General features: G+C 37.3%; 2 protein-coding genes across 5 annotated transcripts in view; one reads left to right on the forward strand and one right to left on the reverse strand.

The window, feature by feature from the left end:
* Window positions 1–292: 292 nt before the first annotated feature.
* SPAST (spastin) lies at window positions 293–51,714 on the reverse strand. 3 transcript variants are annotated; one of them, XM_049652336.1, is made up of 17 exons: window positions 51,039–51,712; window positions 34,846–34,929; window positions 32,711–32,794; window positions 26,263–26,358; window positions 20,716–20,903; window positions 20,005–20,138; window positions 19,439–19,532; window positions 14,403–14,477; window positions 12,587–12,658; window positions 11,184–11,259; window positions 10,854–10,945; window positions 10,627–10,706; window positions 8,169–8,211; window positions 7,147–7,226; window positions 5,686–5,756; window positions 3,977–4,017; window positions 293–605 (listed from the first exon to the last, which is right to left on the reverse strand). In XM_049652336.1, the coding sequence occupies exons 1-17, from the start codon at window positions 51,451–51,453 to the stop codon at window positions 483–485; spliced, it is 1,848 nt and encodes a 615-aa protein (XP_049508293.1). In that variant the 5' UTR covers window positions 51,454–51,712; the 3' UTR covers window positions 293–482. The 3 variants fall into 3 exon arrangements, 2 of the variants coding, with proteins under 2 accessions (XP_049508293.1, XP_049508292.1); XM_049652335.1 differs by having other exon boundaries at window positions 34,846–34,932; XR_007462429.1 differs by lacking the exons at window positions 293–605; window positions 3,977–4,017 and adding an exon at window positions 6,385–6,447 and having other exon boundaries at window positions 34,846–34,932; window positions 51,039–51,714.
* A 13,063-nt stretch (window positions 51,715–64,777) lies between these two features.
* The window catches only part of DPY30 (dpy-30 histone methyltransferase complex regulatory subunit), a 9,124-nt gene continuing 1,812 nt past the window's right edge, over window positions 64,778–72,089 (forward strand). The window contains exons 1-4 of one of the 2 annotated variants that reach the window (XM_049652346.1): window positions 64,778–64,859; window positions 65,104–65,175; window positions 65,261–65,308; window positions 71,196–71,338. In XM_049652346.1, coding sequence (XP_049508303.1) covers window positions 65,140–65,175; window positions 65,261–65,308; window positions 71,196–71,338 — 227 coding nt within the window. In that variant the 5' untranslated portion in view covers window positions 64,778–64,859; window positions 65,104–65,139. Of the gene's footprint in view, window positions 64,860–64,892; window positions 64,999–65,103; window positions 65,176–65,260; window positions 65,309–71,195; window positions 71,339–72,089 lie in introns of those variants that run through there. The other variant, XM_049652345.1, reaches the window with a different exon arrangement.

A 72,089-nucleotide genomic window follows, 5' to 3' on the forward strand; every position in this document is an offset into this window, starting at 1 on the left:
GTAACTTAGAGTGTTTGGTATTCTAATCTGTAGTAAAGACGACAGTAGGAAAGGAAAATAGAAAAATTACTATTTTAAGAAAAGACATCAGAAGACAAACAACCAAAGGCGCTTGTGTCTTCTACCATTCACTGTCTCTGGAATACTTTCATCTGCAACACAATATACAAATTATTATTTACATTATGATTATATTGGTAAAGAAGACCAGAATCAGTTTTTGTTGTGCTCTAACTTACAGTGCCCATTGGGATAACTAGCAACATAGGCAAGAAGGCCTTCAACAAAATACTCCATTTGCATTGTATATTTTATTTAAATTTGTTGTATGGTTCATCTGCTGGGGTGCACAAGTAATTTTAAGACTCTGAAAAGTCCTGTAAACTTAGGCTGAATTTCTGTAGCTGATAACTATTCGACGAAGATGGTGTGTTACTCTCTTCGAAAGCAAAAACGTTCTGCAGGCTTATGAAGGTCTTTCCTTAAACAGTGGTATCGCCAAAGTCCTTGTTCCAACGTATGTATGCTTCTAAGGTTTGAGGGCTCACGCTGCGTTTTATCTTTTTCAAGGATTCAGTGAAGTCAGATAATCGAATATTTCTCATCTAGATTTTAAAAAAACACATGACGATACAAATGATGAATACGTACACAGTAGTTAATCCAAAGATGGACTGAAGTAATGATGCTATTGCTTATTAATGTTATAAATCTATATAAATATATTCTTAGAAAATCACGCCAATCATCTTATTTTACCTATTATAGGGTAGGCAAGTTTGCTATGTAAGAAATCTTACAAAAATGCTATACTAACATATGTGTTTAGCTTCTTAGGCATTAACATTTTAAATCATAGTATCTTCCCATTATAAAAACAGAAAACACTTATTATACAAAATGTGACAAAATATAGACAGGCAGAAAAAAGAATCACAATCCCACCCTTCAGAATTCTCAAGTTTCACTCACTAGCTAAATTCATGCTATGTTTATCGAAAAGGGAAAGAGGGTTTACAAGAAGCACATGAGACTTTAAGGAAATGTTGCTTTTTACATTTCTTGTCTCATTTTCTGACCTTTTTAATGGGCTATGAGAATGTAGAACAAAACAATGCTGAGTTAACAATGTATCTGTATCTACTGAGAGATTTTTAAAACCCAAAAGGAGCTTGGCACGAAACGACCCATTTTTAAAAATTGTCAGTAATATATACATGTGTATTTTGCCCAAAAAGAAGTTAAAGGATAATCTGAGACAAAATGTCAACTGGATATTTATATATATTCTTTTTATTACTCTTATAAAACCCAACCTAAATACTTCACGCACGCTCTGATATCTTGATGTGCACAGATTGATAAAAATCACCCACATTTGTAACTTGTAGCCTAATCTTAGTCAAAAAGTAAAAGGATATATTGTTACCACATAATCACTATATGAGCCCTACATGTTTTCTTATTTAGCTATAAAACACACACTGGCTCTTCCTAAAGGCCAAAGTGTGGAAGGATGATAAATGTGTTACCTATGATATTCCTGAATAAAATTTATTATAGAAATTAAGGTTTTAAAGGTTTTGATGAAATTCTAATTGAACTGTAAAGTATGGTGTACATATACATATGAAATTTATATGTGATATTTTGAAGTTAGTAAGAGACAAATGTATACAACAGGAAAAAGCAAATGGTAGCTAATTTGAGAAAGAGAAAAATAAATAGCAAAGATGTCTTAACAAAATAATGAAATAATAAAGTTAAGCTGGATACAAACTGTGCGCTTTAAAAACAAAGTATATTATACCCTGAATTTATAACCCCAAATTTTTAGCATTAACTTTTAAAAACACAGAATTCCAATACAATTGTTTCTATTCTTATAAACTATAAAATCAAATGGAGTTCATCTTACCTAAATGTGTGTATACAAACCAGTACCTGACAATACAGTTAGTTATTAAAGTTGTACGAAATAAAATTCTAGTATACTTAGGGCACCTGGGTGGCTCAGTCGGTTAAGTGTCCGACTCTTGATTTTGGCTCAGGTCATGATCTCCCAGTTTGTGAAATCAAGCCCCGTGTGGGGCTCTACACTGACAGTGCAAAGCCTGGTTGGGATTCTCTCTCTCCCCCTCTCTCTCTGACCCTCCCCACTCATGTTCACTCACATGTGTGCCCTCTCTCTCTCAAAATAAATGAGTAAACTTTAAAAAAATAAATAAAACTTAAAAAATTACAAAATTCTAGTATACAATTTTAGAAACCAAATTACTTGTTTTCCTCTCATCTCATAAATGTGACTGATAAAATAGATTTCCTTAATTTCTATATCAAAATGCCATTAAGTATTTATGTATTTTTAAATCTATGGACACTTACATATGGATACATAGTATCCACACATTACACACAAGTAAGTCTCCATATGGATACTGTGACTACTAGGATACTATGTAAGTGCCAGTCTGCTTTAAGCATTTTATATATATTAACTCATAAGTCTGGAACTAACAGCTAAAAGTCTACCAAATAATTAATACTAAAACCATCAGATTAAAAATAAACTGGATAAAATATACAGAACCAAAACTTATAACAAGGTCACAAAAGGTACTGTAATGTTATTTCTTGTAATTCATTCAGTAGTTTCATATTTAATTTTAGTGTTCCTAACATTTAGTTTAAAATAAGGTTCATATGGGGCGCCTGGGTGGCTCAGTCGGTTAGGTGTCCAACTTCGGCTCAGGTGTGATCTCACCATTGGTGGGTTCAAGCCCTGCCTTGGATTCTGGGCTGACAGCTCAGAGCCCGGAGCCTGCTTCAGATTCTGCGTCTCCCTCTCTTTCTGACCCTCCCCCACTCACACTATGTCTCTCTCTCTCTCTCAAAAATGAATAAACATTAAAAAGATTTTTAGGGGCGCCTGGGTGGCTCAGTTGGTTAAGCGGCCGACTTCGGCTCAGGTCATGATCTGGCAGTCTGTGAGTTCGAGCCCCGCGTCGGGCTCTGTGCTGACGGCTCAGAGCCTGGAGCCTGTTTCAGATCCTGTGTCTCCCTCTCTCTGACCCTCCCCTGTTCATGCTCTGTCTCTCTCTGTCTCAAAAACAAACGTTAAAAAAAAAATTTTTTTTTAAATAAAAAGATTTTTAAATAAGGTTCATATATATTTTTAAAATAGTGGATAAAGTTATATTTTTAAGTATGGGATTAAAATTCAAGTAGATATTATGCTGTAATACTGGAATAAATGTACTCCATCAGAACGAATTCATGGTATTTTAAAAATACGTGTATTTTCAGGCTCTTGCCATTGGAATAGTCTAATTCAACACCAGTACTAATAAAAAACAATGTAGTATGGGGGTGCCTGGGTGGGTCAGTTGGTTAAGCGTCAGACTTCGGCTCAGGTGGGTTCAAGCCCCACGATGGGATCTGTGCTGACAGCTCAGAGTCTGGAGCCTGCTTCGGATTCTGTGTCTCCCTCCCTCTCTGACCCTCCCCCACTAGCACTCTGTGTCTCTCTCTCTCTCAGAAATAAATAAACATTAAAAAAAAAAAAAAAGAAATGCGTTAGCATCTCATAAGAGGGCCTATCACACTAAGAAACTGCAATGAATCACATTACATTGGTATTGTTTTTATAAGGAGGAAAACAAACACTGAAAAACTAATAGAATATGAAGGGATTAACTTGTTACAAAGAGTAAAATCCTCAAGTTTTCTATGATTTTCTTCTGTTTAGTAGTTACATAACATGATTTGATAGAAAATGACTTAATGACTATGTACAATAATTTTTGTCCATTACCAAAGAACATTGTAAGAGACTGTAATTTGATATGCCTCTAGATTTTGAAATGAAACAAAGAACTTTTTCTAGCTTCTAACCAAATCACAGACAAAAATCCAGACAAAAGAGAAGTCTTACAATATAGAGAACCAGAGCAAAGAAAATTATAGAACAGTATACCTCACTGGCAGACATATTCTTTACTTGTTCTGGTTTCAGTTCTGTAAAATATAAGACAGCCACTTTAAAAAAAAGGTCTGTAAGTTTAAATTGCTGAAAAGCAAAACCAAGTAAAATGATCTAAAAGTACATGTTTGATATAAATTATTTGTATTAAAAGGAAGACACAAAATATTAAGCACAATTTATAAATGCTTAGAATAACATTCCTTCTTAGGAGTAACTGGGAGGCATTCAATTTCTTTGCATATTGCCTAGGAGTCATAAATTTTACCAATTTGAGATTGAACTTAAAAGATTCAACTTGTTCTTTACAAAGGCTTTAGGTTATTTTTTTTAAAGCCAACAGCTTTGTCTGCTTCAGAATTAATAGCTAAAACATTCTGGAAAAAATACAAATGGTTTATATATTAGCTACTGTTTTGAGTCCACTATCTGAACAAGATTTTGTACCTCTGGCAGTAAGAGTTTGACTAGAATGCTTTGCCAGAATCTCAAAATATATTCTCAAGGTTATACTTATTTTGCTCCAAAGCAGCAATTCCGAGTCAGTACACTGTCTCACTGCAGGAGATGTGTTCTTAGAAGCTGCATGTTCCATGTTCTATTTTATTACCACAGCCAGCAATCTGAGTGCATAGTTAAGAGCATCACCCATCCACTGCCCATGCCGCCTGTGGAAAAGCAGCTGAGAATATCTAGTCTAAAGTGGTATCAGAATGGTATTTCAGAATCAACAAATAGGAATCAACACAAAGCAATTCCTCAAAAGATAACAAATAATAATACAAGTAAAAACTTCTCTTACACACTTTAATTTCAAGTGATAATCAGATTACTCAAGTTGAAAAAAGCCCAAAACCAGAAAAGAACATTTTCCCTTTATTTTTCTTTTTCGCTTGCTTAAAAATGTTTTCTTTTCCTTTGGGTTTTCTGCTGGCTACCTACTATCAAGAAGTGAAACATAGGACAGATGGTAATTTATCATGGTGAGCACTCCTTAATGTACAGAGCTGTCTAATCACTATGTTGTACACCTGAAACGAATATAATCTTGTATATTAACTATATTTCAATAAAAAATTTTTTAATTAAAAAAAAACAACTGAAACCTGTTGTTTATAATAGGGGTCATGGTCTATTGATCCATGGACTGTCTTTGTATGGTCTGTGAGCTGAGAATGGTTTCGCATTTTTGTTTTTTTATAAAAACAAAAAACAAAAAGAATATGCAATGGAGAGCCTATGTGGTCCCACAAGCCTAAAATATTTATCAGGCCCTTCACTGAAAAGTTTGTGGACACTCAGTCTAGAGACTACCACATACCGGGGCACCAAGGTGGCTCAGTGGTTAAGTGTCTTGACTTCGGCTTAGGTCACGATCTCCCAGTTCATGAGTTCAAGTCGACATTGAGCTCTGGGCTGACAGCTCAGCGCTCAGAGCCTGCTCTGGATTCTGTATCTCCCTCTCTCTCTCTGCCCCTCCCCCGCCTTGTGCTGTCTCCCTCTCTCTCGCTCTCTCTCTCAAGAATAAACATTAAAAAAAATTAAAAAGAACAAACAAGAAAAAGAAACTACTTCATATCAAGTTTTCCAGCAGCTTCAATGCTTTCCTACTACTACTTAAAAAACGCCTCTCAATAGGGCTTCCTAAACTTCGAAAGTGGTCTAATAAATAGGTCAAAATGTCTCAAGCTCTGTACACATACCTCGGATAGGACCCAGTGCTGCATCTTTTGCCAAAGCTGTTAGATCACTTCCTGAATATCCATCGGTCATTCTGAGAATGGGAAGGAAGAAAGAGCAAATGATTCTCATCTTTGCAGATTTAAAATCCTCCATGTAGAAAGAGTGTAAAATCTAGTTTGCCTCTGTCATCAAGCAGACAGCTACACACTTTGATTTTAAGGGCACAGAAAGGCCCACTTGCTGAAAACAAAGAAAACCATCTATGGCAGGCAAGGCTCCTTAGAACGAATGTCTCAAATTTTCATCATAAGAATCATTTCTTTACATTAAGGCATATTATATGTCCAAGAAGCTCCATTAGATATAAATACATCCCCTGGAAAGGTAACAGCCATAAGCCATTGCTGGCCAACTGATACATAACCATTAATTATTGCTCTGTAAGTAAGTTAATGAAATGAATGTTTCTTTACCTTGACAAAGAACACTGCCAGTCAAGGTAGATTCCTTTTCTTTTTTTTAACTAAGAATATATATTTTTTAATTTTTCTAGTAAGCTCTGCACCTAACATGGGGCCTGAACTCACAACCCTGAGATAAAAAGTTGCATGCTCTACTGACTGAGCCAGCCAGGTGTCCAAGGTACATTTCTTTAAATATAGGACAGACAAGGTAAAGGACGAGTCTGGGGTAGAAGACATTGGCAAAAAGAGGCACACCTGAATGGGATGCCACAGTGGAGAGTCCTGGGCAGCCAAGAGATTATCAAAGGGAACTAAGAACTAGGGAGGGCAAAGGGGAAGAAGAAAATAAAACACGAAAAGAAAGCATTTACTTATCATGTACTATGTTAAATAACTATAGAGATCAAACATTATTAGCTGAATTCTTTACTGGAACAACAAAGAAGAACTTCACTATTTCCAAGTATTGAATTTATTCTTTCTTCATAGGTTATCTGGGACTCAGAGTATTTACTAAAATTACCAGCTATTCACATACTTCTTGAATATTTAAATTACTTTGTGAGATTTTTCAAAGACTAAAATTCAACAAGTGCACCTCCCATATTCAGTTTCTACTTAAGTACACCACTTAGAAGATGTAAAAGTTAAAAAAATTATGTGTAATATAAAGAACAAATTTATATGAGAATATTTGTGCTGGTGTGGGCAGAGATAAGTGTCTTAAAAATTTTTAAACTATTTTAATACCACTTATAAGTTTTAATAAATTTATAAAAAGCATGTACTACTATCAGATATTTAGGTCATGTCTTGTAGAGGATCTAGAAATTTAAATTCAGATACCATATCTAACAATGAGAGATAAGAAAAAACATAAAGGAAGCAGAGGATGAGACGAGCAGTTTTCTGAAAAATAAATTACTCATTTCACACTTGAGTTTACTTTAAACAAAAAAGAAAAAGACTTCTTTATGAAAGAAAAAACTTTAAGATAGACCAAATCAAATTACTCACCTAGCAAGTTGTGCTAGTTCTTTTTGGGTCAATGGGCTTCCTTGTTTACATAATAGATTTTTAAGTAAAAGTAGTCGTGTCTAAAAAGAAATATTAAAGAATTATCAGTCTCAAGAATTAGCTTAATGAAATATCCAAAAACTAGATTCAAATCCTGACCCTCATTTACGAGCTGAATGATCACACACAAATCACTCTAGTTCTTAGAGCCTCGCTCATGTCTGTTAATTGGAGTTGAAACGACCATTTTTTGAGAGCTCTTAAGAGACTTAAAGATAATCCAAATAAAGCACTAAGGAATTAGCTGCTGCTACTATCAAGGATGTTAAGGGTCTGAGCTAGACAACCACAATTTTTTAAAAAAACACTTTTCTCGAGGTATGAATTCATATAACACTAATCTCACCATTTTAAGTGTAACATTCAGTGACTTTTAATAAATATATAGTTTTGCAACCATACCGTACTCCACTTTTAGAACATTTCTAACACCCAAAAAAGTTCAATCATGCCTATTTACACTTAGTTCTCACTCCCACCCACAGCCTCTGCAAACCACGGTTTCCTTTGTTTCTAGAAATTTGTCTTTTTTGAATATTTTATATAAATGGAATCATATGATAGGTTATCTTTTACATCTGGTATCTTTCACTTAGTATGTTTTTGAGGTTTTTCCATATTACAGCATGTGTTAAGTATCTCAATCCTTTCATTGCTAAACAGTATTCCATTAAATGCATATACCATATTTGTTTATCCATTGTCTAACTGATGAACATTTTAGACTCCTTACAGTTCTTGGCTATTATTTATAATGCTGCTATAAAAATTCTTATATGTGTCTTTGTGTAGACATGTTTTCATGGAATTACAGGGTCTTATGGTAAGTTTACATTTATCTTTTTAAGAAATTGCCAAACTGGTTTCCAATCTGGCTGTACCAATAATTGGAAGATCAATATTGTCAAGATGGTAGTCCTTGTTTCCATGTTAAAAAAAAAAATTCAGACATAGATACATACCTCCTCGTTTGGCAAAGACACATATACCCGTTTGATGAAACGCCTAAAAAAAAAAGGATTCAAACAACTTCAGAAACATACATTTGAATTTACAAGTAACTCCACTCAAGCAGCAAATGACAATAAAAAAGTTTTTTTTTTTTAATGTTTATTTATTTTTGAGACAGAGACAGAATGCGACTGGGGGAGGGGCAGCGAGGCACAGAATCTGAAGCAGGCTCCAGGCTCTGAGCTGTCACTACAGAGCCCGACGCTAAACTCATGAGCTGTGAGATCATGACCCGAGCCGAAGTCAGACACTCAACCGACTGAGCCACCCCAACAATAAAAAAGTTGGCGCCCCAACAATAAAAAAGTTTTAAGTGTAATACTCAAGGTATCTGAATGCATTTTAGTAGTCATTAAAGTGAAGAGTTATTTTGTTACTTTTTTTAAGACTTTATTTTTACATAATCTCTACACCCAACATGGGGCTTGAACTCATAACCCCAAGATAAAGAGGCACACGACTAAGCCAGCCAGGTGCCCCTTGAGTTACTCTTTAAAACTCTCTAGATAATGTTTAAAATTCCTTAATTCACTATTGTCAAGTTCTCATATGTTTTTAATACAAACATATGAGAGCTATTAAAACAAAAAATCTGATATGAGGAGCAGAATAAAGAGATCTCTGCTGTCTTCTTGAAAGGGAAAACAATTAAAATCAATAAGGACCACAGAAACAGATATGCAAACTTCACTATCAACAAACTCAGGTAACATTTACACAACTAGAGAAGGGCTGCCTAGGGCAGTGAAAAATATACGAAGGAGGGGACACATAGCATCTGTTGCTGGAGGTTCCAGACACGGCTATCAGAGCACAGAGTTTTCCAAAGGAAACAGCACACTCAGGAGGAATAAAGCCAACCTCCCCATATTTAAAGAAGCATGTGAAGAACGGCTCTGCATATCATGTGAAACCTAGTCAGGCAGGAGCAGGGGAACTGCAAGGCAGGTGAGGCTGAACGAAGAAACTCAAAGACACATCATTTTTGTAAGAAGACATCAATCAGTCTGGCAAGATCACAAACTGTCTTGCATGGACTAATCTTCATCAGGTACGGTTTGATTGTGACTCAGGGAGACTGCCTGATAGTCCAGTCTACTCATACGACAACTCAAGATACTTGCTCGGTAGCTCTTCTCCTAGAGTATCACTCCAAAACTAGGTTTGCCAAGAAAACTCCCCTTTATTCAAATAAAAATAGTAACCAAACAGGCAAAAGCACATGGCTATTCTTTTAAGTGCTAAAAAAAAGAGGGAAAAGGTTACCATAAATATAGAGAACATACACAAGAAGATTTTTCCAAAGAGCAAATTAAATTTGTGACCAAGTAACTTTCTGTGAAATAAAATTATTTAATAAAAAAAAAAAGTTTTTTACGAAACAAGAGCTCAATGAGATGTAAGTGTCTCAAGGCAATGACACACAAAAGCTCAAGGAAATAAGACAATAGAAGATGAAAAATGGGATTGCAGAGATCCGGAAAGCAACGAAAGCGAAGAAGAAAACCACCAAAGACACAGAGGTTACAATGGTAGCACAAAGAAGATCAGACACAAACTGAGTAGGAAATAAGGACAACAAACAAGAAGACAAACAAACAAAAAAAGAAATTAGAGTTAAAAAGGACTAGAAAGGAAATTAAAGATAAGGAAGACAAAAAGAGGCAACATAATGCATAAATTGTGTGAAAGAAAAAAAACAGAATAATGAATCAGGAAAAACTATTAAAGGTAGTATTCAAAATAACTTTCCTAAAACAAAAGAGATTCATAACTCTCAATTTAAACAAACACCAAATCCCAGAAAAAATAACACAGATCGACATCTTTTTCAAATAACTAGATTTCAATAGTTAAAAATTATATCCAATAAAGAGAAAAAAATCAAGTTAATCCATAAATGTGAATAAAAAGCAGGCTGGCTTCAGACTTCTACACTGCAACATTTAATCCTAGAAACAATGGAGCAATGTAATAAATTCGTCAGGCCAAGAAAGGGAGGCCCAAGAATTTTATGCTGAGTCAAACCATCCTTCTAGTGGGAGGGGAATAAATTTGTTCAATCATACAAGAACACAGAACATAATTTCCATGAATCCTGCTTTTATTTGCTTTTCATGAAGCCAACTAAAAGAAAAGTAAGAATCAATTCTGGTGTTTTAAGATAATTTAATCCTAATCAGAAGAAATAAACAATTTGCCTGCAACCAAAGTGAAAACTAGTTTTCGTGGTATCATGTTGGCTCTGCCTTCAAAATCTTTAGTAGGTAACAAGAGGCCAAAGGATGAATACCAGGAAGGAAATAATTTGTCTTCAAATTGAAAGTGAAGGAAATAAGACATATGTGAGGTGAACACAGGAGCAAATACACCTGTAATCGATGTGTGTTTCTACATAAATCCCCCTACCTGAGAACAGCCTCATCAAGCTCTTGTGGCCTGTTAGTTGCACCCATTACAAGCACTCTGTCATCTCCAGCAGATTGTACCTGTAAGACAAAAAAATTTTTCAGTACTTTTAGGTAAAGTAATAACAAAAATATGATAAATATCTGTATTTCTAATTTGAGTCATTTAATTTGAAAATATCTACACTAAGATGCTACCACCTTAAAAATACCATAATCAATACTTACACCATCAAATTCTATTAGAAATTCAGTTTTTAGACGTCTACTAGCATCATGTTCTCCTTCTCTTCTTTCACACAAAAGGCTATCAACTTCATCTAAAGGAAACAAAAGGATAAGACTTTAACATAAAGCCACACAACACCAGTCATCTGAGATTAATCTAGTTTACTACTTGTTATTAATATTGTAGGTCCTGCACAATTCATTAGTCTTTAACTTTGCACTTCTTTAAAACGTGTTCCTTCTGAATACTCTTTTTCATTATACCTCTCAAACTTGGAGAAGGGAATTTCATAAATATTCAACTAACTTAGTTAGAAAACATTTTCTTACCTATAAAAATTATAGAAGGCTGAAGTTCTCGAGCCACAGCAAAAAGAGCTCTCACCAATTTCTCTCCTTCTCCCACCTAAAAACAAGGCATTATACACTGTAATACACATAAAATGCAACATTATTCCAGCTGTTTAAATTTCATGATTAAAAGTCTTACATCTAGGAATTTCCTTTCTTTGCAACAACCAAAGATTTGGTTTAAGGAATTGTGGGAGGAAGGTTATTGAACCATCGCTTATTTAAAAAAAAAAAAAAAAGACTATTATTTAATACAGTCTGATAAGTTTTTTGGGTTTTTTTTTGGGTTTTTTTGGTGCTGAAACCTAGACTGGTCCGGTAAGTACTTTAAAAAATGAAATACATCTCTGCTTTGCTTGACCCTACATTCTTAAGACTTGAGAATGGAATAGCTATTAGGGGTATAACTAGTGAGAAGATGGAATATTAGGAGAGAGAAACAGACACTGTACATATTTCTTAAGTCCTTGGTTGTAGGGTATATTCATACAACCAGGTAAGTTACAAAGTGCTCTACTAAACTAAACTTACTTAAATTAACTCTCACAATATCACTGTCAATAAGTATAAAAGTATTTCTAGATAGCCAAGGAGGTCTATGAACACCCCTTGCGACATTCCAGGGGATGAAATGCTATAATAAAACAATTCTATGCATTAAAATCAACTCATGAAAGGGTCATGAGGTTTGGGATAATCCACTGTAAAAACTCTTCTGTCCTCTAGGTGGCATCTATTTTTTTAATTGAAAATTTCATTAAAAAAAAGAATGGCCTCAGATTTAGAATCACAAAGCAAATATTCTGAAGGACCCCCGTGAGAGATCACCTGCTGACAACATCAACACTTTATAAATGAGGCCTAAAAGTTTTCTTTTCTTAACACCAGCTCAGTACCCAACAGTTAAGTTGGAATCCCTATCTCCTAACTTCCAAGACAGTGTTTTCCATTATACTATGTGTATCATGTTGGGTACATCTACTTGAATAACAATTTCACTTATAAAATTTCACATAGAAAGTAAAATATAACTAAGAAAAGAGATATCATTTTACAGTTACTTTTAATTATGTTATAAAAATGAGAACTCAGCCAATACCTGATCTTGGATTTCTAGTCTTCAAAACTATAGGACAATAAATTTCTGTTGTGTTTATGGTACTTTGTTACACAGCCCCAGCAAATTAAAACAGTATTTGAGAGCACAATCCTAACTTCAAAAGAGCCTAACTTTGTCTTTTGAAGAGTGATTAATGTCCATCAGAGCTAAATAATAGATATAAAACTCAAAAATATTTCTTGTGTAATGTTATTACCATTTATACTTAGTAACATCTAGACACCAACATAAAATATGACAATACTGGAAAAAGAACACTCACATATTTTGAAGTTAAACTTGCAGCACTTATGTTGAAGAAGGTTGCATTGGATTCTGCAGCTACTGCTTTAGCCTTAAAAATCACAAGGGCAAAACATTATATTAGTTCAATATCTTCCTTTATAAAGAACCACACTTGAGGGGCGCCTGGGTGGCTCAGTTAGTTAAGCATCCAACTTCAGCTCAGGTCATGATCTCATGGCTTGTGGGTTTCAGCCCCACGTCAGACTCTACTCTGACAGCTTGAAGCCTCTTTGGATTCTATCTCTCCGTCTCTCTCTGCCCCTCCCCGACTCGTGTTGTCTGTCTCTCTCTCAAATGAACATTAAAAAAATTTTTTTAAATAAAAGAACATTTGATCAACTTAAACACTAAAAAAGATTTTCCAAAAATATAAAATATTACATGATTCCTGATATGTGGCAATCAGTGTGTTTCTTCTCAGCAATGAAGAAAAAGTCTAGGAAGAGCTATGCTTCTTTCCATTCTCCCTATTTTTTCTAAGGGAGATGGATAAGGAGTGGTTAAAAAAAAAGGGTGTTAATTCCCTTCTTAGTTATAGAAAGATAACTGGTTGGGGAAAGAGAAACAGCTCAACTCTTTTCCTCTTTACTTTTCCCCTCTAAAAGAGCTATACAGGAGAAAGAGGTATACAGATCCCAGTAAAACCTCGGGCAAAAGGATACTGGAAAAAAAAAATGTATGTAAATTATACTTCAATAAAAAAAGAAAGAAAAAGTGTGTTATCCTGATTATTTATTTATTTTGAGAGAGAGGGGGTAGTGGCAGAGAGAGAGAGGAGAGAGGGGGAATCCCAAACAGACTCCACACAGCCAGCTGGGAGCCTGACATGGGGCTCAAACTCACAAACCGTTGAGACCACGACCTGAGCCAAAATCAACAGTCAGACGCTTAACAGACTGAGCCACCTGGGCACCCCCTCTGCTGAATATTTAAATAAAGCTGTTAAGATAGGAAGAAAAAAAAAATCAAGGGCTAGGAAGATACAGAATATAGTAAGGTAAGCTTTTCTGAAGTAAAAATGTTATTATTTAACTTGGGAAAATAATGAAAACTACACTTAAATTTAACCACTCCAAAACATACTACTGAAGAGAACATAATGTGTTTTTCCATCTATTTCTTCATTGAAAACATGTTTAAAAAAAATTTTTTTTTTTTAACATTTATTTATTTTTGAGACAGAGAGAGACAGAGCATGAACGGGGGAGGGGCAAAGAGAGAGGGAGACACAGAATCGGAAGCAGGTTCCAGGCTCTGAGCCATCAGCCCAGAGCCTGATGCGGGGCTCTAACTCACGGACCACGAGATCATGACCTGAGCCGAAGTCGGCCACGTAACCGACCGAGCCACCCAGGCGCTCCTGAAAACATGTTTAAAAACTTAGGAGAAGGGGTGCCTGGGTGGCTCAGTCGGTTAAGCGGCTGACTTCGGCTCAGGTCATGATCTTGCGGTCCGTGAGTTCGAGCCCCGCGTCAGGCTCTGTGCTGACCGCTCAGAGCCTGGAGCCTGTTTCTGATTCTGTGTCTCCCTCTCTCTCTGACCCTCCCCCATTCATGCTCTGTCTCTCTCTGTCTCAAAAATAAATAAACGTTAAAAAAAAAAAAACTTAAAAAAAAAAAAAACTTAGGAGAAGTATATTATAACAAAAAGAAAATCATAAAAATAACTCAGAGGTTGTGCTCGCTTCGGCAGCACATATACTAAAAAATAACTCAGAGGCAATATAAACTTTTTTTCATAACATTATCTCTAATTATCTAAACAGAACATTCAAATTCTAAAAGAATTCTTACCAGCATTGTTTTTCCATTTCCAGGTGGACCAAAGAGTAACAATCCTCTGGCAGGAGCTCTAAGCCCTGTGAACAACTAAAATCATATACTTTAGTTCACAACTATGATTCTGGAGACACTTTTTTTCCCAAACATTTTAAGTCTGTCATCTGAAAAGCATCATTTTGGGGACGCTTGGGGGTGCAGTTGGTTGAGCATCTGACTTCGGCTCAGGTCATGATCGCATGGTTCGTGGGTGCGAGCCCTGCATAGGGATCTGTGAACAGCTCAGAGCCTGGAGCCTGCTTCAGATTCTGTCTCTGTCTTTCTCTCTGCCCCTCCCCCACTTGCGCGCGCGCGCGCGCGCGCGCGCGCGCGCTCTCTCTCTCTCTCTCTCCCTCTCAAAAATAATTGTTAAAAATAAAAAAAAAAAAAAGCATTTTTCTGTAGCATCCTCCTAAACAGAACTCCTCAGAGCTCTAAAGAGAACACATATAATCAATAAATTGGTGTAATTATTAAAAACAGAAGAAAACAAAGTTTTTAAGAATCTCATTGAAAATTAAAGCAAATTGGTTAAACAAGACATAATGAACACAGACATGCTTCTCTACTTCCTTTGGAAATGTCACCAAAATAATAGTAGATGAAAAAAGAAGATCTAAATCTTCAAAATAAAGAGAACACGAAAGGAAAAAACAGAAGACACAAAAATTTTTGTAGAGAGAGAACAAAGTGTGGTAAATTATTTTGCAGAGGTGATGGAGCTAAAACCTAAGTGCCTGCTTGTAAAGGGATACCTAGATACCAGCAGTGAGTGGATGTGAACAAAAACCCTGGAAAACGTCAGGACGTGGAAGTATGATGTATCAGAGAAAGCAGGAGGAAGGCGGACAGCCACGGAGGAACTGCTTGAAAGTTTGTATGAGGAACAACTAAACTGAGGTGCCCACCCCCCCTACCAAGATCACCAAGATCCAAGTACTCCTCTTTCACAAACAAAGGAGGCAAAAATTGTGTCCTTTAGAGATATTAAACCTGAGTCTCCAGACTCAAAGACACCAGGCATGGCAGAGAGTCAAGTGTGAAGCACGAGACTGATATCACTTTGCTTAATAGTGAAAGAGTATGTATTTTTAAGTTGAACCATATGAAATGGCTAATACTTAAAAAAAAACTTTTTTATTGTTTATATATTTTAGAGAGAGAGAGCACGAGTCATGGAGGGGCAGAGAGAGAAGGGGACAAAGGATCTGGCAGATATTCAACTTTCAAAAAAGTATTTATTTTGGGGGCACCTGGGTGGCTCAGTCGGTTGAGCCAGTTCAGGTCATGATCTTGTGGTTCATGAGTTTGAGCCCCACTTCGGGCTCTGTGCTGACAGCTCAGAGCCTGGAGCCTGCTTCAGATTCTGTGTCTCCCTCTCTCTCTGCCCCTCCCCTGCTCAGGCTCTGTCTCTCTCAAAAATAAGTATTAAAAAAAATGATTACAATACTCTAATACTATAATCCATGTAGTTGCAAATGGCAAGCTTTCATTCTTTTTGATTGCCAAGTAATACTCCATTGTATGTATGTACACACACACACACATACACACACACACAACATCTTTATCCATCAATGGACATTTGGGTTCTTTCCATATTTTGGCTATTGTTGATAGTGCTGCTGTAAACATGGGGGTGCGTGTGCCTCTTCGAAACAGCACACCTGTATCACCTGGATAAATACCTAGTCGTGCAATTGCTGGGTCGCAAAGTAGTTCTATTTTTAATTTTTTGAGGAACCTCCATACTGTTTTCCAGAGTGGCTGCACCAGTTTGCATTCCCACCAGCAGTGCAAAAGAGATCCTCTTTCTCCGCATCCTCGCCATAATCTGTTGTTGCCTGAGTTGTTAATGTTAACCATTCTGACAGGTTTGAGGTGGTATCTCATTGTGGTGTTGATTTGTATTTCCCTGATGACAAGTGATGTTAAGCATTTTTTCATGTGTTGGTTGGCCATCTGGTTGTCTTCTTTGGAGAAGTGTCTATTCACATCTTTTGCCCATTTCTTCGCTAGATTGGTTTTTGGGTGTTGAGTTTAAGAAGCTCTTTATAGATTTTGGATACTAACCCTTTATCTGATATGTAATTTGCAAATATCTTCTCCCATTCTGTCAGTTGCCTTTTGGTTTTGCTGATTGTTTCTTTTGCTGTGCAGAAGCTCTTTATTTTGATGAGGTCCCAATAGTTCATTTTTGCTTTTGTTTCCCTTGCCTCAGGAGACGTGTTTAGTAAGAAGTTGCTGCAGCTAAGATCTAAGAGGTTTTGCCTGCTTTCTCCTCGAGGATATTGATGGCTTCCTGTCTTCCATTTAGGTCTTTCATCTATTTTGAGTTTATTTTTGTGTATGGTGTAAGAAAGTGATCCAAGTTCATTTTTCTGCATGTCGCTGTCCAGTTTTCCCAACATCATTTGCTGAAGAGACTGTCTTGATTCCATTGGATATTCTTTCCTGCTTTGTCAAAGATTAGTTGGCCATATGTCTGTGAGTCCATTTCTGGGTTTTCTATTCTGTTCCACTGATCTGAGTGTCTGTTTTCATGTCAATACCACACTGCCTTGATGATTACAGCTTTTTTCCTTTAATTTTCTTTTTAACATTTACTTAATTTTGAGAGACAGAGAGAGAGTATGAGCAGGGGAGGGGCAGAGAGAGAGGGAGACACAGAATTCGAAGCAGGCTACAGGCTCTGAGCTGTCAGCACAGAGCCCGACGCGGGACCCGAACTCACAAATCGCGAGATCATGACCTGAGCCGTAGTCAGACGCTCAACCGACTGAGCCACCCAGGCGCCCCGATGATTACAGCTTTGTAATTCTACTTGACGTCCAGGATTGTGATGCCTCCAGCTTTAGTTTTCTTTTTCAAGATTGCTTTGGCTATTTGGGTCTTTTCTGGTTCCACACAAATTTTAGGATTGTTTGTTCTACCTCTGTGAAGAATGTTGGTGTTATTTTGATAGGTATTGCATTGAATATGTAGATTGCTTTGGGGAGTATTGACATTTTAACAATATTTGTTCTTCTTATCCAGGAGCATGGAATATTTTTCCATTTTTTTTGTCTTCTTCAATTTCTTTCATTAGCTTTCTAATGTTTTCAGTGTATAGGTTTTTCATCTCTTTGGTTATATTTATTCCTAGGTATTTTACGGTTATGCCCACATTTTAACTGGGTCATTTGTTTTCTTACTGTGCAGTTTTAAAAGTTCTTTGTATATATTTGGATACCAGTCCTGTATCATGTAATATGTTTTGCAGAGATTTTCTCCTGGTCTGTGGCTTGTCTTCTCATTCTCTTAACATCTTTCACAGAAAAGTTTTTAATGTTAATTAAGTTCAACTTACCAATTTTTCTTTTAAGGATCATGCTTTTGGTGTTATATCTAATATGCTATCCTCAAACCAAAAGATCACCTAGATTTTTTTTCCTATATTATCTTCTAGGAGTTTTACAGTTAGGTTTGCCTTTCACATTTAGGCCTGTAACCAATTTGAATTAATTTTTATGAAAGGTGTAAAAGTACAGTTCTAGAATTATTTTTCACATGGATGCCTATTTGTTCCAGCACCATTTGTGGAAAACACCATAGTTTCTCCATCAAATTGCTTTTGTGCCTTTGTCAACTGATGATATTTGTGTCTCTTGTGTTTCTGGGCTCTCTAGTCTGTTCTACTGATCTATTTGTCTATTCTTTTGCCAAAGACACACTATCTTGATTACTGTGGCATTTTTTTTTGTTTTTAACATTTTCTGGTTTTACTTTGATATAACAGACATGACGCTAAGCTAAACGTGTACAGTATGATTTGATACATACATATATTGAACAATATTTACCAAAATAAGGTTAGTTAACACACCCTTCACTTCACACAATTATCATTTTTTTGTTGTTGTTACAACGAGAACAAACAAACAGATACATAATCATAAATACAGAGAACAAACAGGTGGTTGCCAGAGGGGAAGGAGTTGAGGGGTGAGCAAAACTGGTGAAGGGAATTAAGAGGTACAAGCTTCCCGTTTTAAAATAAGTAAGTCACAGGGATGAAAACACAGCATGGGGACTATAGACAGTTCTACTGTAGTAACATCGTATGGTGGCAGGTGATAACTATATTTATCATAATGAGCACGGCTTAATGTACAGAGTTGTCAATGTTGTACACCTGAAACTGAAATAACATGGTATCTCAACTCTACTTTGACAGAAAATAGTTCTTCAAACTTCATAATTTTATCTTAACTTCCCTTGTCTGCAGTATGATTTGTCTCTTAATTTTAAATTCCTCTTCCCTTGATATAAAAATTATTTTCTGTTACCTACTTTTCCCTCAGAATGTTAAAAATAGATTGGTTATTAGGAACCATTATAGTCATTCTCCTCTAATAACCGGTCAACATCAATTGCTAATGTTTTTTTCAAAAAAAAAAAAAAATTTTTTTTAACGTTTATTTATTTTTGAGACAGAGAGACAGAGCATCAACGGGGGAGGGTCAGAGAGAGAGAGACACAGAATCTGAAACAGGCTCCAGGCTCTGAGCTGTCAGCAGAGAGCCCCGACGCGGGGCTCGAACTCACGGACCGCGAGATCATGACCTGAGCCGAAGTCGGCCGCTTAACCGACTGAGCCACCCAGGCACCCCTGTTTTTTTCTTTTTAAAAACATCAAATGGGGGCGCCTGGGTGGCTCAGTCGGTTGAGCGTCCGACTTCGGCTCAGGTCATGATCTCACGGTCCGTGGGTTCAAGCCCCGCGTCGGGCTCTGTGCTGACACCTCAGAGCCTGGAGCCTGCTTCAGATTCTGTGTCTCCCTCTCTCTGACCCTCCTCTGTTCATGCTCTGTCTCTTCCTGTCTCAAAAATAAATAAAACATTTAAAAAAAAAAAAACATCAAATGAATTATATGAATTAATCAGTCTAGCACAGCTCACACATTTCTTTACTGCTAGTATGGATTCAGTGATGAATGATGCTACAGGAAAATGATAATATAAAGTGCTTACCTCAGGCCTTAGAGAAGGAAGAATAACAATTTCTTGCAAGGCTTGTTTTGCCAACTCTTGTCCAGCTATATCATCAAATTTAACAGCTGTTCCACTAAGAAAGAGAATTACAGTTAGCTCCACAACAAAATATGCTTCAGTTACTACCATATGAAATAAAGTTATTTTTTTGAAATACAGTTATTTTTATGTTAACTGTGAAATTATAATTAAATCGGTAAAACAATGGTTTTCTGCATTTACTGTAACTGAAAACATAAAAATTAAATAAGTATATTAGACAAGATACTTTATTTTTTTAAGTTTATTTGAGAGACAGACACACACACACACACACGGAGAGAGAGAATCTCAAGCAGACTCTGTGCTGTCAGCATGGAGCCCAATGTGGGGCTTGAACTCACAAACTGTGAGATCATAACCCGGGATGAAATCAAGAGTCGGTCGCTTAACAGACCAAGGCTTCCAGGTGCTCCTAGACAAGATATTTGTTATCTATTTTACTTATATTAAATAAATTCAAAACTAAAACCATTAAATGAAACACTTTAGATGGCAAAACTTACTTGTCCACAATTTCGTTCATTATAAGGTTAGCAAGGTTGCTGTCCACATTCCTAAAATTCTTCAAGTCTTTCTTTTTGCGAACAGCAGTTGTAGGGGTAGAAGGTTTATTTGTTCTGTTTGTTTTTGGTGTACTCTTAAAGGACACAAAATTATAATGTAAAAATACAAACAACAGTTTTCACAAGTAAATTAACCTCAAAGTTCACAGAATTAAAAGCTTAACAATAGGAAAAAGGATATAAAAAACCCAAAACTGTGTATTTACTCCAATGCAAAATGGTATTAACTACAGAACTACATTTGGCATGAAGTGGGCTTACAAGAGGATTTAATACAGAAAGATTTAGATACCATAAAATAAAAAGACCCTATGATAATTTTGATTATTGTTAGAATTCTAACAAAACTCTGTGGTTAATGTTATAAAACATGTACATATATTTAAACAACTGAGTAACAAATTTAAAATGAACTCTATAGCATTACATAAAACAGACTGGATAAGCAGTTTACTACACAATACCGAATTAGGTCCAAAGGGAGTTAAAGTAAGATTTACTTTTTAATAGCAAGTTGTCCTTACAGATTTTTTTCTTGTAGATTAAAAAAAAAATTACATTCCGCTTGTATAAACTTATCAATGCTTTAAGATATTATAAAGTATTTGTTATTATCTTAAGCAAGCAATTAAAGTTACTATCTCCAAATACCTTATGAGTTCCAGCTGCAGGACCAGGTCCCTGTCTCACTCCAGAAACCATGGATAAACCACTACAACTAGGTGCTCTGTGGTGGCCTGAAAGACCTGTGGATCCAGTTTTCATAACTGTTTTTGAACGAGGCAGTGAATTACTAGTGTGTGTCAAGGGATCTTTTCTTTTCGGAACAGCTCCACTTTCTATCAAAGAAAAAGTACAATCGTCATGGATAGAAAACTGCGGCTAAACATTATAAAATAAAGATGGGTACAAATTTGCAAAACTAAGCTAAATACTATTTTTTTTTTTACATTAGCAATATTTCAAAATAAGATTTCAATTAGACTATCTACTAGGGTGGTCATGGGGTTATCACTTGTTGGACAAGATTATGGGTATTTAGGTTTTTCCTTTTCCTGATGTATAATAGTCTTATAAGGAATATTTATTTGTAATAAAAAGAACCACATTTATTTGTGGGGACAGGAGGAGGACATAAGATTACCCAAAGTTGCTGAATATTTAAAAAACAAAATGCAATAAAGGCATTAAAATTATGTTGTAGAAGAAGTGGGGGGGGGTGGGGAACACTGCATTACCTTGTTCCAAACTTTCAAGACTATAAAATAGTATGAAAGTCCACAGTCTGTGCCCACCAAAGGAAATAATCAATTAATTTAATATCAATCAATTTTTAATTTAAAGGGTACAAAGACGTGGTTTTTATATGCTGAGTATTCTATGTGCTGTATATATGTAAATAAACACATATAAAACATTTTCAATTAAGCTTAAAAGGTTACCTGACCTATCTATATTGCACTTCTACATACGTTACAGGCTTTCAAATGTTCAAATCTTACTACTTCTAATATTTTTATATACTCCCTAACAAACATCAGTTTATTAGTAACAATGTTTACAGTAAAGACAAATGTTAAATCAGTCAGCAAATTAGAACAGCCTAAAGACAAAAACCTTATTTTTGTGTTTTTCATCAAATCCAAGTGTTTTAAGGAAACTCAAAGGAAGAGAACTTTAGAGTAGAGAAAGGTGATCAAGAGGTTCTTCCAGTAAATAAATGTAAAGTTCTGAACCATATGTTCAAAGAACTAGTGGACAGTGACCCTAAAGGACAAAGCAGGAAAGCAATCTAGAAAAGGGGAAAATAATAAGGAAAGCAAAGGTGTGAAAAAAGAGCAAAATCTGCTCTTATTGTCACAAACTGAACAAAGCAATGTTTACTTTCATAAAATTTAAGTCCTGGACATGAAACTAATACTGAAAAAGTCACCAATAAAACTAGCCAAGATGTCACAGAACTTAGGAAATGAGTATCTGTCCCCCACCCCAAAATAAAAAAGCATGTGAGATAAGATAAAGATTCATTTCAGAGGGAAAAAAGGAGAGGGAGGGGTGCGTGAGTGGCTCATTCAGTTAAGCGTCTGACTCTTGATTTTGGCTCAGGTCATGATCTCTCAGTTTGTGAGTTTGAGCCTTGTGTCAGGCTCTGCGCTAAAAGTGCAGAGCCTGCTTGAGATCCTCTCTCTCCGTGTCTCTCTGCCCCTCCCCTACTCAAGCTCTTTCTCTCTCTCTCTCAAAATAAATACACATTAAAAAAAAAAGAGTGGAGAAGAATTTCTTCAGACAGTAAACATACAGTCCTAAGATTGTAAGTGAATAGAAATTTCCACAAGGAACTAAGAGAACAGACAGCACACTTTTCATAAAAAATAGCAAAAGTTTAGTAGGCAACAGAGTAGGTAGGTTCAAAACACGGTAGCAAAAAAAAAGTGTTAACCTATTATCATTAAAAAAAATTTTTTTTTAAGTTTATTTTTGAGAAAGAGAGAGAGAGAGACAGTACGAGCAGGGGAGGAGCAGAGAAAGAGGGAGACACAGAATCCAAAGCAGGCTCCAGACTCTGAGCTGTCACCCAGACCCCAACACAGGGGTCAAACTCACTAGCCGTGAGATCATGACCTGAGCCGAAGTCGGACACTTAACCAACTGAGCCACCCAGGCATCCCAGGATTACTATCTTTCTTTACAAGCCTTTCAGTATTTCTTTTCTAATCAACCTTTTGAGGTATAATCTATGAGTAATAAATTGCATCCATTTAAAGTGTATAATTTGATTGAGTTTATAAAGATATACTTTAAAGATGACAGGATGCCTGGGTGGCTCAGTAGGTTAAGCATCCAACTCTTGATTTTTGCTCAGGTCATGAGCTCATGGGTAGTGGGACTGACCCCTGCCTCAGGCTCTGTGCTGGCTGTGGAGGCTGTTTGGGATTCTCTCTCTACCTCTATCTCTGCTCCTCCCCCTCACACTTTCCCTCTCAAAATAAATGTTAAAAAAAAAAAAAAAGATGAAATAGCCACTAAAATCAAGATATAAAATGTTTCCATCCTACCCAAAAGTTTCTTTGTACTCATTTGCACTGCATCCCTTATTGCCCCTGGCCCTACACAAACACTCATATGCTTTCTGACAATGTTGGGGTCACCTGATTTAGTAGTTTCTATTGATCTAGGATCAAGGTCATTGAATCTCTCATATGACATCTCCAATATGCTGTTGAGGTTATCTAGTAATTTTTTTTTATTTTAGCAAGTATACTTTTCAACTTTAGAATTTCCATTATCTTTATTGTATAGTATGTTATGTGCTAAGTAAGATCACAGGTTTGCTAACTGATGCCGTATTTTTTTTTTATTTAAAAAAATTTTTTTTAACGTTTATTTATTTTTGAGACAGAGAGAGATAGAGCATGAACGGGGGAGGGTCAGAGAGAGAGGGAGACACAGAATCTGAAACCGGCTCCAGGCTCTGAGCTGTCAGCACAGAGCCCGATGCGGGGCTCGAACCCACAAACTGCAAGATCGTGACCTGAGCTGAAGTCGGACACTTAGCCGACTGAGCCACCCAGGTGCCCCCTGATGCCGTATTTTAACTCTTTGAACACATTTAATAATAGCTGCTCTTTTTTTTTTTTTTTTTTTAATTTTTTAATAATAATAGCTGCTCTTAAGTCTTTGCTACATCAACAACTGGGCCCATTCAAGAGTCAATTTCTATTGACTGATTCTTTTCTTACAAAAAAAATTTTTTTTAATGTTTATTTATTTTGGAGAGAGAGAAAGAGAGAGAGAGTGTGAGCAGAGGAGAGGCAGAGAGAGGGAGGCCCAGAATCTGAAGCAGGCTCCAGGCTCTGAGCTGTCAGCACAGAGCCCAACATGGGGCTTAAACTCACAAACTGTGAGATCATGACCTGAGTTGAAGCCGGACACTTAACCGACTGAGCCACCCAGGCACCCGTGACTGATTCTTTTTTTTTTTTTTAATTTTTTAATGTGTATTTGTTTTGAGGGAGAGACAGAGCACAAGCAGGGGAGGGTCAGAGAGAGAGGGAGACACAGAATCCAAAGCAGGCTCCAGGCCCTGCGCTGTCAGAACAGCGCAGCCCGATGTGGGGCTCAAACTCAAGAACCGCAAGATCATGACCTGAGCCGAAGTCAGCCGCTCAACTGACTGAGCCACCCAGGCGCCCCTGATTCTTTTCTTAAGTAACGGTCACACTTTCTTATTTCTTTGCATGTCTAGAAATTCTGAGTTGAAAACTGGACACTACAGATAACACACTGAAGTAATATGTAGACTTTAGCATAACTATTTCCTAAGAGAGATGAAATAACTCATCCATGTGAAACATCACAGAATATTCCAGGAGTGTGTGACACTCGTAAAACAGGCCTGAGTAAGCAAGTTCATTGACTAGGACTCGATGGGTATCAAATACCAGTGCTGCATTAATTAGCTGTGCAGTTGGTAAATACCCCCATCAAGAAAACAGGATAAAACAGATCACTATGGGAGGGGGGGATGGGCTAAATGGGTAAGGGGCACTAAGGAATCTACTGCTGAAATCATTGTTGCACTATATGCTAACGAATTTGGATATAAATCTTAAAAAATAAAAATAAATAAATAAATATAAAAACTGATCGCTAGGGATTTGAAATAAGATGGTTTGATTTTTTAACATAGGTATCAGGAAGAGAAAGTTGCTTTTTTGTTTTGTTTTGGGTTTCTTGCACGGCAGAAAAATACAATGGGATCTCACATGTGAAATGAAGTAGAAGAGAAGCAAGAAAACAAGGCAAAGGCATACCAGCTCTTCAGGGCTAGAAAATTTTGCTGTTTACATTGGTGGATTATTAGGATCTCAAATTTATGTCTTAGAAACTTAATTATTTATATGTGGTAAATTCTTACATTTCTTGGTTTTTAAAAAAAGTTCCTTATGAAAATGTCAGCTCTTCATAGCTGGGCTGAGAGAAACAGGCAAAATATTTATTTCTAAATTAGAAATGGTGTTTTAAATCATGTACAGGAAGGGGGGCACCTGGGTGGCTCAGTTGATTAAGCGTCTGACTTCGGCTCGGTCATGATCTTGCGGTTCGTGAGTTTAAGCCCTGCATTGGGCTCTGTGCTGACAGCTCAGAACCTGGAGCCTGCTTCAGCTTCTGTGTCTCCCTCTCTCTCTGCCCCTCCCCTGCTTGCACTATGCCTCTCTCTCTCAAAAATAAATAAACCTTAAATATTATTTTTTTAAATCATGTACAGGGAGGAAAAGGAATACAGCCAGTCACAAGGGGCTCTGTACTAGAAGACCAAACCAAAATGAGAACTCCATAAGAGAGAAGTAAAGCCAGAAGGGAACGATTTGATAACCTATTGTCTCCAGTCCACTTACCTTAATTCTTCTTAATTGAAGTCTTGAAGGTTTGTATTATGTATGAATAAAGAAGACAGTTGTCTTATAGTCTAAACTAAGGTTTTTCTGCTACAAATTGAACAAAGCAATGTTTACTTTCATAAAATTTAAGCCCTGTACATGAAACTAATGCTGAAAAAGTCACCAGTAAAACTAGCCAAGATGTCAGAGAACTTAGGAAATGAAGATCTGCTGTAAGCTTCTGTAGGAGTTGATACCCCAAAGTTCGTGGAAAACAAATTTAACCCATAGTTAATAATAGTATTCTAATATTTCCCCTTACTATGTGAACTCAGCTTCAAATTTTTCCTAAGGTACTATGATAAAACGTTCATGCATAGTAATTAAAATTGTAGAATTAAATATGTGCAATTAATATTGATATTTAACAAAGAGAAATTAAAATTTCTGACTTAAAAAACACCACTTCATGAAAACTTGGTACAGGTATGCATGAAAAAAACCACAAATGCTGAAAATGCAACAGAAACAAAAGAATATTTTAATAGCTTAGGAAAATGAACCTTCATATTTTATACTCTCAAAAATGGGTGGTTGCAAAATAAGCAAATAAAGTGTGTTGAGAACGGTTATATCCTATTTGCTACATATTTATATACCATGAATGACAGGGATACTGTATTTTCAACACAGCCCTGTGAAAACAAAAGCCAACGAAATAAACCATTATAAAATCAAATCAACATTATCAAGTTATATAGGACTCTACTCTGCATGCAAGCTTTATTATCTTCCATGTTAGTTAACCTAAACCCACCTGACTGGAGATGTCCATTGCGGCATGTCAAGTTAGTACTGTCATTATAGACATCCGTTTGGGACTTGGAAAATTGCAAAACTGGTTGCAGCTTCTCTATGCAACAGAGGCAGGTAAAAAAAAGAACAAAATAAATAAAAAGCAAAAACACATAATGAAAAAATAAGATGTACATGTGAAAATAAAAAGTAATTCAAGGTGTTAGAAGATGAAGGATTTTGGCATTTATATAAAATTATCTTAAAAATATCATTAGTAAAAACTCAGACATTAAAATAGCAACAGAAGTTCACAACTGGCTATTTTCAAAATATGCTTTATATAGGTGTTGTAACCTGAAGCAGGTTTCATATTACCACTATCACCAGCAAATATTTTCTGAGTATCTAATATACCCACATCATTATGTAGGGGAATAGCCTGGAGACAAAAAAATGAATATTGTTTTTATCATCCAGATACTTCTTTAACATGGCTGGCAACTTACAACACAATTTTTTTTTTTTATTTTTCATTTTTATTACAACACAAATATATTAAAAAAAAAAAAAGATTGTATAGGAGCACCTGGGGTGGCTCAGCTGATTAAGCATACAACTCTTGATTTCAGCTCAGGTCATGATCTCATGGTTCATGGGTTCAAGCTTGGGATCCTCTCTCTTCCTCTCTCTCTGTCTCTCCCCTTCTCGCTTGCACTCTCTCTCTCTCTCTCTCAAAAATAAATACATTTTTAAAAAGAAAAAAAAAAGACTGTTTCAATCCTACCCTCAATTTCAAGTAACGACAAATCCTCTCAAGACCCAGGTCGCTATGTCTAGCACCTCAGGCCCAGGAGGGTACCATTTTGTGCTATCTTGCCCCTCTCTATCACTGATGCACTACCATTTCCCCATTCAAGTCATCCATACTACTAGTTGACCCTGTTTACCCTGCTTCACCACTTACCAGCATGAACTTGCTTTAGCCTCAGTTTTCTGAGGGTCTCAAAGATTAAACAAAATAATATACAGGAAGAACCTGCTATGTGCCCCTATTCATCACAGGGGCCCAATTCTTACCATAATTATTTTGTTGCAGTACTCCCAACTGTCATACTGATTCTTTTCTTCTGTACTAGGAGCTCAATGAATATACGAAAAAATGTAGCACATACATGCTAACTCTCCTAAACTTTCATTTCTAAGGTCAGACAAGCAGGCGCCATGCTTGGTTTATGGTACAACCACACATGCCTTTGGGACAGGTTAAATAGCAGCTACCCTTTCTGCACAAAGCACAAAGTACTGAACTGTTTTTGTATCCTAGAACTGGCTGATACAATATACCTTGGAGCTTTTTGTTGTTGTTGTTAGTTAACAGATAGGTCATCTGATTTTTCTCAATGATAATACTTTTCAAATCACTGAGAAAGAAACCATTTATGTTGGTAACAGACATAACTTAGAAAAAAACTGTAAATATCTTCTTTATCAATTAACACTCCCTTCACTGAAATGTAACAAGAAGATCACGTATACATTCATTACATACTAAACATAAAGTAACTAACTCCTTGGTTTTGATAACTAATAACTAGGAATAAAAAGCCAGAGAAGTTGTTTTGGTGTGTAGGGTTTAGATTTATAGGTGTGGAAACACACATATACACAATACTACTATACTGCTAATATGAGCTTGCTCCAATTCATTTTTGTTAAAGAAAGTAAACTTAGTTTAATGCTTCTGTTTAGAATCACTAAGGTTGTATAGATTCATTAATGATTTAAAATAAAAGCATCACCTTGCTTCTTGGCTCCCACACAACCATCCGAGTCATCTACTTTATTAAAAGGAAAATATTACCACGTAACTTTTCTGTTTAAAACCCTTTAGCAGCTTCCCACTGCCCACAGACCAGAGCTCAAACCTCTTGCTATATAACATTAAGGCCCTCCATGATCTGCCTGCATCTCTCATACTGGAGTAATCCTATGTTCACTTCTTCTCCAGCACCCTTCCCTACTTGCCATGCTATTTCTTACCCAGAACCTCTGTTCATACTGTTACTTCTTCCTGAAATGTCTTTTCTTCCAAACATTCTTTACAGCTTTGTCTTTTTTGGGGCACTTAGGTGGCCCAGTTAGTTAAGTGTCTGACTCTTGGTTTTGGCTCAGGTCATGATCTCACAGTTCGTGAGTTTGAGCCCCGCATCAGGCTCTCAGGCTCTGTGCTGACAGTGCAGAGCCTGCTTCGGATTCTCTCTCCCTCCCTCTCCCTCTCTCTCTCTCTACATCTCCGTCTCCCTCTCCCCCTCCCCCTCCCCTGCTCATACTCTTTCTCTCAAAATAAATAAACTTAAAAAAGAAATAAAAGTAATTTAAAAAAGAAAGCTTTATCTTTTTTAATCTCCCCTTTAGGTTTCACTTCTTCCAGGAATATTTCTCAGACACCTATTTTCCACCTCTATAAAATATTTGTACACCTCGTCCTGCAGTAATGATGATTCATCTATTTATGTATCTGCCTCAGCCAATATATCATGAGAGCCTTAAAGAGAGGAATGTTATATCCAATATGTCAGTATATCTATCTGGTCAACCTTCATATATAATTATAATCCTACCACTTGTTACAATTTCTCCTCATATTATGCTGGTCCAAGCCTCCATCATTTTTCTCCTAGCTTACTACAATTCAATAGTGATCCAACTTGTTCTCCCTGGCTCTACCCTTGGAGCCTATTAGCAAGGTGATCTTTTCAAAATTTAAGTCAGAGAGGTGACTGGGTGGCTCAGTCAGTTAAGCATCTGACTTCAGCTCAGGTCATGATCTCACTGTTTGTGGGTTCAAGCCCTGTACTGGGCTCTGTGCTGACAGCTCAGGGCCTGGAGCCTGCTCAGATTCTGGGTCTCCCTCTCTCTCTGCCCCTCCCCTGCTCACACTCTGTCTCTCTTTCTCTCTCAAAAATAAACATTAAAAAAAAATATAAGTCAGATTATGTCATTCCTTTCCTAAAAATCCTGTAACTGCTCCTCTTTTCAGAGATGGCAAAAGTTCAAATCTTTATGGTGGCCTATAAGGCCCTGCTTGTTAGGATGAACCTCCCTGCCCCATCAGTTCTCTTACCTCCTCTCTACCATACTCTCCTGGCTGGGGCACACTGCCCTCTTTGCTTCTTATCAGACACACCAGGTATGTTTTCTTAAGGTTTTACATCAGCTCTTCTCTCTGGACCATTCTTCTCCCAGAGACCTGCATGGCTAACTCCTGTCATCTTTTCAAAGAGGTGTAATTAACCATCCTATTTAAAACTAAAAGCTCAAACCACCTCCCATCCACTCCTAATCCCCATTACTATGTTTTATTTTTTTCTTTTTTTTCCACATATTTATCATCTTCCAACATACTGTATAACTTAATTCTTTTTTATGTTTATTCCCTACTGTCAGTCTTCCCCCTGCTGGAATAAAAACTCTATGAAGGATGGATCCTTGTCTATACCCTAACATTTATATGTAGAACATGGTAATCGCCCAAAAACTATTTGCTGAGGGGCACGTAGGTGGCTCAGTTGGTTAAGCGTCTGACTTCAGCTCAGGTCATGATCTCGGGATTTGTGAATCGAGCCCCATGTGTGGCTCCACGCTGACAGTGCAGAGCCTGCTTGGGATTCTCTCTCTCTCTCTCTCTCTCTCTCTCTCTGTCCTCCCCCGCTTGTGCACTCTCTCCCTCAAAATAAATAAAGTTAAAAAAAACAAACAAACAAACATTCGAGGGGTACCTGGGTGGCTCAGTTGGTTAAGTGTCCGACTTTGGCTCAGGTCATGACCTCATGACTCGTGAGTTCAAGCCCCACATTGGGCTCTGTGCTGACAGCTCAGAGCCTGGAGCCTAGTTTGGATTCTATGTCTCCCTCTCTCTCTGCCCCTCCCCTGCTCACACTCTCTCTCTCTCTCTCTCACCAAAATAAATAAACATTAAAAAATTTTGCTGAATTACTAAATAAATTCAGTTAATATCATTGGCACTGTACCTGGTACAGAGTATAGATTTAATAAGTGGATGCTGAATGAAGCTATTTATTTTTTTACAAAAGGGTAACCTCCAGGTATGCCAAAATTATTTATGGTTAAGCTTTGCTCGAAGGCTTACTAACTTGAATCTAATATATATGAACTCTTCCCATTTTATCAGAGAGTCTGCATCCTCTCTAACCAATCTGTAGGCAGAACTCTTAGTATGATTCTCCATCCTAACTAGGTAACTACTGGGCATTCCACCTCTGAAAAGTTCCATTTCTCAACCAATACATAGTATATAAATATGCTCTACTATGCACGTGTGCACAACTCTTTTTTACTGTCTTTGGTAGATACAGTCCTAGACTTTGAGATCTCAGAAGACAGGAATATGTTGAGGCCTCTATTCCACCTCTTCTTTTTTAAAGGAACCTCTTGCATGAACGGGCAAAGAGCACTTTTGAGGATGACAACAGACAATGACATCCAAAATATTAATTCTTTTAATGCCTAGCTTGTTACAGATTCTCTTTTCATCCTAGCACAAATAAGAAATTACAAAGCCACATTAAAAGACAAGTCTATAATAGATGAGATGCTTCCAATAATTCATCATATCACATCTTCAAAAGATAAATCAACCAACTCCTAATTACTCAATTAGAAACATGCTACTAAATGTGCCATAATTAAACTTAATCTGCATTATAGATATGATAATTTGTACATACAGTGAAAGGCATTATAGCCAAAACATAGAAAATACCAAGTAGAACAATTAATTATTTTACTACAATAACCTTTGATATTATATTTAATTTTACTTGATACACTAGTGATCTTCACATAGGAAGTAAGAAGACAAACTCTGTCAGCCATAGACACCAGGCGAACATTGCCTTGTTAATTACCTGAAAACATTAAAGGCTTCTTTTTCATCTCTGTGGGGCAAAAAATTTACCAACACAATGGGTCATATAAGAATGAATGAACGAATGAAATATTTACATATGCATGTGTAAATACATTTTTCCACAAAAGCAAGGTGGTGATTACAGATAGATAAGGAGGTGAATAAAAACCAGCATTTTTGAGTACTTACTATGGTCTCTGTGACTGTCACAAATATAGTGAGATAAGTATTATCTATTAGCATATTATAAATGAGATGAAAAAGGCTCAAACATGCTAAATAACGTACCATAAATCACAGAGTAATAAATATATAAGGTCTATCTGTTTACCAAATATATACTTCTATCAAAACAAGTTATGGTACAGAATCACCCAAGAAGGATGGATTTTAGTTCCACTTTGTTTTAGGGGTAGATTTACCTTAAAAAAATAAGTTTAAAATCTATACCTTCAAAGAGAAGATGAAAAGTTTCTCTTTATAGACCTATTCAAACTGGTAAATGCAGGAAGAATGACAGAATTATATCACTAAGCATCAGTCATCAATTGCTACTACTATCACAAAATGCCAGAAGTACTGACAAATAAGCATACAACCACCTATCAGATGAACTTGGATATTAAAAGAGACATATCGTATGAATCTTCTGGAGATCCTGATTCAAAAAATTACCAGAAAAATACTAAGTTATTCAATTATGAGATACTAACTAAACATTATATTATGCATTATATTACATTATATTATATATTATATATAAATTCTATTTGGACACTAATCATTTATTTGGCTATGATTTTTTTGTTAATATTAAAAGAAATATTGGTTATTTTTTAGATGTGATAATGGCATTTGATAATTTTATTTTTAAGGCATTTTTAGAAATACAATAGGAAATATTTATAAATGAATTAAAAAAATGTCAAGAATTTGTTTCAACATAATATGAAGGGGTGAAAGTGGGTATATATGCTACCCACTTTCCCCCCTTCATATTATGTTGAAACAAATTCTGTACATATACATATATACATATATATGTATATGTATATATACACGTACACACACACTGGAGTTGGCAAACTTTTTCTGTAAGAAGCCAGATAGTAAATATTAAAATATTTTAAAAAGCTATATATCAAAAGGCTTTGAGAGATTTATGATCTCTGTATCAACTACTCCACTGTCACTGTAGCATAAAAGCATCCAGACAGTATCTACAGGAATGAGTAGCTGTGTGCCATCTTATAAAAATAGGTAGTGAACTGGGTTTAGCCCATGGGCTGTAATTTGCCAGCCCTTGAATATAGATACATCAAGACTGACTAGGAGTTGATAACTATTAGAGCTGAATGATGGATAATTAATTCATTATACTCTTCTATTTTGTATATGTTAGAAATTTTCTGTAAGTTATAAAAAAAAGCCTAGAACACATTTTTAAGATTGATCTATTTCCATCTAATTTTAAAGTTTCACTGAACACACATTTCAAATACATCTCATTCCAGTTATACAATTCATTAAGTGATACCTAGAAGTTGTAAACGGTCCTTGGCCATAACCAAATTAGTCATCATTTTAGCTTGAAGGCGTCTAGCTCTTTCACACTGTTCACCTGAAAGAACAAAGAGGAAAAAAAGTGAAAACATCTACATTTCCCTACTAATATTACTTCAAGATAAAATATTATCGGGGCACCTGAGTGGCTCAGTCGGTTAAGTGTCTGACTCTTGGTTTCAGCTCAGATCATGATCTCACAGTTCATGGGTTTGAGCCCCACATCGGGCTCCACACCACGGAGCCTGCTTGGGACTCTCTCACACTCTCATTCTCACTCTCACTCTCTCTCTCTCTCTGCCTCTCCCCTGCTCTTGCTCACTCACTCTCTCTCTCTCTCTCTAAATATGTAAATAAACTTAAAAAAAAAAAGAAGATAACATATTATCCCAACTAACCTCATGGGGAGTCATAGTCTTTATAATGAAAAGAGTATCTTTAAAAAATCAGTTACATTCCTTTTGATGGTTTCAGATCTACTGTTGTATTTCATGGATTTCATGTGTTATTTCATGGATTTTGAAGCATATCTTTTCCCCTACATTTAAAAATCTTTCAAACTGAGATGGGTTTTACAACCAGTACCAACTTACTAAAGCTATCAGCCAGGCTGCAGTCATGCCACAGTCTGTCATTGCCTGTGCGTGAACAAATTTGGTCATTGATGTTAATATTGCTGTTACAGCTTTGTCTAAATAGGATGAAGACAGTACATTCAATAAGGTAAAAGTCAAATTCAAAGTGATGATAAGAAGAGAATGTGTCATATTTTAACTGACACTGTTTTTTCTCTTAGTGGTATAATCAAAGGCATTTTCGATTCAGTGAAGTACCATTTTTCTTATAATTTATTTTCTTCTAGCTCTTCTTCTACACAACTGACAAGGAAGAGCAAATACATTCTGTACATAATTCATAAAGTCATGCTCATAAACTCATGAAAAGTCTCAAAGGCCTAACCTCCCATATATACTTGTTCTATTCTGCTCTCTTTTCTATAGGACACCAGTAGCTAGAGAAGTAGTCAAAAAGGGCAAAGAAAAAAAACCTGGCAGACATTAGACATGTTGCAATTACTGGGGATGAGATGATGTAAGTAGTAGATATCAGCCAACCAGATAACAAATATCCCTGGGTGGACTGATCCATAAGGCTAAGATTCTCATCCTATATAATTTTTCCTTCTGAATTTATTTTATCTATGATAACTAAAATATTTTACTTATTTAATAGTGATACCCACATACTGCACAATAGTCACAGCATAGTATTTTAGAATTCAGGCTCTGGTGTCTCCCTCTCTCTGCCCCTCCCCCGTTCATGCTCTGTCTGTCTCTCTCTGTCCCAAAAATAAATAAAAAACGTTGAAAAAAAAAAATTAAAAAAAAAAGAATTCAGGCTCTGAAGTCAGATTGCCTGGGTTCAAATCTTGACTCTACCTACCACTTGCTAGCTATGAGACCTTAGGCAAGTTACTAAACTTCTTGGTACTTAAGGTTATTTATGTAAAAAGTAACAGTAATAGCAGCAGCCTCAGAGTGTGGGGTTGTGGTGAAAATTAAGAGATAACACACATGAAGCACACACACTGATGCCTGGGCACACAGCACAGTGTAAAATAAATGCTGCCTATATAAAGATAATATTAGACTCTAATTTTTAATTTTAGGTGATAGGAAAGTAAAGATGAAAAATAATTGCTTTGGTTTTAAAATGCCAAGTGTACATCAAAGTAAGACATTTACAGCTCATATTCTAACATGCAGTCAAGCATTACCCTTAAACACAAAAGGGAGTCTGATTAAACCATTCCTTCCTGCCTTGACAATGAGGGAAGGACCAGTTTCAAAACAGAGCTAAAAATGAGGCTAAAACATCTCCAACAGTGGGTCCAAGGAGGACACATGTAATATCCTGGTTTTTGTCAGAATGCTATAGGTAATCAAGTTTGAACACAGGTAATAAAGCATTAACTGTAAGTCTATACACATTAATAATAACACTTAAAAATCTGTCAAATACTTTCAGTAAGTAGCTGGATCTGAAATCAGGGCAATCACATGAATATTATTTGGGATGGCTACCAAACAAATGTAAATAAAATCTTACCTTGTCCTGTAACTATGACAGCTATTCCTTTTTCTAGTTCTTCAATACCTTTCTTATACCATTCCACAGCTTGCTCCTTTTGTCCTGCTTTAAAACAGAAATAATTATTTGTATATATACTAGGCATTACATACTAGAATATACTAAACATTTCCCAAATCATGCTGTTATTAGATGATATATGAAAAAGAGGACTGTGATCAAATAAATCTGAGGAATATTACTATATGACCTCTTGGTACCTTTAGCATCCTAATGTGTATACATTTCCCAAAGGGGAGGTATAGACATCAATATTTCTCAAAATTTTAGGGTTGAGTCCTTTGTTTATCATCTCATGGTATTGATGCTTGTAACCACTGAAATACTGTACTATGGAAAGAAATTTTAATTAGGGAGAATTTATTTTAAATAATGGTATTGAAAATACATACAGTTAGAAAACATAAACCTGTTTTCAATAATGGGGGAAAAAAGCACTATTTAACCAACCCAATTGTATTCAAATCGGATGTAATTTGTTCATTGTTGGGTGCCTCCTTTTTGGAGTTAGCTTTTATTTTAAAAATGATTGCATTATGAGAACTGATACATGAGATTACAAGTATGGCATTTAGTAAATGTCTATTTTCTTTCAAACAAATGACTGGTTTACAACATTAATTCTTGATCCAAGTTAAGCCTAAAAAAGACCTAAAAATTCAGCATAATCAGTATGTATCAATTTGTATGTAGAATATTTCTATAAAGTGTATGTATGTAAAGTGGTAACAACCACGTGCAAATCTCATTGTTTTTGAAAATTAATTTCTTAGTCTTTAGAATCTGAAAAGTGGCACAGAGATACAGTAAAGGTGGAAATCATCTATCAGAACTAAGTTTTTCTTTTTTTCCCAACTTACGTCCCCATTTAATCAAACAACAGTTCCCATGTCATTCCTTAATATTATCTGAAATTTCAAAGCCAGTAAAATATCATGACTCCCTTGATTAACAAAAATGAAGTAGTCTTACCAGAAGCACCACACACAACTAAGTAATGCTGTCCCCTTATGAATGTGTACCACCTACTCCTTCCATCATCCCCCAAATAAATCACTAACTAGATTCAGCCCCTGGGATGGGGTAATTTCTTACTAATTGTAGTGCCACTAGTATTTCACACAGCTTCTAGGCCAGAATAATGACACATGAAGAAATTATTAAGCATTTGTTATAAGGGTGGGTGGCTCAGTCGGTTAAGCATCCAACTCTTGGTTTAGGCTAAGGTCATGATCTCATCGTTCTTAAGTTCAAGCCCCACATGGGTCTCCATGCTGACAGCATGGAACTGCTTGGAATTCTCTCTTTCTCCCTCTCTCTGTGCCCCTCCCCACTCACTCTCAAAATAAACTTAAAAAAAATAATTTCTTACCTACCAATTCAATTCAAATTTCTTACCATCCAATTCAAATTATTTGGATGCTGACCTTCCTATTTTTTTTAATAAAAAAACCTATTTACATGTACTTTTGGTTTTTTAATTTGAAAAAGAGGGAGGGAAATTATAGAAAACAGTAAAATAGCATTTGCATTCTGAGTGGTGGGAAATGATAACAATGTCACATTTGCTTAAACATTTTTTTTCATAAATTACAATAATAGATACAAAAGAAGTTTCTTTTTTGTGCCTCTTCCCATTTCCAAGCTCCTTTCCTTTCTAGAAACCACTATAATATATTCAGTGAGTATCTTTCTAGTACATGTTTTTCTATTGTACCTATTTTATTTGTACCATTTAAAAATTTTACATCGCTTTTGAGTTCTATGTTGCCATATAGAGATCTACTTCATTCATTTTGACTTCTATATAGTATTCTTTAAAAAAAATTTTTTTTAATGTTTATTTATTCTTGAGAGAGAGAGACAGAGACAGAGCCTAAGCGGGGGGAGGGTCAGAGTGAGAGAGGGACACAGAATCCGAAGCAGGCTCCAGGCTCTGAGCTGTCAGCACAGAGCCCGAAGTGGGGCTCAAACTCACAAGCTGTGAGATCATGACCTGAGCTGAAGTCAGATGCTCAACCGACAGCCACCCAGGTGCCTCTCGATATAGTATCCTTTACCATCCTATAATTTATTCGACTATTTTTCTATTAAAATATATTTAGGTTATTTCCAGTGTCTCAGTATTTCAAATAATGCTGCAATAAACATGCTTGTACCTGTCCTTGTACGTATATGTGCCAATTTCTCTAGGGTATGTTTAAGGGGTAGAATTAATGAGTCATTGTTCAGTTCATTTCCATCCACCAGAAATCAACAAACTACTTTTTGAGAGTGCTTGCACCAATTTCCACTCCTAATAGCAGTGTATGACACTTACCACTGGCAACATCCAAATAAATGTTTTAAGGAGGCTGAGTAAATTACTATCTGCAAATGAAATGACTGATTACAGATAAATTCACGTGCTCAATACTCAATTACCTAACATTTTTTGATAAGAGGTAGTTGATTTGCTGTATTAATTGAATCTCTAAGTCAGTATGATAGTAGAAAATGCATAAATAATTATTACAAGACTTATAAGTACAAGACTACTGGAGAAAGGATAGATATATAGGTCAGTAGAACAGAAGAAAAAGTCCAGAAATAGACCCACACGCATAACATGGATTGACTTTGACAAAGATGACAAGGTAAGTCAATGAAGAAAGAACAGCCTATTCAAAAAATGATGCTAGAATAACAGCCCTCCATATAAAGAAACCTTCATACAACATAGAAAAAATTAACTTAAAATGGATCACAGACCTAAATGTAAAACCTAAAACTACTTAATTGATAGAAGAAAACAGACAAAATTCTTTGTGATTGTGGCTTAGGCAGAGATTTAGAAGATAAAAATCACAAACCTTAAGAGAAAAAAACTTGATAAACTAGATTGCATTAAAATTAAAAGCTGGGGCACCAGGGTGGCTCAGTCAGTTAAGCGTCCAACTCTTTATCTCAGCTCAGGCCTTGATCTCACGGTTGTGAGTTCAAGTCCTATGCTGGACTCTGTGTGGAGCACGAAGCCTACTTTAAAAAAAAAAAAAAAAAATTAAAAGCTCCTGCTCCTTAAAAGACAGAGTTAGACAATGAAAACACAAGCCCCAGACTGAATGGGAGAAAATATTTGCAAACCACTATGTCTAAAAAAAGACATGTAACCAGAATACATAAAGAACTCTTACAATACAATGATAAAAAAAAATTATCCTCATTAAAATATAGTGGGCAAAAGATCAAATAATGTATACTTTATCAAAGACAGACATAACTCGCAAAGAAGCGCGAGAAAAGATGTTCAACATTATTAGCTTTTAGGTAACTACAAATTAAAATCACAAGATCCCACTAAGTACCTAATTTAGAATGGAAAACAATTCCAATACGTCAACTATACCCCCCCCAAAATTTTTTAAAGCACTTAAAATTATAAGACAAAATAAAAATGGACCTCAATATACTTGGAAGGGTGAATACAAAGTACAGCCATTTTGGGAGAAAGTCTGATAGCTTATGATATTAACATACACATGTTTACCACACGACCCAGCAATCCCTTCTTCTTTGTATTTACCCAAAGAAATGAAATGAAAACATTAAAGACCAGTACATGAATGTTTATAACAGCTTTATTCATAAGAGCTAAAAACTGGAAACAATCTAGATGTCCATCATTTAGTGAATGGATTAACAAAATGTGGTACATCCATATGTAGAATATTATCCAGCAGTAAAAAGGAACAAACTACTGGTAAATGTAGGAATGTGGATGAATCTCAAAAACATGCTAAACGAAAGAAGCTAGACACAAAAGGCTACAGACTGTATGAATCCATTTAAATGACACTCAGTGAAGACAAAACTATAGGGACAGATCAGATCTGTGACTACCAGGGGCTAATCGAAAGGCAAGGGGACTGATTACAAAGGGGCACAAAGTAGCTTTTGGAATGATAAAACATTCAGTATATGTTGTTGTTATGGTTACCCAACTCTTTGTAAATACTCACTTAACTACACACTCTTAAAAGGGTTCAATTTTACTGTATGTAAATTATACCTCAATAAATCTGACTCTTAAAAAGTGCAATACTCTTAACATTTATGTAGAAGTATATTCATTGTGGCTTAGAATATTACACCTGAACTACAATCTTCATTACAAGATTAAAATACAAAAATTAGAAAAATATTTTTTTTTTAATATATTTTTTTAACGTTTTATTTATTTTTGAGACAGAGAGAGACAGAGCATGAACGGGGGAGGGGCAGAGAGAGAGAGAGACACAGAATCGGAAGCAGGCTCCAGGCTCTGGGCCATCAGCCCAGAGCCCGACGTGGGGCTCGAACTCATGGACTGTGAGATCGTGACCTGAGCTGAAGTCGGACGCTTAACCGACTGAGCCACCCAGGCGCCCCGTAGAAAAATATTTTTAAAACATCTGTTTAAAGGGATCAATGAGTTTTCAAAACAGTGAAAAGTACCAAAATTTGTAAAGGTACCATTTCATATTCATTAGCATGAATTACTAAAATTACAAAAATTACTAAAATATAGAAAGGAAAAAAGCCAACAGAGGTGGGTCTACTTTCTACTTGAAGCAACTGCCAATTCTGAAAGCAAAAGTGGCCAAGAAACTAAGCAGAGCTTTCAGCAGACTCATAGAACTAAATTGACAAAATGCAAATTCCAGGACATGTCCAGAAAAAATAGTGGCAAAGCTTCCAAGATTTTGGTTGGGACCCTGCATTACTGAAGAGTTAAGAACTAGACCAGCCTGCACAATGGCTAGAAACCATACTTAAATCACTTCACTACCTTTACCCTGAAAGTAAGGGAAACTATAGCCCTTACCGTCCACTGATCACCCTTTTGACTAAACTGTGGCAGAAAAACCAAAGCTTCCAATGGTCTCTAGCACAGAAAAGGCCCTCAATACAGTTCTTAGTTTCCTTTATACATTGTTCTTAACTCTATAAACCCAAGTAATACTCAAACTCAACCAACCAAACTGTACCAAGTCAAGAGAAGAGTGGGGTGGCAGAAACTTACATTCACTGTTGTAGTTGAAATTATTAGCTAATAATTTTAACTACAAGCAAACTACATAATCTATGGCAGTGACCCAAAGGTCAAATATTGTCAACTACCTGTTTTAGTACATAAAACTTTACTGGATCACACCTACTACATGAGAATTTTGAGTAGCTGTGACAACTTAAAATATTTACTAAATATTTACTAAATTCAACAACAAAAAATCAAACGCAACATAAAAACTGACAAAGGACATAAAAAGACATTTTCAAAGTAGATATAGAAATAACCAATAAGCAAATGAAAAAATGTTCAACATCATAAATTAGGGAATGCAAATCAAAACCATGATGAGGCATTGTTTCACATCCATTAGGAAGACTATTATTTAAAAAACCCTAAAACTAACCAATGTAGAGAAATTAGAAACCCTTGCCCACTGGTAGTAGCAACATACAAATGGTACAACTGATGTGGAAAAGTCCCTCAAAAAATTAAACACAGAATTACCATATGATCCAGCAATTCTACTCCTACGCAGATACTCAAAAATACCGAAAGCAGGGAAGCAAACAGATACCTGTATATTCATGTCCATAGTAGCATTATTCACAATAGATGGAAACAACCCAAATGTCCATCAAAAGACAAATAGTGAAACAAAATGTGGTGTGTGTGTGTGTGTGTGTGTGTGTGTGTGTGTGTGTATGTGTGTGTATAATGGAATATTAGGCAGCCTTTAAAAGGAATGAAATCTGGGATGCCTGGGTGACTCAGTCGGTTAAGAGTCCAACTCTTGATTTCAGCTCATGTCATGATGTAATGGTTCGTGGCAGAACACCCGAAGTGTTCTGCACTGGCAATGGGGAGCCTGCTTGGGATTCTCTCTCTCTCTCTCTCTCTCTCTCTCTCTCTCTCTCTCATGCTCTCGCTTTCACTCTCTCTGCCCCTGCCCTGCTTGCTCTCGCTCTCTAAAATAAATAAATTAATTTAAAAAAAGGAATGAAATCTGATACATACTACAACATGGCTGATGAACCCTGAAAACATTATGTTAAGTGAGGCAAGTCAGACACACAAAAAATACCGTATGATTCCATTTACATAAGGTACCTGGAATAGGCAAATTCATACAAACAGAAAGTAGAACAGAAATTACCAGGGACGGAGGAAAGGGGAGAATGGAGAAGGGAATATAGGTGGAGAGTTATTATTTAATAGGTACAGAGTTTCTGTCTGGATTGATAAAAAGTTCTAGAAATTGGGGCGCCTGGGTGGCTCAGTCGGTTAAGCGGCCGACTTCGGCTCAGGTCATGATCTCGCGGTCTGAGTTCGAGCCCCGCATCGGGCTCTGAGCTGTCAGCACTGTTTCAATTCTGTGTTTCAATTCTGTGTCTCCCTCTCTCTGACCCTCCCCCGTTCATGCTCTGTCTCTCTCTGTGTCAAAAATAAATAAACGTTAAAAAAAAAAAAATTAAAAAAAAAAAGTTCTAGAAATGGATAATAGTGATGGTTGCACAACACTGGGAATGTATTTAATGCCACTGAATTGTATACTTAAAATGATTAAAACAGCAAATTCTATGTTATCTATGCTTTACCACAATAAAAAAATTACTGGGGCACCTGGGTGCCTCAGTTGGTTAAATGTCTGACTCCTGATTTCAGCTCAGGTCATGATCTCATGGTTCATTAGATTGAGCCCAGCATTAGCACAGAGCCTGCTTAGGATTCTCTCTCTCACCCTCTCTCTCTGACTCTCCCCCCACCCCACCCCCTGCACGTGCACATTCTCTCAAAATGAATAAACTTAAAAAAAATTACTAAATGGCCCATTATAAGCAATTTGCTATCCCTTGGTATACAGCAATGAAAATGAACAAAACTACTGCCATGTGCAACATCACAGAATAATTGACAAGCATTTATTGATTTCATTGTAAAGCTCAAGATGGGGAAAAACTGACCTATAGTGTTAGAGTTAGGATTTGTAGATACCTTCACAAAAGATGGGGAAAAGGAGCACGTGGAAGATGGAAGAAAGCATGACAAAGGCAGGCTTTTTGAAGTAATATTCTATTTTTTTTAATGTTTTTATTTATTTTTGAGAGAGAGAGACAGGGCAAGTGGAAGAGGGGCAGAGAGAGAGAGAGAGAGAGAGAGAGAGAGAGAGAGAAAGGAGACACAGAATCCGAAGCAGGCTCCAGGCTCTGAGCTGAGCTGTCAGCACAGAGCCCCACATGGGGCTAGAACCCATGAATCACGAGATCATGACCTGCACTGAAGTCAGACACTCAACTGACTGAGCTGCCCAGGTGCACCAGTAATATTCTATTTCTTAACCTGGTGGGGTTTCAGACTGCTATGTTCACTTTGAAAATTCATTAAGCAATAAAGTAATTGTGCACTTTATATATAAGTTAATCAAAGTTTACTTAAAAACTAAAGAACAGGAGAAGATCAGATATATTGATATGCAAAGAGAGTCCCAATACATTGAAAAGGTACAGATCAGTTTATTATAACATTTGTTTCCTCTAATGAATACTTACATTTGTATAAGTAAAATCAGATAACTTATTAGCAATCATCTTCCCAAGGCTAAGATTACAGAGGATTTTCACTCCCTATATTTGTTCATTATTTTAATTTTTGAGTATGTGCTACTGTACAAGCAACAGAAATACTAACAACATCCGTCTTTAAATTGACGTAAGTCTAGGGGTACCTGGGTGGCTCAATCAGTTAAGGGGCTGACTCTTGATTTCTGCTCAGGTCACAATCTCATGATCTGTGAGATTGAGCCCCATGCTGGGCTCTGCATAATGGCATGGAGCATCCTTGGGATTCTCTCTCTGACTCTTCCCCACTTGTGCTTGCTCTCTCAAAATAAACAATTTTATTTTTTTTAATTTTTTTTTTCAACGTTTATTCATTTTTGGGATAGAGAGAGACAGAGCATGAACGGGGGAGGGGCAGAGAGAGAGGGAGACAAAGAATCGGAAATAGGCTCCAGGCTCTGAGCCATCAGCCCAGAGCCTGACGCGGGGCTCGAACTCACGGACCGCGAGATCGTGACCTGGCTGAAGTCGGACGCCCAACCGACTGCGCCACCCAGGCGCCCCTAAACAATTTTAATTTAAAAAATATAAATAAATAGAGGTAAATATAGTGGACTAAGTTATGAATTATCTACTTCATCTTTTTCATTCATATAGTAGTAGTACCCACACTGCCAGAGGGAGGGTCAAAACAAGAGTAGTTTGAGGTAGAGAGAGAGGATATGTGTTTGTAGTAAGTAAGAAGATGGGGACATAAGTCCTCGCTCATCATTTAAAAAAATTTTTTTACATGTTTATTTTTGAGAGAAAGAGAGACAGCATGAATGGGGAAGGGGTAGAGAGAGAGGGAGACACAGGATCCAAAGCAGGCTCCATACTCTAAGCTGTCAGCATAGAGCCCGACGCAGGGCTCGAACTCACGAGCCGTGAGATCATGACCTGAGCCGAAGTCGGACGCTCAACTGACTGAGCCACTCAGGCACCCCATTGGTCATCATTTAATAGCAGTATGACTTTGGGAAAGTCAGTCAATCTCTCTGAGCTTTAGTCTCCTGACCTAAAAGCAAGATGACATTTTTTTACCTAACCGAGTTATGTCAAAAATCAAATGAAATAGGATATGTGACAGACAATACTTTAAATAATAAAGAAGCATGTAAACATTACTTTTACTATTTTTATTACACTTAGTACATTTGTTGGTTGACTAAATCCTTCTACTTCTGAACTGCATGCACAGTTGTATGTTCTTGAGTTTTCCTCATTTAAGTTATATAAAGCCACTGCTTTTACTTGTTTAGTCCTTAGTATACGCCTACAAAAAATTCCAGGGAACAAATATATTCATTTTCCTACACAATTTTCTGCTAGCAACTTGCAAGTGTCACAATTGACAGAGTAACAAGTATCTTTAAAAATCCTACAATAGAGTTTATTGTGTGCTAAATACTAAGAAACCACAGGGACCATGAAGCATCAGCAAATAGCCCCCAGATTAATTCTCTCATAGGTCACTATCACTGGAAAGGACACTTAATTTAAAAAATTTTTTTTAATGTTTATTCATTTTTTGAAAGAGAGAGAGCACGTGCATACACACGAGTAGGGGAGGAGTGGCGAGAGAGGGGACACAGAATTCGAATCGGGCTCCATGCTCTAAGCTGTCAGCACAGAGCCCAATGTGGGGCTCAAACTCATGAACCACAAGATCATGACCTGAGTTGAAGTTGGACGCTCAACCAACTGAGCCACCCAGGCGCCCCTGAAAAGGACACTTTCTACTGTGTTTTAATTCAGCAAAAAAGTCACACTTGCATTCACTTTCTAACTTCAAGGTTTATTTCTAAAGTAAAAACTTATTTTCCAGGGCGCCTGGGTAGCTCAGTCGGTTGAGGGTCCAACTTCGGCTCAGGTCATGATCTCATTGTTTGTGGGTTTGAGCCCCTGATCGGGCTCTGTGCTGACAACTCAGAACCTGGAGCCTCCTTCAGATTTTGTGTCCCCCTCTCTTTCTGTCCCTCCCTGACTCATGTTCTGTCTTTCTCTCTCTCAAAAATAAAATAAACATTAAAAAATATTTTTTAACTTATTTTCCCATTTAATTCCCATGTTTTGAATTAAAAAGTTTTGAATCCCATGTAAAGAAATCATTTTGGTTTTGGACATTTTCTTTAAACCTTAAGAATGCCAATTAGTTTATCTTTTTAAAAGTCTTTTGTATTTACTATGGGTAGTGGGTAAGTTTAATTTTTTTCAGTGCATTTTCTCTATTTTCCAAATTCTCCACAAAAAGCTTGCATTACATTCATATATGAATACAGAAAGATTGGGGCGCCGGGGTGGCTCAGTCTGTTAAGTGTCGGACTCTTGACTTCAGCTCAGGTCATGTTCTCATGGTTCATGAGTTGGAGCCCTGAATCGGGCTCTACACTAACAGTGTGGAGCCTGCTTGCGTGCTTGGGATTGTCTCTCTCTCCCTCTCTCTCTACCCCTTCTCTGCTCACGTGCATGTGCCCATGCTCTCGCTCTCTCTCAAAATAAACTTTACCAAAATTTTAAAGAAAGTACAAAAACATTAATTTTATCTCTTTTATAATAAGAAGCTAAGACACTAAGTGAGCTTAGGCGGAGACTTCCAACTTTTTTTCTGAACTAAGGGTCACAATTAGCAAAAAGATTTTTATATCACTCTTTAGATAATTCTCTTTCTTTCCCAAATGTAATTTACACTGCACTTGTGTCCTAAAAATGGTAACAGGAACTAGGTATGAAGGTTTAAAACAATGTTCTAACATAACCTCTAGGAGTTATAATTTAAGAGGATTGGTGAAATTAAAAACAGTAGTCTCATTTTCTGAGGACCTACTAGGTGCAAGCACTAAGTATTTTCCAAACATGGTCTCAGTATAGTAAGGAACTTGCCCAAGATCTTAAATAGTCAGAATTCAAATGCCATTTTGGATATTAGGCGCTGCAATTAAGGGTAAAATTAGACCCTCAAAGCTAAGGAAGAGGAAAGCAGTCCCTAACACCCAGGAGCTGGCCTAGTACTATTAGTATCAGCTAGGGTCTGGTGTAACTAAGAGTTGATCTGGCATTACACCTAGGTCTGGTGTTCTTTTGAACATAAACAATTTCATACAACATTAGCATCAGATAAGGCTACTCTATGATGGTGATGGATCAAGACAAACACAAGACACAGACAAAACATGAACACTGTCCAAGCCATGAAATACCAAACACCCCCCTTTTCAGCCTAATGAGTGCTTCTCAACCAGTAACAGCTTTAGCCTTATTCTATTCTTCCCTCTTCCTAAATCACATTTAATCACACTTAATCATAGAATATCTTCACCTCCTCATATCATCCAATCCAGAGTAAAACTCTACTTCCTTAAAATCCTCCTCAAAATCACCCAATACAAGCCCAAATCCTAGAGTAAGTTATTTCCAACACCCTTTCCCTAGGATGCCATGGTTTCCACAGCGCACGTTCTCCCTGCTTCAATGATAAATTGCACCTGTTCAATTACAGGTGTGTGTTCCTAGTGATGGTTGACTGAAAGACATTGACAAAACCCACTTAAAAACAACAGTTACTTCTCTTCCTCTCTATTGTAGCATAAAGTATCTGTAGAAGAGCTGGAAAGATACACGAATAAGTTTAGAATGTCTATGCTCTACCTAGTTAGCTGTAAAACAAGTCTCCAAGATAATCATAGATTTTGCTATTTTTCTTTCTTCATTGACCAGAAAGAACAACTGCTGACATGTGAGTCTGCTCAAAGTTTTATTCTATAGGATATCTAGCATGAGCAGTTAATCCACAAAGAGAAAAAATAGGCTACATTAGCACATTAATAATTTCACGGGTATTATATAGGTCAAGGAGAATTGTAAGTCAAAAAAAGAGGAAACCATTAGAAAAATAGAGAATCCATACTTTGCTAGAAGTCAAAAGGCCAACTACTGGATTGGATGGAGCACGGGGAATATGATAGTAGAAAAAAGAGGTAGGAAAGGTTAGGGAAGATCCTTTGTCAATAATTTAATAATTTTAATAATTTAATAATTTAATACCATTTACTGACTATTCCTCAACTATCATCTAGATGACTCATCTGGATAGATTCTTAGGAATCCAGTTACCAGGTGAGTTTTATAGGGTTTAACTACATTCTACATTAGGAAAAATATAAACTGCAATAAAAAAGATCTAAAAACACAGCAAGGGATACAGTTCCTAACAGTGGCTGCCTTTTTGTCTTTTTAGTGCAAATGCCACTAACTATTCTTGAAGAGAAATGTGAAATGTTTATTGTGTATTTAATAAAAGATGATGTTATTCTTTTGGAAAAGGGTGATATTATGTGAATGTCCATCCATCAGAATAATTATTTCCTTGTTCTAATCATAGAAACTTCAGAGCATAATCATCAGGCCCAAGAAAATTGTCTGAAATCAGTCTTTTCAACATGGTGACTAGCAGGTTTTAAGAGTAAAAGAAAGCATACCAAATCTGACATTTATTTTCTCTATTCTCTATCTTTACCTTCTGAAAATATAGATAGGCAAGTATTTTGTGCGTGTTTTAAACAGCGTAAGGATGAATTATAGGGAATTACACAATTACACGACAATGTTTCAAAATTCTGTTTTAAATATAAACTGGGAATAAATATAAAAAGATTCTATTAGACAATTTCTGTCCTTGATGCCAGGTTCTTCAGCCCTACAATATCCTGAGAAACCAACTCTCTCTCTTTCATACAACATACTGGGCCCTTACTGTCAAGTTCTACACACTCCAGGTAATCAAACCACACCTACAAAACCTGCACCACTACTTGCAGGAGTCATGCCAAACATGTTAGGTCATGTTCCGGTTAATCCAAAGACCCACTATGACAACCTCCTCCTTTCCCCCAAGTATTCCAAAGGGTCTAGTGCAAGCATTACACAATAGAAAACCTGCCTAGTATAAAGCAGAAAGTACAATATTCTTAACTTCACCTAAACTCTGTTCCTGGTTCTGCTAATGTGAGTTCACTCTTTAAATTTCAGTTTCTCCATACACATGATGAATATAAAAAGTTATCAGTTTTCCAAAGATGTTCAACAATTAAAAATATATCCACAAATTATTTAACTCCTTGACAAAAATGAGAGATATATAAAATGCATGAAAACACACACATCTTTTATTAATCACATAGCAAATGCCGTCTTATCTCACTGGAGAGGAAGTGAGTTTTTCTTAAGTAGCATCAAGAATGCAGAGCTATGCAAATGAATTAGTATCCAATAAATTCTTGCTTTAATGAATAGAACTCAACTATCCTTACATTAGGTAAACAGAATTTGCTGTGTTATTCTTCTCTGTTTAAAATAGTGTGGCTTCGGGGCGCCTGGGTGGCTCAGTCGGTTAAGCGTCCGACTTCAGCTCAGGTCACGATCTCGCGGTCCGTGAGTTCGAGCCCCGCGTCAGGCTCTGGGCTGATGGCTCGGAGCCTGGAGCCTGCTTCCGATTCTGTGTCTCCCTCTCTCTCTGCCCCTCCCCCGTTCATGCTCTGTCTCTCTTTGTCTCAAAAATAAATAAATGTTAAAAAAAAATTTTTAATAAAAAAAAAATAGAGTGGCTTCATACAAACTTAGGCATTTATGAAAATTCAGTATCAAAGCTGAGTATGCCAAAAGAATAAAATACAAAATAAGCAATCACTATATAAACCACATGTATACACTACTTTATTAAAATAAGATTTAATTTGGCCTTTATTACTTCAAGGCATCAAATGTTTCAATTAATTAACACCACTACAGTCTGAAATAGCGCACTTCACCTGCAGAAACAAAGTGGCTTTCAGCACATTTAGAAGCTAAGTCAAGTTGCTAAGGGAATAGCAGTGCATCACATTACTAGCCCCTTGATGGTTTACCAGAGTTAGGAAACCTTTGATGACTGATTTAAAGACAATTCATTTCTTGCTTTTTCTTTCTTTCTTTTTTTTTTTTTTTTTTTTTTTAAGTAGGCCTCATGCCCAGCACAGAGCCCAGCGTGGGGCTTGAACTCACGACCCCAAGACCAAGACCTGAGCCAAGATCAAGAGTCGGACACTTAACCAACGGAGCCACCCAGCAGCCTCAAAGGGTTCTATTTGTTTATATATACAGTATTTTGACACAGTGGGAAAGAGGGAGAATGAAATTCTCGTATTCTTCTATACTGTCAAAGACAGCTGAGAGATAAATAGGCTTCAAATGTGAACTCTTGCAACTACTGGATTAAGGCTCAAGTACAAAAAGTTTCAATATTCTAAAGAAAAAATAGGAGATAGAAGAGAACCATGACAATATAAACTTAGCTTTAACTCATTTTTAAAGGAAAATGAATAATTTGTTTCAGTTTGAATTAGTTTTGGCATATAAGGCATCAGTTGCAGAACTCAAACTGAAGAGTTACCAAAGCCCATTCCGACATCTTTTAGAAACTAAAATAAAGCAAAAAACTTTGAATAGAAACATTATTGGTAGAATGAGGCTGATGTGGTCCATGGATTGCTGAAATATTTATACTTAAAAATATTTTAGGAGGATTTAACTATAATAGATGCAGGCATACATGTGATACTCTAAGATAAATTATAAGTATGAAACACAAAGTCTAAATTCTACTTCTGTCACTTATCCCTCACATGAAACTGATTTCTCTTTAAATCTAATAGCCTCAGATCTTTTTTTTTTTTTTCATATCTAGGTTTTCCTTGCCCTCTCCTCTTATTCTACCTCCCTCCTAACTCCCATCACTCAGTGTTAAATAAAATATCCTTATATTTTCTGGCATTCTTTTCCTAAATACTACAATGAATCTACCTTTAAAGATCTTCCCTCTATTCTAAACCATCTTTTGACCTAGACTGGTAAACTTCTGAAGACCCTACTGTAACCAGATAGTGCAATAAAACAGTGCTTCTCTAGGAAGAGACGATGGTACTCTTCACCCTCACCAAGGATCCTTGGATGTTCCTAAGTGGTGGTACAGCATAAAGCAGTTAACAAAAAACTTCCTTCCACAAACACATGGTATTTTTGTTCTTAAACAGAACTCCTTCCTATAACTCTTTTTTTTAAATAAAGATTTTTTTTAAAGCAATCTCTACACCCAACGGGGGGCTCAAACTCAGAACCCTGAGATCAAGAGCTGTGTGTTCCACCGACTGAGCCAGCGAGGTGTCCTTTCCTAGAACTCTCTTAACCTCCACTGTCCTAACAATCAAAAACCATGAATGCCTGTCCCTTTCCTTAAATCCAAAGGAAATAGGTTTCAACAAAACTGAAATTCTAGAACAGTTTCTGCAGTTGACAGTGGTGAAATATTGCAAATGAACAGCAGATTGGTTTTTTTTTTTTCCTTTCTAACTGACAATGTAAGTGAACACCTAATTGAGGTGGGATAGAAAAATGTTCTTTGGTAGTTACAGGAAAAAGAAGATCTCAGCGTACCAGAGGGAGAGATGAAAGGAGGGATTTTCAAAATGTTTTAAGACATCTTCTAACTTCAGCTCTCATCTTCCATAAAAAAATTTTTTTCATTAGCAATCAGCATAGGTTTGAAATGCTTTAATCCTTTGGGACTCAGTTTGTTCATCTGTAAAATGCTGATACTAACAGTACTTTTAACTCACAGGGTAGTTGTGAGGATTAAATAGGTAATACACATAAACCTAATAGTACAGAGCTTGGTGCACAGAACCACTTAAAAACGTTTAAAAAAATCTAAAGGATATAGATTTTGCTTTCATTCAAAGTGCGAAAGAGGGAGATGGAAAAAAAAAGATATACATCTTTGCTTCAAGTTTTATTATAAAACGAGCTATGTAAGTTTTTCCTGTTCATTTAACATTTCAATTTAGAAACTTAGAGGCAACCTTGTTATGCTGATTTACATAAAATCAAACAAGGCACAAATTTCACGTTAAACTAGAACTTGATAGAAAAGCACTTGGGAGTCATTCTATTGATAAAATGCCTGTCCTGTAACTTCAAACAAAATGCCAATTTAGCTATAATCCGATGCAGCTGTTCCTTTCAAAATTAAGTCACCATTTGTTCTTTTTTTTTTTTTGACACTACAGTACCTTGCTTTCATTAAAAGCTTCTAACAAGGCACAGCTTCTCCGATACCAAAACCTTTTGGAAACCTGGCTCAGAGGAAGCCACACACTGTTTACAGTGCTAGAAAGGATCCGTGTGGTCACTCTAGGACAACTGTCACTGTCACTAGCACGTCCGGCTGTCTCAGGGACTTGGGTCATGTCGAAGTGAAGGGGAAGGCTGGTGTCTGAAACAAAGTCGACAGCTAGGGTGGCTGAATGGGGGGAGGTTTAACTGAGAACAGGACGAGGGTCTGACCGCGGTGAAGCCGTCTGGTGGGGTGGATCAATTCCGAGGGTGCACTGCCCACTCCCAGAGCAAAGGGACGCAGGTGTTGCCATCCCTCGGCAACCCCACCGCTTTCTTTCTGGCGCCGCCTCCCCCCCTCCCCTCAGCCCCCTAGTTACCTTTCTCGTCCTCATCGATGCGCAGGGCAACGGAGATGTACTCGAAGGCCTGTTTGTGGAAGGCTCGGACGCGCTCGGCCTCCCCGCCCGGCACTGGTGCCGGGGGCGAGGCCGAGGCCGGCGCCGGCGCGGCCCGGGAGCTCCTCTTGGCAGCCATGAGGGCGCGGGAGAAGCGCTGGCAGAGCCACACGAAGAGGAGCCCCAGGTGGAAGGCGACGAACCGCAGCAGCGCGAAGCCTATGAACAGCGGGTAGGAGAAGTAGTACAGGTTTCGATTATGCGGCGACTCGGGCGGGGGGGCCGGCCTGGGGGCGGGACGGGCGGGGGCCAGGCAGGGGGGCGGAGGCCTGGGAGGCACCGGGCTGCTGCCGCCGCCGGAGCCTTTCTTCTTCCCTCGTCCACCCGGAGAATTCATTCACAGCTCCCACTGCCGCCGCCGCCATAACCCGCCTCCCGCAGACCGACGGCGACCAAGCGACGGCGGCGGCCACTGGGACGGCGAGGGCCACAGACGCCCGCGCGCCCGCCGGTCCTAGGAGCTCGGCACCTCCACGCGCTGCTCGCAGGCTCCGCCCCTTTCTCCGCGCTCGGCCAAGAGCACAACCCCTTTCCTCCTCCAGCGGTCGGTAGCTCCTGCCCCTCCCTCTCGGTGTCCTCTCAGCCTCCTGGTAGCTCCGAGCGGTGACCGCGCACGCGCACGCACACCCATGTCTTTCTCCGGCGCGCGCGCGCACGCCGCCGTCTTTGTTGACCCGAGCTCCTACTGCGCGTGTGCAGTTCCCGCCCTTTGGGCCCTTCCCAGCGGGACTACTGTTCCCAAGGTACAGTTCGGCTACGTTGTCCTCAGGGACTGGTCGCTCTACTGACAACGCTGTCCCCGGCAACTGCTTAGCGGGGAACCTTGGTCATCAACTCCTCAGCGCAGCGGGTACAGCTGCGGCTTGGGGTCGTTCTGCTAGTTCGCAGGGCTCCTATCTCGCACTGTCATCGTTTTCTTATATTTCTTTCAGCATTTTCTGCCAGTCTTCCGCAAGGGATGGTTCACCTGTGTTCCATCTCAAAAGTAATGGGTACCATGAAAACACTTTCAGTGTCCATCTATAGGAAAATGATTAAATGAATTTTGGAATACCTATATGTAATTCCGTGGACCATTTAAAAAGAATGAGGTGGACCTATATGTACTGATAAAGGAAGGTGTCCAGGATATATTGTTAAGTGAAAATAGGAAATTACCGATCGGTGTGGTATGATCCTATTTTGTATTAAAAAGAAAAAAAAAAGTAAGGGTACCAATCTGGGAATTATTATCTGAGAAAGAAGCAATTGTAGAGACGTATAAACTCAAGGTCACCGAAAACAAAAATGTTAGCTCACTGGAATGAAGTGAACGATTCTAGAGGTTTAATTAGTATGTGTTTAGATGTCTATTTTGAAGAATTAATTCGTTTGAATAGGGACATTCCTAGGTTTTGCACAGTAATCACCCCACAGCTTACTAAAGAGTCCAGACTGGGCCCTTTTTTTTTTTTTTTTTTTTTTTTTTTTTTTTAATCTACTGGATGTCCCTTCCTTTGGGGAACTACCTACCCACTTCTGCTGCCTGTATTCCAATGAGCTGCAAGCAATGAACCCAACCTCCCAGATCACAGAAGTGGAAACATGAGGTTAATATACTCTCCTACAAACTGGAATCTTGGATGGACACACTGGGATAAAAGATAGTAGGAACTGAGTTGCTCTAAAGAGCTAGTCTATCAGTTCATCTCATTGAGATCCCCAGAGCTGCCAGTCTCCTGGACTGGTCACTTGATAGTGTAACCTATCCAATAAACTATTCAGCCTGTACCTCTATTTCTCTGTTTCTCTCTCTCCCTTTCTCCATCTATCTCTCTTTTGTTTCCTTTTTCTTTTTACTTGGGTTAGCCATAGTTGTTTCTTGTTGCCTAAAATTAAGGAATCCTAACTGATAAAGTCCCCATTGTTGACAGAGTGAGGTTTATAAATGCTTCATGCCAGCTTCCAAGAATCTCCATATTCTGGCCAAAATTTTGCCTAATTTTTTCCCACCACTACCTCCCTACAAACATAGGTTATTGCAAAAATGACTTACCCCCTGTTTCGCTACAACTGCTCCCCCTGCCTCTGTGCTTCTGCCAATTCCTCATTCTGAAATGTCCTTTCCTTCATATTTGATTAATTTCCATTCCTGACTTTTCTCTTTTGAACACCATAGTACTTTTGTTGTAATGTGAAATCCCTTATATTTATACACGTATCATGCAAAGAAAATATGTGTAACTTATATGTACAAAGAAAAATAATGAAACAAACAGCATCCAGTTTAAGAAAAACTAATGTGACCTGTTCCTTGAAGCACTTTGTGAGCCCCTCCCTAATCTCAATCTCCCCCTTTCGAGGAAGCTGCTGTCCAAAATTTTGTACTCATTGTTCCTTTGCCTTTCATTTTAGTTTTGCAATGTCTGTATGTATTTCTATAGAATATATTGTATAGTTTTGCCTGGTTTTGACCTTATACAAATGCAACCATACCACATGTATTCTTAATTAGCAGTTTTCTGCTCAATAGTTAAGTGTTTGTGATAACTCCTTGTTGATTTGTATAGGTATAGTACATTTATTTTCACTGCTATGTGGTTTTCCACTATATGAATTTACAACAATTTATTTTACCATTCAACTGTTGATGGTGCCAGTTTTGTTTTTGTTTTTCCTTAAACAACTTTTTAACTTGCCAAGACATGGCATACAGTAGAGTGGATCTGGAGTCAGATTGGTTGCATTTTAATCCCTGCTCCACCACTTTCTATGATCTTGGACTAGTGAGTGACTCAGCTTTCACATCTATTACATAATAACAGATTAGTGCCTGGAATGAAGTTGCTGCTTGATAAGTTGTTGAATGAAGAATGGTTCTCTCACATCTACACATATACTATAATCCACTAAAATGAATTACTAGCAAGTTTCCAAACATTCATTGCTCTTTCCTAGGACCACAGTTATCCTTGTGTCATTTTTCTTTCCCTTAGAATTGCTTCTCCTCCTACTTCCACTGTCAAAATCTCTCATGGCTTAACCATAATGTTATCTTCTTTTCTTAAATATTTATTTATTTTGAGGGGGGAGGGGCAGAGAGAGAGGGAGAGACTGAGTCCCAAGCAGGTTCCATGCTATCAGCACAGAGCCCCACCTGGGACTTGATCCCACAAACCATGAGATCATGACCTGAGCTGAAACCAAGAGTCAAAAGCTTAACCGACTGCGCCACCCAGGCACCCCTGTAATGTTATCTTTTCAATAAATCCTTCCCTTATCACCTGCAGCAGAAGTGATTCTATTTTTTAATTCTTATGACAATTTGGTTGTGTTACTCTATGACTCTTCTAATATATTGCCTTGTGTGACAGTTATTTAAATGCTTTATCACCTCCTGGTATAGATGATAAACTTATTTCAAGGCAGTGGCCAAACCTTACCCATTTTGGCTTACTTTCTGCACCTAACCTGATGCCTTGCTTATAGTACTCACTTAATAAATACCAACAATTTGAGGGGCGCCTGCGTGGCTCAGTCAGACTTCAGCTCAGGTCATGATCTCACGGTTCATGGGTTTGAGCCCCACATCAGGCTCTGCACTGACAGCTCGGAGCCTGAAGCCTGCTTCCAATTCTGTGTCTTCTGCTCTCTCTCTGTCTCTCCCATGCTTGTGCACACTCTCTCTGTCTCTCAATAAACATTTTTTTAAAATTAAAAAAAATCAATAATTCAAAAAACAATTCAAACAGGTAATTGTTGTAAATATCTGTTGCTGTGTAATAAGCCACTCCAAAAATTTACTGGCTTAAGATTACAGCCATTTATTTACTCATGATTTTGTGGATGAGCAATTTGGGCTGAGTTTAGCAGGCAATTCTTCTTTTGGCCTTGCCTTGCCTGAGGTCATTCATGTAGATGTTAGTCATCTGATGGCTTGATTGAGCCTGGGTGGCCTAACTATCCTCACTCATGTGCCCAAATGGCAATGGTAACTGTTGGCTCGGGTATGTGTCTCCAGCAGTATATTCCAGACTTCTTTACATAGCATCTGACTTCAAGAGAGCACGTGTGGAGGGGCGCCTGGGTGACTCAGTCGGTTAAGCGTCCTAAGCTCAGGTCGTGATCCCACGGCTTGTGGGTTAGTGCCCAGCAGCATTAGGCTCTGTGTTGACAGCTCAGGGCCTAGAACCTGCTTTGGATTCTGTGTCTCCCTCACTCCCTCCCCCTTCCCCACGCACCCAATCATGCTCTGTCTTTTAAAAATAAATAAATATTAAAAAATATATATTAGGGGCACCTGGGCGGCTCAGTTGGTTTAGAGTTCGACTTTGGCTCAGGTCATGATCTCATGGTTTGTGGGTTTGAGCCCCACATCGGGCTCTGTGCTGACAGCTCAGAGCCTGGAGCCGCTTCAGATTCTGTGTCTCCCTCTCTCTCTGCCCCTCCCCTGCGTGTGCTCTCTTTCTCTCTTGAAAATAAATAAATGTTTAAGAAATTAAAAAAAAAAAATTTTTAAAGAGAGTATGAGTGGAAGTGCAAGTTCTCTTAAAGCCTAAACCCCACAGCTGCACATTGTCATTTCTGCTGCATTCTGTCATCAAAGCAAATTGCAAGTCCAACTCCAAAGCCAGAAATGGGAGAATAAATTCTACACTTGATGGAGGAGTGACAAATTCACACTGCTAAGGGGGAATTTCTGTATGGAATTATTGTGGCCATCTTTGCAAATAATCTACCCTAGTGATTATGTGTAAAATTTCCTTTTATCTCAAGTTAAAATTTCAGCTTAAACTGTAGATGGATTACTCATCTAAGAAAGCATTTCCCAACCATTTTGCTGAATCACAAAAACCTTCTTAGTTTTAATCATGAGGTAAACTAACACAATTTTAGGGTAACAGGAACAATATGATGATGACTATTACTACTGCTAATATTTATTGACTCCATATTCTGGGCTAAGCAGGTTAACTTATACTGTCTCATTCAACCATCACTATTTGAGTTAAGCATTGCTGTCTACATCTTTAAAAATAAGGAACCTGAAGCTCTAAAAGTCTGTTACTTGCCCAAACATCACATATTAAAGATACATACTACTTCAGGAAGTTAAGGAAAATGTTTTTACATAGTCTGTTTATATATTATTAATTATGAAATAAATATATCTTTGGCCCCTAGAGCAGGAGTGATCTTTTTTTTTTCCTTGGCGTACAGGTGTTAAGTCTCTGGCCTCTGGCCTCCCACTTGCTAGGTCTCTGCTATTCACTTGTGCTTAATATAGACTGTGTCAATATACCTTTTCCAATTTTTTGTATGGTAAAAATATGGGATTGAGAGTCAGAAAGACAGGTTTGGTGTTCTGGTTCTGGCAGTCATTAGCTGTGTAATGTGGAACATATTCTTTAAGTAGTTCCTCTGTAAAATGAGTGGAATAAGAATTAAATTACAAAATGAAAGAATTCACTTAAAGCCTTTAGCATAATATCTACGATATAAGAGGTATCAATAAATTTTCTGTCTTTTACACCTACAGTGCTGTTCCAGAAATCAGACTTTCCTGGGATCTCAATTTTTAGTAAACTCAATACACATCTTCTGCCTCTTGGAATTATACCCCAGTCAAATCCATTTTCTGAATTGACATCTTCCTAAATTTGTTTCAAGAAGAACAGTGCCTGGTTGTTATCCTGGCCTTATAGTCTGCCTGGACTGAAGATCCTAACCTTTTCATTTAACCTACAGTGGGACAGCCTCCCAGTTTGCAGATGGTAAGGACTTGCAGGACACTTAATCTTAAATGGAATCTGGGCCAGTTTCACCAGGACAAAAAGGAGGAGCTGAGTACTGTGCTAACTAATCCAGGACATTTGGTCATTTTATCACTTTAACCCATTAACTTATTTACAAAGTGTTTATCACCAGATAGGTTTTTTTTTTTTTTTTTTTTTTTGGTTTTTTTTTTTGGCTGTTTTAGCTCTACTTCTCTTCTAAGGAACTCCTCAAACCTTCAGCTTGAGAGACACTGGATTATCAGAAGTAGTGTCCAATGACAGATATTAAGGACCACTTTTCAGAAAAGTTAAGAGAGAAACAAAAGACATGGTTGAAGGTGAGAAAGGGAGGAGTACAGTAACAGTTGGGGGATTATTATCCAATAGCTGTGTTAAGCAAAAACCTAATTGTGGGCAATTAATCATTTCTCTGTATTGAGTCCACATTGTGATGCATTTTATTCATTTACTTGTTCAACAAATAGATATTAAGCACTGACAGCATGCCAGGCAATGAGTAAGGTACCAAGATTATAGGAGGGGGTAAAATCAGATTTATTGTCTGATACACTAAATAAAAAACTCAAGTAGCAACTAGCAACAGTGATGAGACATATACAGGAGTTCCAGGTGTGGTTGTGGTATTCAAAAATGTATGTATGGTATGAACAATGAAATTTATGAGAAATCAGAGTAGCATCCCCTTATGAAACAGGGCTGCTGTTAATCAGCCCCAGCTGATTTTTACTTTTCGAGAATATGTGCTGTACTGGGGCACCTGGGTGTCCAACTTCAGCTCAGGTCATGATCTCCTGGTTCATGAGTTCGAGCTTTGAGTAGGGCTCTGTGTTGACAGCTTGGAACCTGGAGCCTGCTTCGGATTCTGTGTCTTCTCTCTCTCTGCCCCTCCTTTACTCATACTCTGTCTCTCTTTCTCTCTCAAAAATAAATACACATTTAAAAAAACTAAAAAAAAGAATATTGGCGTACTGTTGCCAGATTTTTAAAACATCTCAAGAGAAATGAGAATTCTCAATTTTTATGTGAAATCTATAGCTGAGGAGATATGGGCTCAAAATTTAAAAACAAACAAACCAAAACAAAACTGAGACACCAGTTTGAGATTCTCTGTTTCACAGAGGATTTGTTCTTAGTGAAAGCGTGAATGAGCTCATGGTTTTGAAATAGTAGTAGGTGTAAGAGTACAAATTGTTACCTAACCTGCTCAACGTGAGTTTTCAAGCTGTGATGCTGTGGAACCATAAGCAGAGGTAGCTAATACAGAATTTGAAATGAATGCCCTGAAATGGCCATCCAGATTATGAGACAGTACATTCAATCATCACTTGGAGTACTTGGTTATAGTAATACACTCTTACATTTCTGTATTTATGGTGGGCAGGGCATGTTTAGCGCACATGAAAAGCAGGGTAATGGGAACTGTTAGCACCAGGTGAGTGTTGGGGCATGCCAACGGAATTGTCTGTTTTCAAACCAACAGCAGTGGGTTTAGGAAGCCTTCTTTATCCTTGAGATCTTCCTCTCCACTTTGTCAGGTTAACTCATTTCCTATATTCTGGTAATGATACCTAAGTTTCTCCATTTACTCTCCTCATTACTGTTTCAGTCTGTATTATGTCTTCCTACTCCTCCCAGCTTTGCTTAAACACCGATTCTTTGTTAATACTGCTCCAAAGACATATATCTCAACCTCATCTGAACTTCTTCAGAATTCATTTTCTATATCATTTATCTTAACCTTTAGGCGGTTATTATCTTATATTGTCATTCAAATGTATCATGTATATGTATATATATCTAATACAAATTAACTAGAATACAAATTTATGAGGGCAGGCACTGCAATTTATATTTATCTTAAATTCCCTGAGCGTTTGAGATCCTCAATATCACCTCCTGATTTGTTAGAAGGACTCATAGAACTCAGAATATAGTCATACTTACAGCTATGATTTACTTTTGAGAAGTTTTTTAATGTTTATTTATTTTTGAGAGAGAGAGAGAGCAAGAGAGAGAGACAGGGTGTGAGCTGGGAAGGAGCAGAGAGAGAGGGAGACACAGAATCCAAAGCAGACCCCAGGCCCTGAGCTGTCAGCACAGAGCCCAATGTGGGGCTCAAACCCATGAACTGCGAGATCATGACCTGAGCCGAAGTCAGACCCTTAACCAACTGAGCCACCCAAGCGCCCCTACAGCTATGATTTATTAAAGCATAAGGATGCACAGCAAAATCAGCAAAGGGAAAAAGGCAGGTGGGGCAAAGTCTGGAGAAAACTAGGTGCCAGCTTCCAAGAGTCTTCTCTCAGTAGAGTCACACAAGACACACTTAATTCCTCCAGCAATGAGTTCTGACAACAATATTGTCCACCATGACAGTCATCGGAAACTCAGCGCTTGGGTTTTACTAGGCACCCACTGACCACGGTGTACCAAAATTCCAGACTCCTAGAAGGAAAGCTAGTGCTTAAAAGAAATTATAGTGTTTGCACAAACAATTTAAGTCACTCTAATCATTTAGGGAAGTTTTGTATTTGTGTGGGGAACTGTTTATCATTCAAATTCTCAGATACCAGGCTTTCTGCTTTGCACAAATATATACATGCAAAAACAGATTCTTAACTATACATTTTCCTACAACATACATTGTTTTTCACATAAAATTATGTAACAAATGGTTTTTTATGCCAGTATCTGTAGATCTGTCTCAATCTTTTCAATGGTTACACAGTAGCCCATTGTATTGAGATATCTTAATTTAACCTACCCCCAATCTTTTCCTGCTAAAAACTATGGTACAATAAATATCTTTCTATTTGTGCATTTTTGTATTCATATGGGATAAAGTCCTTCACAGAGAAATGCTGTGTTATAGTGAAAATTCTTTTTAGTTTATCCCTTTTATGGTAAGCTCATGTTGAAATTGAACTCTTTACATAATATGCAGTAGTGAATGTTTTTTGACTGACTAGCCAGCATCCAATCCTTTCTTTCCCCTTCCTACCCATTCTAAGATTTTCTCTTGTAGAACCAACCCTCTTCCATTGTACCATGTTCATACAATTCTGGTGGGATCAACTACTACCAGGAATGGGCATTAATTCAGGTTAGCACATCACATCCACATTATCAACATAACTGGTTCAAGACGGATAGATTAAAGGAAAGTTCAGGTTTTTGGTACATGAGTAAACCTAAGAGAAGTGATGCTTTCTGTCTTTGAATATGAAAAAGAAAGCAAGCTGTCCTGAGTACTTGTAGCAACGATATCTTGACCATGAGAAATCAGCCTGAGAATGAAGGTGATATATAGAAGAGATGAAGGTGAGAAACTTGTAGATAAACAGTATAAAATCTAAGCCTGGAGGCACCTGGCTGGTTCAGTTGTAGGAGCGTGCGACTCTTGATCTCAGAGTCATTAGGAGAGCCCCATCTTGGGAGTGGAGATTTCTTAAACAAAATACTTAAAAGCTATGACGAGGGTGCCTGGATGGCTCAGCTGGTTAAGCAGTCCGATTTAGGCTCAGGTCATAATCTCGTGGGGTTTGTGAGTTCGAGCCCTATGTGGGCCTCTGTGCTGACAGCCTGAAGCTTGGAGCCTGCTTCAGATTCTGTGTCTCCCTCTCTCTCTCCCCCTCCCTGGCTTGCACTCTGTCTCTCTCTCAAAAATAAAAAAATAAACATAAAAAAATTTACAAGCCATGAATAGAGTGTGTTAGCTACCCACCTTATTACCACTGGAATTTTCAGTTGTTACTCAAAAAGTCTTGCTTGTTGTTTAACAAACTGGAGTTGGGATTTGTTACTGGAATCCCAAAGTATACTAATACATTTGTCCTCTATTTATGCATAGCTAGGAGCACCACTTTTGGAATTAGGTAGATCTGGGTTAAAATTTCAACTAGCCATGTAAGTTATGTAACTTTATATGACATTTTCTGAATCAATTTTATTATTTTATGGGGATAATTGTATTTACTTTATAAGGGATTAGAATATTATGTGGTAGAATATGTAAATCATTTCACAGGGTGCCTGAATCCAGTTGGATGTTTTTTTTTTTCACCCTAGTTGGACTTCTAATTCAATTTTTTTCTGCATTCTCTTATACATGAATACATCAGTAATGCATTCTGATAATGATACTATAGAGAAACACTTTACACAATAATCTGGTATTATTGTGTAGTAAATTAGGTGGCATAACTACCAATTTCTATTTTACTGACCAAGTTTGTCTTTAAGAAAAGAAAAGGTTTGGGGCATCTGGTTAGCTTGGTCAGAGCATGCAACTCTTGATCTTGGAATGGTGAGTTCTAGCCTCATGTTGGGTGTAGAACGTAAAAAAAAAAAAAAAAAAAGAAAAAAAAAGAAAAAAAAAGAAAGAAAAGAAAGAAAGAAAAGGGAAAGAGAAATGATTTCAACATGTATTAATATGGAATGGCTCTGGGTGTCTTAAAATTAAAACATATCATACTTATATATTGTACTTATTACTTAATAACTCATGACCTATTTATAAACATACATTTAAGTTATTTGGATTGTAAAAGGAAAACATAAAACATAAAATCAACACTTTTTTTTAAAAAGATTTTGTTTTTAAGTAATTTTTACACCCAATGTGGGGCTTGAACTCGCAACGCTGAGATTAAGAGTCACATGCCTTTCCATTTGAGTTAGCCTGGTGCCCCTAAAAATCAACACTTTAAAAAAATTGAAAATCTCTTAGGAAATTTTGGGGAAAAATCTAAATATAACCAATCTCTTATGTGAAATGGAAATAATTGACAATTTAGGGACTGGGAATTATAGGAAGTTTAGCTTTTTTATTTTTAGTACCCTCATTGCTAAGATCATGGCTGTATCATAAAAATCTGAATACACTCTATTCATGTCTTTAAACAGCCCATTTGACATGTTCCTTGGTATATCAACATTTCTGAGATGAGGATGGTGGTAAGGGTGCTTGGGCATGGGGTTTGGTAATGGAGACAAGGGAGTTACGGGTAGAGTAGTTGTCTTCTAATATTAGCCACCAAAAGACACTTCCTTGGAAAGCTATTAAGCAAATCTGGAATATACATTTCTAGGTCTTCTTCAGAGGTGGTTGGTGTCCCTGTGCACAGACTATTCTCAGGAGGGTCTATTTACATTCAATAAATTCTATGTATTCCTCTGCAAAGACATTTGTGTTTGTGTGTGTGTATGAGTGTGTGCTGAATCATGCTCTTTATTTGAGCACTTTCTCACAAATCAAAAGAAAAAAGACTAGAAACAACAAAAAAGGTAGAACATATTCTTATAAAGAAGTAGTAAATGTAGATAAAATAGAATGTTTCACTTATGTACCTTCACACAATGCAGTTTCTTCTGTTTTATCTCATTTTATCCTCAACATGAAGAATTGTTATCCTAATCTACATGTGAAAAGACATGAAGCTCAGAAGAGTTCAAGTATTTGCTTATTTCCATGTGACAAACAAGTGAAGGAACCAGGTTCTGATATTCATCTAATCCCAAATCAAGCGTTCTCTACTACACATATTGCATTATTCCAAATAGGTATCATCTAATAGGTTAATATTTTATAAATGGGATTTTCATCAAGTCTATAAAAAGGTTCAAGTACAGTAATTTGTCTTTATTATTCTAGATTCTAGAATTCTAGTTCTAGAATCTCTAAACTACTGTCTCCCTAAAACCGCAAGAAAGAAATTCTAGAGTAGTGCTTTGGCGCAAGTGCTTGCTTTGCTTATAAATTCACTTCTTTGGAAAAAAAAATTTATTGAATATAAGAAACAAATACAAAGATGAATGTAATAAGATTTTTCCCTTTGAAGAACTAAAGAATCTAATTGTGTTTGACTGCAAACAATATATAAGGCAGAATGAGGTAAGCGCTGTAACGGAAGGACATAACAGAAGCAGATGAGAGTGCTGAACCGAGTTTGGTACTCCAAGTCCAAATAAGAGTTCAATGTTTTTCTCATTCTTTGCATTTATCCCTCTCTAGAGAGTACACATTATTGCAAATTTCTGTCATAATTATGGTTCTCAGGGCCCATCCTCTTTAGAATCTTTAATTTCATATAAGCACTCAGCATTCTGCAGTCTCTTCAAGTAACTTTACACTTCCTATCACTTTTGTGCTAGTTCATTTAAATCATCTGTAGTTGTCATGTTTTTCTCCCACCTCTCTGTGGCTATGTCTTTTTCTCTGAATTTTTCAAAAAGTTGTAAATGTAAAAATTTTAGTGAAGCTTTTTGTAAACCATACTTAGAAGTCTCTTCTAGATTGAGAGAAACCTGGCTGATAGTTAATTGTGTGTGCGTGTGTGTGTGTGTGTGCGCGCGTGTGCGTGTGCATGTATTTACCAAAAGAAGCAGCACGTATGTATATATGTGTGTGTATATATATATATATAGAGAGAGAGCACACAAACACACGCATATATACAAAGATATATATAGTCTTTAGTAGTTTCAGCATATATATTCATACTCAGCTTTGACTATGAATCAACTCCATATATGCTGTGAACCTTATGAAGTACTAAGTTATATAGGACAAGGTCCCTGCCTTGAAGGAGCTCAGTCTAGCTTCCCATTTTACTAAAACTGTTGGTATTTAGAAAATATAAATTCGCAGCTCTCAGTTACTTTCTGGAATTTGGAAATATTTATTATGCACCTATTGTGTTTTGGGAAATGTATGGATATATGCTGATATAGTAATGCACATTAACTATTAAGTTTCCCAACTATTCTCTAGACTTATTTGCTGTTATTTCCCATGCCTGAAAAGTATTTAATCTTAATATATGTAGTTGTCAATTTCTATTTCCTACACTTATGCATCCACATCTTTGCATCAGTCCTACATGAAAAATCCTCAAAGTGCCACATGGTAACTACCACCAATTACAATACTAATCAAGTATACTTTACAAAATTAAACTTTAAAAATGTACCCACAAGTCTAGTTACTAAACAAATTTATTTCAGATCTTTATCAATTCAGTTTTTGCAGAGTAGCAAAATAAAGTTGTATTCTACCTTTTTCAAAATGTAATATTATAATCATAAATATTTCTGTATTTCTAGAGTAATGACTTCTAATAGTTTACATTCCTTTATATTGATATGACATATTTAGTCTCCAAATATTCCATATGAAGTTTCCACATTTTCATATTACAAGTGCAGCTACAAATGGGATTGTTGAATCAAAGGTAGGAACTTCAGTGTATCACTTTTATTTACATTAAAATAAATGGAATTTATTGAAATTAAAACAATCTTGTTTGCTATTTACAAATTGTATGTAGGAGGCATATTATCCTTTGTGTTTTTTACAAATACAACAGTATCAATAGTATCACACTTTGGAAAGCAGGTTGCTTTTTGCTAATTTGATACAAGTGTAAAATAGCTTTAACATCGCATATTCACAGATTTAAGGACTTGACCAGAGCTTACCATGAAACCCCTAAACACTGCTTCTGCCCCCATCTGTTTAGAGTAAAACACTGACATTCTTTCGTAGACTGCTTAGCTTAGGTCTGATTTTTTTAATAAAAACCACCCAGCGGGTGGGTGATTTTGCTTCCGCGCGGAAGGGCTTCGGCAGAAGCTTTCAGGCAGCACCGCGGCATGGCGGGGCTGAACTCCTGCCAGTTGCTGTGGTCACTGGGCCTGCAGCTGGGCTGGCTCTTGCCTTGAGTGGGCAAGTTGAAGGACGAGTCTCTCGCGACCTCCTGGACCACATTTTGACCAGGACACTGCGGACCGCACAGTGCAACGTAAACTCAGGACAGGACCAAGGTACCATCCCGCCCCAGGTCGGCTGGGGAGTTCTGCGCAGGCGCGGCAGTCGTGCGACATCCGTCACTTACGGCTGAAGCGGTTTGTGCTGGGAGTTGGTGGCGCGGTGCAGGGCTCATAAGAACGAGCGGCTTGGGCGCGGGTAATCAGCTCCCTTTCCCCCTTTTCCCACTTCTTCTAGGTTCTTGGGACTACCGCGGAGCTTCCGGACCTGATGCGGGCGCCCTGTCTTGGACTGTCCCACCTTGCTCCTCTACTGCTCCGGGTGCTCCCGCGCCCAGGTGGGGGTGAGGGGCGGGGTCGGGGGCTGGGCTGGGCTGGACTCCATCCTGGCATCTTCGTGTTGAAATCTCCCGGGTAACTCACCGTTCTTCTTGTTTTCCAAGACTGGTTTCCGGGGATTGTGACTTGCAGGGTCCGCCATGGAGCCAGAGCAGATGCTGGAGGGACAGACGCAGGTACCAGGAGGCCCTGGCTTCAGGGTGGCGGTGTGCAGCGAGAAGGGGCGGCTCGTGTCTCAGTGACCTGTGTTTTGTTTTCTAGGTTGCAGAAAACCCTCACTCTGAGTACGGTCTTACAGACAATGTCGAGGTAATTCGCCCAGTTCTTTTGCCGTTTCTGAGCGTCTCTTATGTGCTGGAGAAAACTTAGGATCCATTTTTACCAGGTTGCTTTGCACAAGGGAAAACTTTTATCTCAGCATGAACCAAACAGTATCAAGTTATGGGTAGCTTGTTTTATTAGTGGTACTAATGCTTCGTGGTATACAGAAGTCCTAATTACTTTTGAGTCAAGAGTTTGAACTTCTGAAAGTGATATAAAGAAACAAACATGCGTCACCAATGGAGACTGTTAGAGTCGTTTTTGCTTGGTGGCTATTGATGAATCTGTTGGGATATTCTTTGGAAAAATTGCGCATTAAAATTACACCCATTGTCTTTGTAGCAGAATAGTGTGCTGGTGGAATGAATAAGTGTTGTGTTCTTTTTGCGTTCAGTAGTAGATGCCTTTGGAAGCTGTAACACACATAATAGACATTGTTTTTGTCTTACACATCGAAGTCTGAGTTCAAAGAGTACACACAAAAAACATACACAAGTGGATATACTTTCCCAGAGCTTTTGCATATAAGTGCTAGGAGGTTGTTTAAAAGTGGAAGTTAGGGGTGCCTGGGTGGCTCAGTGGGTTAAGCATCCGACTTTAGCTCAGGTCATGATCCCACCGCTCTGGGTTCGAGTCCCATGTGGGGGCTCTGTGCTGACAGCTCTGAGTCTGGAGCCTGCTTCAAATTGTGTGTCTCCCTCTCTCTCTGCCTCTCCCTCGCTCATGCACTGTCTCACTTAAGAATAAATAAACAACAACAAAAATTAAAAGAAGAAGTTATTTTGTAAATGAATGAGTAAATGCTAGAGCAAATGAATTAGCCAAGGCTGGGTGGGATTGGTTAGGAAAATAGAGGCTTCCAGGAGTTGTGTATGTTTTATTGGGGGAGAAAAAAAAATAGGGAAAGACCTTGCCAGTGATTAAGTTTGGATAAATGAGTACAGGAGTATTTCCAAGCAAAGTAATAATAGTAGCAGCTACTATTTACACAAAAGAAAACTTTGTGTAAAGTAATTACATCAGTTTGTGTTCTATTCCTTTAAGAAACTTCTTTTAAGGCATCAGCGCAATCTTTCTGTGATGGTGCTTGTGTACGAAGGCAGAGCCGTGATACGGTACAGCAGTGTTTCCCAAAGTGTTTCTCTCAAGTCCTCAGACCAATTTCCATGGAAAAGTGAGGAAAAAATGAGTGGAGGGAGTACTTGATAATGATACATTGTTTGGTGATTGGTCTTCCTGCTTTTATAATTTAAAAATGCCCATTCTCTTGGGGCGCCTGGGTGGCTCAGGTCACCATCACGCAATTCCTGAGTGTGAGCCCCACGTCGGGCTCTGTGCTGACAGCTCAGCCTGGAGCCTGCTTCGGATTCTGTGTCTCCCCGCCCCTCCCTTCTCTCTCTCTCTCAAAAATAAGTAAACATTAAAAAATGTTTTGAAAAAATGCCCATTCTCTTATGAATTAATGGTGGTAGTAAAATAATATATTTATTTATTTATAAGTTTTTACTTTGGAAAATAGAGTTCATTTCCCTATGTTGGTCCCTTTGTTAATTGTGTAATTTTGAATTTGTTGTTTGTGATATCTGAAAGTTTGGAAACCACTACAGCTGCTGCTACTTTCTGTCTTACTCCATTTTGTTTCCTAATTTCTTTTGGGGGGCTTGCTTTATGGTTTATAGCATGCAAGTCTAGCTTAACAATTTACCTTCAAGTGGTATTATTTCCTTTAGTGTGCAGTGTAAGAACCTTAACGACAGTGTTCTCCCATTGTCTTTCAACTGGCCTTTGTGCCATTGTTATATACCTTCTACATATTTTATAAATACCATAACTCATTATTTTTATTTTTATTTTTTTTTTAATTTATTAAAAATTTTTTTATTAGTTTTCTTTATTTTTGAGAGGCAGAGAGAGACAGAGTGCGTGTCGGGGAGGGACAGAGAGAGAGGGAGACACAGAATCCAAAGACAGGCTCTGGGCTCCAAGCTGTCAGCACAGAGCCTGATGCAGGGCCGAACTCACTAACCATGAGATCAAGACCTGAGCCAAAGTCGGCCACTCAACTGACTGAGCCACCCAGGCGCCATTATTTTTATTTTTTTTATTTTTTAAAGTTTATTTATTTGTTTCTGAAAGAAAGAGAGAGTGCAAGCGGGGGGTGGGGAGAGAGAGAGAATGAGAGAAAAACCCAAGCAGGCTCACTGTGCAGAGCTGGATCCAGGGCTCAAACTCTTGAACCGTGAGATCATGACTGGAGTCAAAATCAAGTGTTGCTGCTCCCTTAACTGACTGTGCCACCCAGGTGCCCCTCATTATTTTTATTTTCTTTAAAAAGTTGTCTTTAAAGAGATTCAAACAATAAGAAAAAGGAATATTTCACATTTACTCACTTATTTACCATTTACCATATTTACCATCTTGACTCTAAATTCTTTTGTGTAGATGGAGATTTCCATCCGGCATCATTTTCCTTCTGCCTTAAGGGCTTCTGTTAACATTTCTTATAGTGTAGGTCTACTGGTAAGGAAGTCTTTGAGCTTCTGAGTGTCTTAAAAAAAGCATTATTTTGTCTTTATGTTTATTTTTTGAATTTATTTTTTTGTCTTGAGATATTTTTGCTGGGTATAGATTTGTTCTATTGTCTTTGGCTAACATTATTTCTGGCAGGAAATCTGCAATCATTTCTGTCTTTTCTTCTCCATACTTAATGTCTCTTCTCTTGGTGTTTTTAATTTTATTACAGGTTTTAAATAATTTGATTATGATATGTCTTGGTGTGTGTTTTTTTTTTTTTAATTATTTTTATGCATCTTGTGCTTAGGATTCATTGAGTTTCTTGGATCTGTGGGTTTAGAGTTTTCATGAAATTTGGAAAAATTTCGGCCATTATTTCTTCAAATATTTTTAAATACTGTTAGCTTAATTTATTTACATTTTCCTTTCCCTTCTTGGAGATGTGGAATATATTATAATAGCTGGTTGATGGCATTGCCTATTCTATCATCTGTATCATTTCTGGGTCTCTTTCTGTGGACTGAATTGTTTTCCTCATTATGTGTAGTAGTTTCCTGCTTCTTTGCTTGCCTGGTGATTTCTTACTGGAGGCTGAGCATTATGCATTTTATCTTGTTGGGTACTGGTTATTTTTGTATTCCTTCAAATATTCTTGAGCTTTGGTCTAGGACACAGTTAAGTTACTGAGAAACAATTTGATCCCTTTGAGGTTTGCTTTAAGCTTTTCCAGGTGAGACCAGACCGACCTTTAATTGAGGCCTAATATCCTTCTCTTGCATCTCCCCCAAGGCTCCGTATATTATGTGGTTTTCCAGTTTTGTGTCACAGGAACATGAACTATTCCTGGTCTTGTGTGAGCTCCGGGGATTCTGTCTCCTGCTTATTCTAGGTGTTTTTTTCCCTTAGCCTTGGGTAGTTGCCCTACATCCATGCCCTGATAAGTACTCACCTGAAGACTGTAAAGCAGTCTCTTTAGTGTCTTTCTGCACATTTCTCTCCTTTCCATGTACTCTTCAGTACACTGTCCTGTAAATTCTAGTTGTCTTGATCTCCCTGAAGTTTCTTTTTTTTTTTTAATTTTTTTTTTTTTTTTAACGTTTATTTTTTTTTTGAGACAGAGAGAGACAGAGCATGAACAGGGGAGGGTCAGAGAGAGGGAGACACAGAATCGGAAACAGGCTCCAGGCTCTGAGCTGTCAGCACAGAGCCCGACGCGGGGCTTGAACTCGTAGACCCCAAGATCATGACCTGGGCCGAAGTCGACTGCTTAACCGACTGAGCCACCCAGGTGCCCCAATCTCCCTGAAGTTTCAAGTCTGTCTTCTCAGCTTGGGGAGATTGCTGGGCTCTGCTTTGGTTCTTTCTGCCTTGCATCCTATATGTTTTCTAGCAGGAAGCAGTAGCCTACGACAATCATAGGGGTCACCTTTTTTTTTTCCCCCTGTTTTTGTGATCATTGTTCTACACCATTAACATCTTATACCTTTTTTTGGAGGGGGGTGGATTTGTGTGTGTGTGTGTATATATATATAGATTAATTCAGGATTTTGGCTTAACTAAAATTAAGCATTAGCAGTTCGCACATAGTGCATATTCATTAAATATTTGAATGAAAAATGAGAGGATTTGGTCAAGGGGTTTTATTATAAGATATATAGGAGTTAATCAGGTATTGCTTAATTGAAGCAATTAATTGCTTCCTTATTGAAGGTATTGGAATGTCATGTAACTGACTAGTTTTTGTCGTATATGGGCATTATCTGTTGAAATTTACTGAGGAACAGTAAGTTTCTTAATCCATGAGCAAGTAAATAGATATTTTATACATTAATTAAGTACAGAACATTATCATCTTACTAAGTCTCAAAATAAGATGGAAAAATCATCAGCCTGATTAGAGTAGTTGCCTGACATAGTTGTGGGAAGTGTCTTTGGAAATCATGGTACATATATATTGTAGGTATATGATTAAAGTTTTTTTGTTTTTTACCACTTTTTACAAAATAAAATTGTCTAAAAAAGCTAAGTCTAGAAAATGTTTCTTTGTTGTCATTGACTCATTTATATCCAGTTTGAGTATGATTGAAGCAAAAGTTCATTTTTTTTAAAAATTTTTTTTACATTTATTTATTTTTGAGAGACAGAGTGAGACAAAGTGAGAGTGGGGGAGGGTCAGAGAGGGAGGGAGACACAGGATCGCAAGCAGGCTCCAGGCTCTGAGCTGTCAGCACAGAGCCCAACGCGGGGCTTGAACCCACAGACTGTGAGATGACCTGAGCCGAAGTCGGATGCTCAACCGACTGAGCCACCCAGGTGCCCCAAAAGTTCATTTTTTTAAAAAGATTTTAAGTAATTTATACCCCCAACGTGGGGCTTGAACCCACAACCCTGAGATTAAGAGTTGCATGCTCCAGTAACTAAGTCCTCCATGTGCCCCAAAAGTTTATTTAAATGAAAGTGTTCTTAATAGTGGTTTGTCTTGTAGATAGCCACTTATTTCTAAATTTCTAAAATGGTCGATTTGTAAAAGAATGCAAAGTTTTTCAGTAAAGATGTCAGATGAATCTATGTGAAAGACCTAAATTTGGGGGTTTCTAGGAGTAATAGTATAAGTCGTTTCTTAAACATCATTTAAATATCATATTAATGATCTTTTCCATATGATCCTCATTTTTTGACTATCATTTACTTAATATTTTTTCTTAATTCTGTTCACTTTTAAAAATCATGAATGCATTTCTTTAAAAAAGAAACCAATGGAAAAACATTCTCATTTGATAGAGGATAACCATAAACAAGAAAATAGTGAATGTGAAATGGTGGGGATAAGTTTTAGCTATATTCTATTGCCATTGGAAAGCTCTGAGCCTGAAGCCTGCTCTCTCTGTTAAGAGTTTAGCAAGTGTTGCTAAAGTGTTACACACCTATTACTACGGAAGTGAGACTTATCCTTGATAACTGCCTGTGATGAAAGGATTGAAACAGGACTAGCTTTCTCACTGTGATTCAGTGCTACTTATTGTCATGTCCATATTTTTTGAAGCATACTGTAGGAAAGTATTCTTATGAAAGAAATAAAAAGCACTTGTATTTATTCCTAAACAGGCAGAAGGAGAGAGAGAAAGAGTAGAATCTAGAGATAAGACATTAAAAGAATAGATACTATGGTGCCTTCAGAGAAGAAAGACTTAAATGAAATTTAGAGATGGGTCTGATTTTATTTTGGCAGAGAGATTTGCCCTACCATACCAACTCTGGTCATTGATTTGCCTTTTCTACTCAAGTCATATTTCCATTATTTTTTGTTTAGCACTCAATCTAGTTATTTGTAATATATATGCGTGTTTTTTGAATCCACTAGAGGATAGTAGACAATGAGAAGATTAATGCAGAAAAGTCATCAAAACAGAAAGTGGATCTTCAGTCTTTGCCAACTCGTGCCTACCTGGATCAGACTGTTGTGCCTATATTATTACAGGGACTGGCTGTGCTTGCAAAAGAAAGGTAAGATAGTGTCTGCAAATGGAGTTCCTGGAGAAAGCAAAATAAAGGCTTCCCTAAGTGAAATCTCATTAGTTATCATTAGTTATGTTTAATTATTTCTCGCAATATAAAGAGTTAATAAAATAAAATATAAGTCAGCCCTAATATCATCAATTAAGACACTTTCATTTATCTCTACTGATCTTAGATCATATGCATATTTGTAAAGATTTGCAATTGTGTACATGTAATTTTATCTCCTTTTTACTTAATATTATAAACTAAAACTTTTTCCATATCTCTGCATAGGCTTTGTGATTATAATTTAAATTATAACAATATTGCAGTTAGCCATTTTCTTATTGTTGAGCTCTTAGGTCCAATTTCCTTTGTTATTATAGGTTAGCAGGCAACCTGTGTTATATGTTTTCATGCCTCTTTTGCTTTTGTTTCATTACTTTCTTATGATAAATTTCCAAGAGTTGATTTGCAAGTTTGAGGAACATGACTCTTTTTATAGTGTTTGACACATAATACCATTTTTCCATCCAAAAACTCATCCTTAAGTTTCTTCCATTATCATAGTCTTAATAGCGTGACTGTTAACTTTTCTTGTCAAGGTATTTTGATTTATATTTCTTTATTAGCAACATTACAGTTTTTTCTGTACATGTTTTTTCCTAGTAATTCTACCTAAATTCTTTTTGTATAAGCAAATCCAATAGGGAAAATGTTTTTATAAATTAGTTATACGTATAAAAGAGGATTTATT

This window comes from Panthera uncia, assembly GCF_023721935.1.
Source record: "Panthera uncia isolate 11264 chromosome A3 unlocalized genomic scaffold, Puncia_PCG_1.0 HiC_scaffold_12, whole genome shotgun sequence".
Taxonomy (NCBI): Eukaryota; Metazoa; Chordata; class Mammalia; order Carnivora; family Felidae; genus Panthera; species Panthera uncia.

What these genes read in the sequence shown, in the direction of transcription:
- SPAST (XM_049652335.1), bottom strand. Translation starts at nt 51,453, where the DNA reads ATGAATTCTCCGGGTGGACGAGGGAAGAAGAAAGGCTCCGGCGGCGGC. An exon ending in CTGCAGCTGGAACTCATAAG is followed by an intron (nt 20,139 to 20,715) that starts GTATTTGGAGAT and finishes GTGTCCTTTAAG; the next exon opens with AGTACACCAAAAACAAACAG. An exon ending in CAAGTTTAACTTCAAAATAT is followed by an intron (nt 11,260 to 12,586) that starts GTGAGTGTTCTT and finishes CCTTGTTTTTAG; the next exon opens with GTGGGAGAAGGAGAGAAATT.